The 72,089-nt window shown below is 42.6% G+C and overlaps 2 protein-coding genes across 3 annotated transcripts; one reads left to right on the plus strand and one right to left on the minus strand.

The window, feature by feature from the left end:
* The first annotated feature begins 23,637 nt into the window (after positions 1–23,637).
* Positions 23,638–26,308, plus strand: LOC147429801 (muniscin carboxy-terminal mu-like domain protein). 2 transcript variants are annotated; one of them, XM_086496033.1, is made up of 2 exons: positions 23,638–25,333; positions 25,476–25,677. In XM_086496033.1, exons 1-2 carry the CDS (start codon positions 23,784–23,786, stop codon positions 25,537–25,539), a joined length of 1,614 nt encoding a protein of 537 aa, XP_086352159.1. In that variant the 5' UTR covers positions 23,638–23,783; the 3' UTR covers positions 25,540–25,677. The 2 variants fall into 2 exon arrangements, with proteins under 2 accessions (XP_086352159.1, XP_086352157.1); XM_086496031.1 differs by having other exon boundaries at positions 23,640–26,308.
* Positions 26,309–31,590: 5,282 nt separating this feature from the next.
* On the minus strand, positions 31,591–35,532 carry LOC147429802 (scarecrow-like protein 14). Its single transcript, XM_086496034.1, has 2 exons — positions 34,926–35,532; positions 31,591–34,087 (listed from the first exon to the last, which is right to left on the minus strand). Exon 2 carries the CDS (start codon positions 34,043–34,045, stop codon positions 32,024–32,026), a length of 2,022 nt encoding a protein of 673 aa, XP_086352160.1. The 5' UTR covers positions 34,046–34,087; positions 34,926–35,532; the 3' UTR covers positions 31,591–32,023.
* Positions 35,533–72,089: the final 36,557 nt, after the last annotated feature.

Consider the following 72,089-nt stretch of genomic DNA (forward strand, 5'->3'; position numbering starts at 1 on the left):
ATGTGCAATCAAGGTGTTGAGAAGAAGATGATGGAAGATCTAGAGGCTAAAATCAACCAATTTTGCATGCTTCACAATCCAGTGATGCAAAAGTGGATTTCATAATATGAGGATGCAAATCAAGAGTGACAAAGGGCACGAATTGAGTGGAGACGGGGAAGACAACCACTGATGCACTATCCGACGGGTCTGGAGATCCTACCAACATTTATGAGCTTAAGATGGTTGCACAACCAATTGAAAAGCGCACAACAGTGCGATGAAGAAGTGATTGAGGAGGAGTGGGAGTACTCTTGGGGTTGCACGACCAAGGTAAGTTTGCAATGTACGACTAGTGACTTTCTAGATGTTTGCTGGTTGTAGTATAAGTCATACACAGTAGCATGGTGTAAAGGTCGACATTTTAGGGTGGAACGGATCGACTAAAAGCGTTTTACTCAAGATTGTAGAATCAAAGAAAAATTTGAACAGTCTAGTCGACGACGGTCCTCTGATGCAGATCCTGTGGTGGTGGAACTCACTTACTTCGGCACGCTACAAGAGATTTTGAGGATCGATTATAGAGGATTTTTTATCGACTTGTTTGACGTACAATGGTTCAAAATAATCATGGAGGGTCACAACGATACTGTGTGTAGAGGAGAGTCTGGTTTTCTTGAGGTGGATTCAACTAAGAAATGGATTGACCTAAGAGACACTTAAGGTACTACCCGAGCATTGTGAACAAGTAAGTATGTAAATAGTTAACATCCAATTTTAGAAGTTATGTGCTTGGAAGCTCTCATGTAAGTTATGTGGCTATGGTAGGTGATATTTCATCCTACAAAATCTGCATCAAACTGGTGGTATGTCATAGATGTAGCCCCTCGTAGTGCACGGACGTATGAAGGCTACCATGTGCCAATCATAGTGGCATCAATGGAAGAGATCGGAGAAGATGCTCAGTCAGAAGCCGTTGAGGTGGTGCCAGCTGAGCATCAAGCTGCTACTCTCTATGGGGTGCATGCATAGGATCTACAAAATGAAACGGAGGACATCTGTTTAAACGGAGAGCTCTATATAGATATAGGAAGTTATGATGAGCTTTGCAAGGATGAAAGAGAGACCTCTTATTTATATATAAACCCTTAAAAGAGGTTGTAGACGAACGACGCACAGAGACCATTCTACAAGTGGTTATAGTGTCCCTCTATGCACCATTCGGCTACAACCCCCTTTAAGGGGTTTCTATATATTCAAAGAACATATACACACACATACACACACACACACACACACACACACTCATGCTCAAGCTCATGTGCAAGTGAGCGCTAGTCCAAGTGAGCACTACCACTCACTTGAGTATGAGAGAGAGAGAGAGAGAGAGAGAGAGAGCAAGAATATATATATTTGTGTGTGTGTTTTGTGTGTACATATATGTATAATTAAATGTATATATATGTTCTTTATATATATATATATATATATCCCTTAAAGGGGGTTTTAGCCGAACAACACGCAGAGGCCATTCTACAAGAAGTTACAGTGCCCATCTGTGCGTCATTCGGCTACAACCCCCTTGAAGGGGTTTATATATATATAAAGAATAATATGTGTGTGTGTGTGTGTGTGTGTGTGTGTGTGTGTTCCATTAACAATATAGCATAAACACCAAAGAATCCTTGCAAATTACAGAAGACACTAGAAACTATGTTGATGAAAAGGTGGTATGATTTCCATTCATAGTACAATAGATTTTATACACAAGTACAAGGGAATTAAGAGCATGAAGATATATAAGTCCGTCATCTTCAAGCCAAGGAACTTTGAAAACCATAGTTGAGAAGGTAACCCTCACTTGCACCCATGGAAACAACACAACTTTCAATTAGCATTGGCACCATATACTGGTGATGTATGGGTGTTCCACATGTTATAGATGTCACCCAACTAAAATGCTTTCAAAGATAAAATAATAAGAAATGTGAAGCTACTCATAGATTAAGAGACGGTTTCATTTACAAGGGGGGGAAAAACATTTGGAGCCCCTTTAGCTTTTCAAGCTCTCATGAGATAAGGCTGGAGACGAGTTTTATGAGGCAATTTAGCCTTGAAGTGGGCCACATATACCTGTTTCTTGACTTTACAAGGTTTGGCATTAATTGCCGCTATTTTTCAGGGTCAGTGATAGTGCTCATACGTGCAGTTAATCTATACTTTGGAGTCACATGTAACATAAAATGGTGTTAGTAAGTAAGTCCTACACCTCCCTAGACGGAGTCGAAACCACATGTAAGGTAGTAAGTATGAGTGCTACTCCCCTAAAACATACAACATATAGATGGGATATTCCATAGCTCCACATTTGTTCAAAAAGCTAGGAAAATGAGTTGCCATGGCCCATAACTTTGATGCAATAAGCAGCCATTTACAGCCTCATGAGTAGCCCATTTACAACCGTATCTACCACAACATTTCATAACCATTATCTTAACCATAATCGACCACAATCAGGCATAACCCTATTCACAACCGTTAATAACCATATTTGGCCATGTTGAGCAATTTTACAAAGGATCAATATACATAACACTAAATTGGCTTAGATCGTATCTAAGCAAGAATGGAAAGCTCGGTAGCAATTCCAAAAACACACATCAAATAACCACTGTGGCCAATCAATATCCACAACACTAAAACTGTATAGACCAAATCCAAGCGGTGATGGTAAGCTTAATAACAACTCAAAGGCACAACATCAATATCATACTAGCCATGCCAGCCATAACATAGTATACTAGGCCGTATCTTTAAACCCCACAAAAAGGTCAACCCTATCATATAGGGCCATTCACCGAGAGATTCTGACATTACATTTTAGCTAAAACAGTGATTCAAGGCAACATTTAACCAGAGTTTGCAAGAGGATACCACCTTTTAAAGTTATTCTTAAAACATGCCTATGAAAAAGCCCGTAGATATGCATTGCCAGGTATCCCTACCCTCAAAAGGAATTTCAAAACCAAAGCCGCAGAAAAAAGGATGCACATATATATGCTAATGATAAGTTAATCATAAAGTGAAAGCCTTTCTTAAACCTATAAGGTGAAAAAGACCAGTGTCATAAATGTCATAGTAGAAGTTTCCATTCATGTATATTTTGGCATATGCATGAAGAATGTAACCATAACAACAAGTGAATTATATCACATCCAAACATTTCGGGCATATTAATTCCATAGGTCACTTGAGATTGAGTCGGAGAAGCCATCTCCACAATAGCCTGCTTATCCTTGCCTTTTGCCATAGAGCCGACAACTTTAACACTACACCTCTTGCGGGTAACACCCTCACAATCTCAATGTACAGACAACAACTCTCAAGTACACACATACATCACAGAAGCATACAATACCAATGCTAAGTGAGCCTGGAGCTCATCTTTTATAGCATTTTGGAGCTAGTGGCCACATTCCCCCAGTGTAGTATGGCGGGCCCATCATCAAGAGGTAGAGGTATAGAACAACGTCGCCTAGTACATACACACACACACACACACACACACACAGAGCACTTAGAGGGTGCTGTAGCGTAGACCCTTCAAGAGGGAGCCACCGTGAAGTTCAGTAGAAGATGACAGAGCTAGGAAACCCGCCAAATGATCATTACCCTTTTTGACTACAAGGGTTAGGTACCATCTTTTAGTGAATTCAAGCCATTATCACCGAAGGTTTTCAAACCTAACCAATTATACCAAGGATATAGCAAGGCAATGCGTCCACCCCACTTAGCCCAATTAACAACCAAGGGTTAGATACCATTAAGGTACCACCTACTAAAAAAAAAAATTACCTAGTGAATTCAAGCCGGTTATACACCAAGGGCACCCCCGGCCAGTAGTCCCATCAAATTCTACCAAGGAGATAGCAACATGCGAGAACTAGCCATGTGTGTGTGTGTGTGTGTGTGTGTGTGTGTACAATCTAAATATGCATATAGATATATATTGATACATAGATATGTAAATGTATGTACATATACTTCTATATATATCTATATGTATATTTGAATTGTACATATATATGTGTGTGTGTGTGTGTGTATATATATATATATATATATATATGAGAGAGAGAGAAGTATATATATGAGATAGAGAGGGGGATAGAGAGTGAGAGAGAGAGAAAGAAGGGAGAAAGCTTCTCTTGAAGCTCTCTCCACGAGGGGGACTTTCTGATGGAGCTTTTGAGGAAGCATTCTAGGAAGCTTTTTTTACTTTTTGCTCATGCAGATAATTTTTTTTAAAAAAAAAGTCCCTAAAAAGCTTCCTCAAAAAGCTCTCTCCATTGCCATCCCCTAGATGAGGATCATGCACATTTAACCACTTGAACTCGGTTTTTTAGTGCATTGATGTGTATGCATATGCCTAAAGTTTGTGTCCTCTTTGCAAACATCAAGCTTTCTCCTATGGATATCTTTGTATTGGAAATTAGTGGCCAATCGGCCCTTATTATGATGTGTATCCATAAGATGTGTATAATGTAGAACTTATGGAATGTTTTATTTGCAAAAAGGGTGATCAATGTATGTAGGTATAGAGATTTTGATTATTATTATAGTTATTAGGTGCTACTGATTACAACTCTACAACAAAGCATCCTTTGTACGGCAATGGTATGCCACTAATTGTTTTGTATGTTTCCTAAGAATTTTGACATTTTTGCATGGAGACATGAACAGGTCAATCATGAATAAAATGTTTTTGTGTTTGAAGGTTCATTGGCATTGTAGTTGGGGTTATTTATTTTCAAAAAAGGCATCAAAATCTCAAATCTAAGTGTTCTCGTCCATTTTAACGTATTGCATATCTGTGGAATTTCTACTTTCATAAATTATAGACATTTTACATGTTTTTGTGTTTGAAGGTTCATTGGTATTGTAGTTGGGGTTATTTATTTTCAAAAAAGGCATCAAAATCTCAAATCTAAGTGTTCTCTTGCATTTTAACGTATTGCATATCTGTGGAATTTCTACTTTCATAAATTATAGACATTTTATATGTTTTTCATCTCATTATGTGAGAATGTTGAAAGTCTGTGTCTTACATATCAATAAATGAGTAGATTTGTGCGGCTCTTTATGCATGTCTATGAGTGATTGAGAGCTAATGTTTTGCTACAAATTTAAGACTTTTAGTGGTATTAATAGTGCACTTTTTTGGTTTGCACCAACACATGGGTCGCATACTAGAGCTGTTATGTTGATTTAATTCTCTATGCACTTTCATTGTCATGCAAAGCTGATGTTGGTGTTTCTTGGACGGGGTGGAATGTTCTATTTATAGATGCCATGTCTTAGAAGGCATTGGACATTGTCTATGTTTAGTTGAATGCTTAATCATCCACCACGTCACATCTATGGTAATTAGATCTAATTATATCCTTTGTAAAATTTTCAACTTGATGTTTGAACTAACAAATTTCTCATGTAGATCCACGTGGTTGGAGAGGCACACTCATTGTGCATGATGTAGTACACATTATTGAAAGCTTTGAAGTTGTTAGGTAAGGAATATCAATGAAGCACATTTTGTTTTTTGTTTTGTTATTGAACTTATCATTCTTAACTTGTTGGCTTGCATGAATCACTATTATTGTGATAACATTTTAATGGAAGTGCATGAGTTTTTTGGAGGACCCCAAGGATACTTCCACATCCATGTGGCATTGAACCGTAATGCAGGTTCAACTCGCATACAGGTTTTTGAGCTTGGGAATCACTTGCCTACCAATGCAGTATACTCTTATAAGGATAGGCATGAGAATTGGAGGATTGTATTGTACACCTTGCACAATGGACGTCATCATTTTGGTAGGAGTGTTTGTTGCATGGGCCCATGGATTTTGCGGGTGCCGAATGCAACATCTTGTAGATTGTCATTTTGAAGTCATAAATTTTTGTTAGTTAAGATTTAGTAGCTTCCACAAAACTTTTTTTTTAAGAGACCAATTGCAAGTTATGCTTAAAGAGACTACTATAGTAATGGGAGTTAATTGTTGTTTTTCTTTTAATCTCCCTCTTCATGTCTCTCTCTCTCTTGCCATAAAATTGAAAGCCTTGTTCTACTCGTCTCTCTCTCTCTCTCTCTCTCTCTCTCTCTCTCTCTCTCCCCTTCCTTCCTTCCTTCCTGCCTCCACTACGTGTAATCTTTTTAGTTTATACTATAGTTGTTACGTTGATTCACTTGTCTATGCATTTGATGTGATTTAGAGCAATACAATAAAGGATGCAAAACCTTATTGCAAATAATGAAGCATTTAAGATATGGTTATCACTACCTTGAATTGGATCATGAAAAATACTTGCACATGTTGTCACCTTAAAGAGGAGGGGGAGGGGTACCCAAAATTGAACCATACTCCTTGGCCACAAAAACGCGCAGGTCACATGCTAGTTGTACATAGTTGTTTGCTGGGTCATTTGACCCTGTACATTTCCTTTTGGAAATCAATATGATTACACATTATACGAAAAAATGGCAATGTCTTGTTTTAAATAAAATTAAGCCTTAAGTCTTGCAGGTCTCTAGAAGGCTAAAGAGGAGGGCTAAGCATTACTCAAAACATTGGCGTACTTTGTAGGTCAGCTTCATTACAGAAATGTCATCTTGTCTTGCTAATGGTGCCATATCCTAGTTTGCAAGATGGGTTTAGGCATAGCTACACATTTGGTCTTAGCATGTAGTTTCTTATACAATTCAGATTACAATTCTGCCCATAGGAGTATGAGAGTCTAAACACCAAGGCTCCCGCTTTCCTCCATCTCACAACAGTCTTACAATGCACACTAAGGAAATTTAAAGCGCGAACAAATCAACACCCTTAACTCCCATTCGCACACATATGAGCAAGTATATTACCAAAGTAACAGGGAATGCCCCTTTTTGCCGTCGGAATGTCTGAACACGTTCCAATAGAGGGAAAACTGCAAAAATCACTAGAAACAGATTGCCATTGTGGGACTATTATTGGAACATGGCATTCTAGAACATCTGAAACGGCGCCCGCTACAATGGCTAGTCATCCCATCGGTCAACACAGTAAAAAACAATCTTTTTTTAGTATTATTTTTTGTCCTAAAATGAGTGCTAGCAGTCATGTTTCCCTCGAGCCCTCCACTCCCACCTCCAAGATGATTCCATGGGGGACCTCTTTTAGGCCCCTATCACACATGACCAACCGACATTGCAAAAAAAAAGCTTGCTTGGCTGCTTGCTTTGTCACACTATGACCGAACATAGAGATTTCACCTCAATCTTTAGCAAAACAATGTGCGCCGTTTGGACAGGTTGCAATGCAGCAAGCGAGAGGTGCAGAGAAAATCCAACATAATGCATTCCTGCCTTTGCTTTTCTTTCTATCCGCAATCTACCAAGGATGGGCAAGGGGTCTAGGTCGCCTCACTCTGCCCAAAGCCAGACACATCAGTAAGCCAATCAGCTTTTGTCGTGTCACACACACTCACGTTCGGGCAGATGTGTGTGACACATGCCTTAATCTCCCACTTGAGTCTTGAGTCTTGAGGCTTTGTAGCCTTGAACCTTGAAGCTCTCTCTCTCTATATATATATATATATATATACACACACACACACACACACACACACACACACACACACACACACACACACACACACACACACACACATATATGACACTTTAGAGGATATGCTTAGAGAGCTGTATGTAGGAAATTTGGGGCTTGACAGACATTCATAGGACAGAGAGAAGATAGAGTATGGGAGACATCTCGTGGAGATAGCAGCTACACATGGTCTGGCCATACTTAATGGCCTACAACATTTTCCTAGAGCGACCGGTTTCACATGCTTTCCACACAAGCATGGGTCCAGCACAATGGACTATTTCATGGCCCAATTGAGTTTCATCTCCTGCATTAAGGATTTCACAGTAGGACTGTCACAAACAAGAGCACACACAAATAATCAACAAGCTAAAAATAAATAAAAAATCAACCAAAAGAGTTGAGAGATAAGATCAACATAGTATTCGGGACCAGAAGACGGTCTGGTCCCTCCCTGTTAAAGAGAATCTTTATTAGGGAGAACCTTTTTCCAAGCACAAGAATCGGAGTGACCCCTTCGTTCTAGTTCTTCCAACTCGAAGGTCAATTTCCTTCCCATGCCAGAATTTTCCAAGAGACTAGCTCTCAATTCTGTTTTTGTATGTGCCCAGAGCGTGAAGCTCTACAAACTATTCCCGATTCCGCTCCCAGAATCTTTGAGCATAGGCCGAGGCCTTGTTGCTCCTCTCCACGATGCAGTACATACAAAAGCACAATGTAATGCACAGATGAAATGAATGATGGTGTATGGTTCAAGGTGAGTGATTAGTGGTACTCAAGGTTCCTTTTTACTTAGTGAAAAGGAGAGCCTTTCATGTTTTAGTGAGAGAATGTGCAATGACCAAACCAAGAGAGAGTGGAATGCAAAATGTGAGTGAGAGTGCAAGAGAGTGCTAGAAAGAGAGAGAAGAGAGACGACACCAGATGGGTCCCAAACCCCCCTCCAAGGGCCCCCCTCTCTATTGCTACAAAGGTATTTGCTTTAGATTGCACAAAGGTTTGGTACAATGCTTCTAGAAAATGTGGTACTTGACGATGATGATGTCGACGATGAAGGTGATGAAGATTGATGACTAAAAATGAAAAATGCTAGGGTTGAAGCTGGCTGAAATTTGAGCATTGTCCTAGGGCTGAAATATGCACTACTAGTGACGATGACGGCGAGGGTGACGGCAAGGCTGTGTTGAAAACTGATGGGCTGAAAATTGAAATCAAGGGCTAACTTCTAAAAACGCTGACTGAACTTATAGCACTAGGAGAAATCCAGCGAGGGAAATTGTTGCGGACGGTGTGGTACCGCAAGGATGGGGTTGAATTGCTGGCGAAATGGCCAAGGCTGAAAACAACGTTCTTGAAACTCCAAAATGCTGATCTTGTTGAAAAATGTTGATGCTTGTTGCTTGAGAAAACAATGGGAGGGCCTACTGCACTTGACTTGCACTGTGCTCTCCTTCTTGCCTTCTACCTTTCTCATGCGCCAAGACCTTTGTTTTGTACTTGCCAATTATTGGGTCGAGTAGCCTCCAACCATCCCCCACGACTTATTTAATCAAAAAGTTACTTAAAAAATGACTTCATTTAAGAGGTGGTTCATATGCCTTGTAACTTTGAGTTCATGTGGAGGTAAAACATGCTCATGCTAGGTGTGCAATCAGAGGGTATGCAACTACTCTAAGTGCATGGACATGCACGACCCGTGTACATGCTCACAAGGTTTCCAAAACACTTCCTAGGCTTCCTAAACCCTAGAAGTAGGAACAAATTGTCCACATGCACATAGGGTTAGATGTGCACGTGACATCCCCCCTTTTCAAGGTGAGGTATTGGTATAGAGCTACATGGCTTCTTTGTACTCTACCAACAACTTAGGGTAATCTGTGAAGAATGCTTCATCAATCCACACTACCTTGTGGGTTCCTCGATCTTTGAACTTCAAAAGCTATTGCCGTGATTGCCTCTTTGATGCATGCGAAATAGATGCGACAAAATTTGCTTCGGTTCCATGACTTTTTCTTCATCAATAATCTCGGGTTCTTCTTCTTCTGAAATGTCTTTTGGTGGGTCTCCCTTAAACAACTTCAACCAAGAAACATGGAAAATGTTGTGCATTAACCATGAGTTAGGAAACTACAATTTTATAGAAACCTCATTTATCTTTTTAATGACTGGAAAAGGACCATACATACGAAAAGACAACTTTGAACACTTCTTTCCTACTTGCTTGAGACATTGCTTCATGATCCTAAGATAGACCCAATCCCCTTCCTTGATAGTAACGTCCTGACAATGCTTGTTAGTCCGATGAGAATAAGACTCCTAAGCCTTGCTTAGTCGCAGCTTCACACTCTCGGTAATCTCATCCAAAGATTGGCTCTCAGCATTGGCATCAGGCAACTGACTGACCGATCGAGTCAACAAAGATTGAAGCGGATGGCCAAATGCTGCCTCATACAAAGTTCTACCAATGGCACTGGAATATGAGTCATTCAAAATTGCTTGCACTATACTACTCCCAATGAGACTACTGATCATGCACATAAGACTTCAAAACAGCAAAAGAAAACTGATTGTAGATCTTAGTTTGACCATCAGACTGTGGGTGAAATGCGGAATGAAAAGTTCAACTTGGTACCAAACTTTTCAAAAATTTCTCTCCAAAATTTCCACGTGAACTTGACATCCCTATCTGACACAACCAACTTTGGCAAACCATAAAGGGGATACCAATGCTTAATGAACAAGCCTACTACATCTTGTGCTATCACTATGTCTCATCGAACAAGAAATCAATGCAATGAAAATGCAGCAAGGTGAGCTTAAATCCTATGTTGATTGCTTGTGGCCTATAAGTGTGGAATTATCTAGTGCATCATGCTTGTTAGGTGAAATAAACACAATGTAGCATGCTTAAGACATAAAAAATGCCCGCACGTGCAGTTTGTGGGTGGTGTAAACACATGTGGGCATCAGAAATGAAGCAAGGAGAATGCACTGTGGTTTTGAGAAATATTATCAGGTTCTTACAATCTTCCTAAGGACTAGAAAATCATGGCCTAGACAACAATGTATCTTAACAGATGACGGACTGATGGCTCCATAGTTGATGGTGATTCCTTTTGCACTACCTTTCTTGTTATCTTGGGCTTTGGGGGTGAAGAGGGTCGCAAGTTTGCAACGCGTGACATGGGCACGGGTCCTTTTGAGAGCAACGCAGAGTGGGTGCCCCACCTGAGAGGCTCCAGTGTTAGAAAATAACCGGGGTCTAGTGTATTTTCATCGGATGAAATTATAAAATCCCGGTTAGAAGAAAATTGTAAAATTTACACAAGTTTTAGTGTAATTATAAAAAGAAGCCTCAAATTTTGACTTGAAAACCGAGAGAATTTCAAGTTTGCTCTTATTTTCACCAAAGATTCCATCCAAAAATGCAAAGAGGAAATGCAAGAGACCATCAACAAAATCAACCGCAGCCTCCTAGGCACGATAAAGATACTTAAGGATCGGATGATGGCCCTGGATGAGGAGATTGCACAATAAAATAAAGAGCTTGAAGAGGTGCGCTCACAAAGTGCACTCAAAGAAGAGAAACTCCAACCATCGGTATTGGAAGAGCTCAACACCATAAAAGAGCAAGTGCGGGCCATCAAAGAAGGGGAGGATCAAGATAAAGAAATGATGACTTCTTGGGTGGACATAATTACAAAAACTCAAAAGAAAGCGGATGAGGTCGAGAAATGGATTGAGATCACCAAAAAAGGCAAAGGCAAAGAATCAACCCCCACACCCACCATCATTAACTTGACACTAGCAGAGGAGCAAAGGAGGCAGGTGCGTTCCTTACATGTGAGGATTACTGGCCTCAAAAACCAAGATAATGTTGAGAAACACGTCAACGAACTCATGTTTATGATGGGGGTTACTGCGCCAGTGCATACAAAGGCTTGGTGAGTAGATAACAAGGAAAGTGAAAGCAAGGGGGAAACTTCCAAGGAAAGAGTGCTTATCCTCCGCTTCTCTGGAAGAAAAGATCCGCTCTTAAGAAGACGTATTTTTCTTGGGGACGACCTCACACTCTCACAGATTGCTCATATGAAGGAGGTAATACCAAAGATTAGAGCGGCAAGGGAAAAAGGGAAGACTGCTTCTTATAGAGATGGGAGAGTCCTGATAATGGAGCGGCACTCCACATGACGGTGCGTGACCTATGGGACTAAATTAAAGGTGCCCGCCTGGAACTACAATGGATCTCTACACCTTGATGTAGGTGCCTTTGAGTATAGTTTCACTAAGAGGGGCATCATTTTCTATTCTGAGACACATCAAGCTCTTGGACAGTCGATGCCATAGGTGAGCGGATATAGATGGGAGACAACTTGCAGACAGGAGACCCGATCAAAGCATCGAGGATGGGGCTTAGGGGGAGTGCCAGTTTTTTTCAGGGAGGAGTCAGCCATTCATACATATAGCATGCAAGGACAAGCAGGCTAGTTACATGTGGGTGAGACTGAAGGCAAAGACATGCATATATCTCTACATTGCTATTTGTTATTTCCCTCCTAGTATGTCAATATATGCACCACCTAGAGGATAGTCCCCCTTTTCTATTTTGGATGATGACATATGAGAGTTTTCCACAGATGGTGACATTATCATACTTGGGGATCTCTGTGCGCGTATGTCGCACGTGCCAATGCAAGGAACTTGCCGATACACTGTGTGCGAGCCACAAATGGCTCCAAGCACACAATAAGCCTAAACTAGTAAGCTCAAAGATGGTGTTGGTGTGTCACTCACCGCTCTATGCTTCTTGTCGTGGAGGATTCCTCGCCGCCGTCGTGCCTCCGCAATGCTCGATTGCACTCTCTCTCTCTCTCTCTCTCTCTCATGCATACACACACACACACACACACAAGGATCTCTGTGCGCATATGTCGCACGTGCCAATGCAAGGAACTTGCCAATACACTGTGTGCGAGCCACAAATGGCTCCAAGCACACAATAAGCCTAAACTAGTAAGCTTAAAGATGGTGTTGGTGTGTCACTCACCGCTCTACGCTTCTTGTCGTGGAGGATTCCTCGCCGCAAAGAAGAAGGAGACACCGCTACGCTGTGCTTAACCGCCTCGCCGTCGTCGTGCCTCCGCAATGCTCAATCGCACACTCTCTCTCTCTCTCTCTCATGCATACACACACACACACACACACACACACACACACACACACACACACACACAAGGAGATGAAGAAGAAGAAGATGGAGACGGAACAAGAGCACTCTTCAATTACACAAAATGAGAGAATGAGTGATTTTTACTTGGGGATCTCTGTGCGCGTATGTCGCATGTGCCAATGCAAGGAACTTGCCGATACACTGTGTGTGAGCCACAAATGGCTCCAAGCACACAATAAGCCTAAACTAGTAAGCTCAAAGATGGTGTTGGTGTGTCACTCACCGCTCTACGCTTCTTGTCGTGGAAAATTCCTCGCCGCAAAGAAGAAGGAGACGCCGCTATGCCGTGCTTAACCGCCTCGCCGCCGTCGTGCCTCCGCAATGCTCGATCGCACACACTCTCTCTCTCTCTCACGCACACACACACACACACACACACACACACACACACACACACACACACACACACACACAAGGTGATGAAGAAAAAGAAGATGGAGATGGAACAAGAGCACTCTTCAATTGCACAAAATGAGAGAATGAGTGATTTTTAGGTTTAGTTGACTTTTATATGAGCTCGGCCCATTCACACTTGGGCACCCATGCTTAGCCAACTAATCCTTTGAATGTTCCAGTTAGAGTGCGCCTCTCATCCGCGATCACTCTTACCCTTTTCCTATTGGACCGACAAGCCCGGTACCTGACTCTACCGAGTAAATAATACAACGTCCGTCGAAGGTGATAGGGTGTCCGTGAGCTGTGAGGGTTAACAATCTCAATGCTAGGACTACCCATTATCAAACATTATTCTATGATACTTCAGAGTAGATGCTTAGGTAGCTTGATGCTATAGGAATGGGCTTATCCAGACTATCACAAAGATGAGGAGCACACTGAGTATGGCAGATACTTGATAGTTATGGGGATTGCACATGGATTGGCCATTTTGAATGGCCTTCGGAGATTTCCTACATCGGGAGGTTTCACATGTTTTCCAAACCGACAACCATATCTCATTCCATCCTTTTAGGATTTCATGGTGGGCACTAGGCCAATTGGAGTAGCAGATGATCATGCTATATTGTCTTTTACTCTCACATTTCAGCTCATCACAACTCCACTAGGAGAGGTCTCCACACATACTCGATATACCTTCATGAGGGAACGGATTCCGTGTACATGGATGATATATACAGGCATCTATGCACTCATGAGCGAGGATGGCCACTAGATGAGCTTACTAAGATACTGACACAAATGCTCCATGATGCAGCATCATAGGCATATCCCCACAATCAACCTACATGGAGACGATCGAGGAGCATTCCCAAGAACAGTTGGTATGATTAGTTGCTTTTGGCACAGTGCTGAGAGCCAGACTTATACGTTGACTACAAGACATTGGTGTGCCCACAAAGATGATTTGGGGGGTCTTGGCTTTATACAGGACAGTGGTAGGGTGGGTACACACTACTGAGGGTATGTCTGACATGGTCCATAGGAGAAGCAGGGATGCCCCCTATCTCCAACTCTTTTGGGGATGTATGTGGATGAGTGTTGAGACTATGTAGAATGAGAGGGAGACAGGGGTGCTCACCTAGCAGGGGTTATATGTTGATGATATAGTGTTGATTTTTGACTTTCCAGAGGGGATGCAGCGCCATTTGGATGCTTTGCACAAATTTTCTCATGATAGTGGATTGTCTGTCAACCTTGGGAAAACCAAGGTTATGGTGCTCAACACCACATCACAGTGGGTCAGGAGTCAGCACCCACATTTACGTATGGTTAGGAGACAATGGAGTATACATATGCTTGGGGTAGTCTTTAGTGGACCATTGTTTTCATTGAGGAGAGCACCAGAGACTAGACGGACTAGAGCTTATGTTTCCTTGGGAGGATTAGAGAGGATGTGTTTGCAGATTCAGTTCACGAATCGTGAACAAAACTCTAGCTTTTTGATACTCTAGTGGCTTCATCTATGCTTTATGGAGTTCATATATGGGGACCATTAGTAGACCACCATGACATATCTGACAACACAGATGCATGGAGATGTATGGAGAGGCCTCTGGTCTCTATGATTTCTCGGATTTGGGCTAAGTCCTCAATGCCACATGAGATTATCCGAGCTGAGCTAGCCGCCCACCCCTCGTGGTCAAGGCATTGACTAGATCAGTATCCTTTATACACAGTGTATGGGACCTCCCCAAATATTGATACGCTCAGCTAGCCTTGGCATCATCCCAACAGCTAGAAATGCAGGGTGACACAACATGTTGGTATGGACAGATGACATCATGGTTTCAACATGGATAGATTGCCTCCATTCCAGTACTCCTTGGATGCACCCTCCCTCTCTCTCACACGGACACAGATCACCAAACTCTTACGGCAAGATCTAATTTAGCTAGATACCAGGAGCACATGGATACAGCCAGAACAGGAGTTGGGCACGAAGATGGATTCTATAGAGAGAATCTTCTCCAACTCATGAAGGACAGTTTTGTGACTAGGCCTGCATACATGGATACACACTTACCTCATGGGATACGATGTGCTATTGGGCAGATACGCACGTCCTCACATCACTTTAGATTGAGACTGACCTATTTTGAGGGGTACCAATAGAGGCTAGGATATGTCATTTATGTTGCCTAAAGCTAGAGATAGAGCTGCACTACACATGTCACTTCCTGATATACCATGAGATACGAGGCCGCTTCCACTGTCTATTCAGAGAGGGTTTTGGACCATTTTCTAGAGTCATGAGATCGAAGATTAGAGATGTATTGGATTGTTTCTACTATAGTTGTGCAGAGATAGAGAGACCTTGCTGTGGACATCGGGAGAGCCAAACTCAAAGACAAATCACAGATTTCTTTACACCAACCAGGGGACAGCCAGAGAAGCGGTCATCACAGCAGATCTCAGATCCCACCCACACCAAAGGTATGCGGATCGGTCAAGCCATTGAGCTAGGTAGATTCAGGGGCCCACGACCACAAAGGGGGCCTCACAACATCGATGGAGGTGGCAGCAAAGGATCCAGACTATCCTAGCTCGACATGTGAGACAACCAATCAGAGTATTGGCCATGGAGGATATTGATGAGATTCACCAGTGACCAATGAAGTATCTCATCTGATAATTTGTATCTCATTTGATTCATCTTTGTTTCAACTTTGTATCAACTAACCCATTATATCAGCCCGAACCCCATCACCCCTCCCCACCTATTTTGTTTCAGTTTTAATCTTTCAGTTCTTTGTACTTTTTTTGTGTATTCAGACATTGTATCAGATTCACCAATTGTAACTTTGGGTCTCATAGGTCAATCTGGCCTCTTGAAGACATTAAAATAACATTTCATTTCATTTCTCTCTCTCTCTCTCTCTCTCAGGTTAACTATAGATAGCCTTCATTCAAACAAACTCTCTCTCTCTCTCTCTCTCTCTCTCTCTCTCTCTCTCTCTCTCTCTCTCTCAGGTTAACTATAGACAACCTTCATTCAGAACAATAAGGTGGAAACAAGTCCCATGGCCACAACTTCCTGGCTTAAATTAGGCAACAAGCACAACCATTAGAGCACGGACAACAAACAAACACAAAATAGAAAAACAAATTAACCCTGCAAACATGAGCTTGAGCATTAGGCTAAATTTTAAAGAAAACACATGAGCAAGTTCTGTTATGGAAATGGCCTATGAACTTTGAGAGTAGCGGAATCAGGAAATTAGATAAAGCACTTTTGTGAGATTACTTTGTGAGCATAGCGGGTGAAGTTAATTGATGGTAGCAACATAAACATGGTACTTAGTTAGCTTGGCATGACCAATACTTTTTCAAGAGAGAGAGTTTAGAAAACATGACAATAGTTGAGGACCGGATTCATACGACGCCGGTTCCCCCTCCAATAGGCATTTGTATTATAGTTTCTCCCATCAAGGGAAACTTGGTACAATACAATCTTTGTGTTCCTTGTGACCTAGGTGATGCAATGAAGATGGAAAGCTTCATGCATCACAAACATAACAGAAACTTTGTAGAAAGCATTAACTATCCCAAGACTCAGTCCCAAGGCCTCAAACACCTTCGAAGGTGGAGAGAGCTAGCGGGGAATGAGGATAGGGAGGAGGAAGAAGAAACATTCCATAGGAGAAAGAAATAGTTCCTCACTTATCATCACTCTTCTTGCTAGCATACATAATAGAACAGTAATGAAGATGGAGGAGATGGCAAGCTTAAGCATTGAAGCATGGCTCTTGGTTGGATTTGCATTCCATAGCCAAGAGTGTTGGTGTAGGCTCTCACTTCTCACAAGCTTGGAGAAGGAGGTGGATCTTCGCAACTTTCACCAAGTGAGAATGAATCCACAAAATGAGTGTGTGTGTGTGTGTGTGTGTGTGTGTGTGTGTGTGTGTGTGTGTGTGGTGTATACCCCCCTAGCACCCCCCTTGCTTGCTTGGGGTGAGTTCTAGCCTTTTCACATGCTTCAAGCTCATTGGACCCCTCCCTAGCCAATCACATGCAACATGCATTCAAGTACATGGGTAGTCTTTGGACAAGTGTCCTTCTTACCCCTTAAAGAGAGAGAGAGAGAGAGAGAGAGAGAGAGAGAGAGCTTGAAAATATCTAGATATTGTTGGATGGAACTAGAAGTTCATTGGAACCCTCTTTAGCCCAACCAATAGCATTTAAGCACACCATGTGGCTAAGCACAGGGAGAGTCTGACATGTGTCCCATGTGTCCCTTGAGAAAAGGGGTGCCCTTTGGGTGAGTGGGAGGTTAAGTCAAAGATTCTCCTAACTTTGGGACTTTCCCCCTCCTTTGTAGGGTCTCTTTTTGATCAAGCACCTTACCCCCCATGCATGGGAAGCTTCTCAATCACCTTCCTCTCATTAAGTTTGTAGGGTCTCTTTTTGACTCAAGCACCTTACCTCCCATGCATGGGAAGCTTCTCAAGCACCTTCCTCATTAAGTATGACAAGCACCTCAAGTACCTTAGTCATCAAGCAGGACAAACACCTCAAGCACCTTAGTCATCAAGCACGATAAGCACCTCAAGCTTAAGTCGGGTTCCCACCTCAAGCTCAACCCTTGCTTGCCTAAGGTCAAAGGACTTTTAACACTAACTATAGGCAGTCTTTAATGAAGCTAACCCTAAGGTCTTTTAAGCTCCTTTAGATGCACTTTGCTCTTTGATAGACTACCTCCTTTTGGACCCGTATTGAGATGTAACATCTCTCCTCTTGGTCCCCTGTTGAGATAAGTTTAGAAGCACTTATTGCACATTGCTCTTTGGTAGACCGTCTTTTGATGGCACTCCTTTGTAAGGCTTACGTAGGCTCTCATGGAAAACATGGTGCATGAGCCAATGGTTGGGGCAACTTTAATTGATAAGCCATCTCATTGATTGGCTTAAGAATTTAAAAAGGGACATAGTATCTTATTGCTCGTTTAGCATAATGCTCTTGGTGGCCCATAGGATTCTTGCCCGTAGTATGCCTTAGACGAGCCTTGAGAAACTTTAGTAAGACCTAATCATTTTACTCAAAGGCTAAGGCTCTTCTGTGCTTATTAGCAGCATCCCTTTTTGCCTTTGCTTTGAGATGGATATAATCTCTTTAATCTTTGGAAAAGATTCTTGTGAGTCTCGGCTATATTCATTAGTAGCAAAGATCTTCCCATGTACTTTAAGTAGTAAGGGACTTTTGGATCTTCCCTCTCTAACTTTGAAAAGTGCTTTCCCCATAGAAGTACGTATAATGTCATTGTACGCATACTCTATAAGAGATAGGTTTTTCTCTCATTGAGAACATCGATCTACTTCCATGGTATAGGCTTTTAGTAGATCAAGAATCGTTACATTAGTTATTTTACTTTGGTCATCCGTTTGTGGATGATAGGCCGAAAGTATTAAAAAAGGCTTCCTAGATTCTCAAAGAGACCCTTCTAGAAATTACTGGTCATTCTAGGATCTTTGTTCGACACTATGGATGTTGGAAAGCCATGATGCTTGAAAATTTGAGATGTGAAGAGGGTTGCCATTTGATGTGCCTTAATAGTTTTTTGATGGGCATAGAGTGTGTTTTCTTATTAAACCTGTCGACTAAAACAATCCAAGTTGCTTCTCTCAATATTTCAACTTTTGGTATACTACGCATTTTGAAACATACTCTTGTATGTTTACTTTTCATGGTAGACCAATAGAAATACATTTCTACTCCTTGAAGAGTAGATTATGGATTCCCTCTTTGTCCCACATAAGGAGAAGTATGGGATTCATACATGACTTTCTAATTGTATGGGTGAGTAATGCATAGCCTATTGTTGTTTGGAAGATAACCATCCTTCAAGGTGAATGGTTCTTTTTTCTTCCCTAATGCAAAGGCTCTAATTACATACTTAAAGTCTCGGTCAGTAGTATACTCATCTATCATAAAAGATAGATCATTGTGAGTTGCTATAGACACCACATTTACCCTTGGTCGTTGTGAAAGTGCATCGACCACTTGATTGTGCTTACTAACAAGGTGAGCAATATGAAATTTAAATTGCAAAAGAAAATTTGCCCACCTCATTTGTTTGTCGGAGAGCTTGGTTTGCGTCATGAAGTTCTTGAGGCTTTGTGAACCATTCATAGGATAAATGGAGTCCCCAAGAGATAGTGTTTCCACGTGTTTAGGGCATATAGAATAGCTAGTAGCTCTTTTTTAAATTTGCCCAATACTCACTTATCGAAGTTAAGTCTTTGACTCTCATATGCTATGGCATGCCCTTCTTGAAGCAAAATAGCTTCAAGGCAATCAACACAAGCATCACATTGGACCTAAAATGGCTTTGAGAGATCTAGTAGTGTGAGCACCCATTGAGAGATAAGCTTCTCAAAAGCTTCTTGCACTTTTGCAGTCCATGAATACTTAACGTTCTTTTTTTGTTAAGTCATGTAATGGGCCTGCTATTAGCGAGATTTTTTTTTCCGATGAAGCATCTATAATATGCACACATACCTATGGAGCTTTGTACCTCCTGTAGATTCCTTGGATTAGGCCATCCTTTTGTTATCTCTAACTTTGTTGGATCCATACGGGTGCCATCTTTAGAGATAATGTGACCTAAATATTGAATCTCTTGTACGAAAAATTCACTTTTCTTTTGATTAATGAAAAGCTTATTCTCTCTCACAACTTGAAAGATTAACTGGAGGTGTCGCTTGTACTCTTCAAGAGAATTTGAATGGCATGAAGATTTTTGTCCATCATGAGTTTGAATGCGTCTGGAGCATTTGTCAAGCCAAAACTTGTAAAGTATCAAATAGATCTTCTACCCGCCACACGGGAAATCTATTTTTGATAGTACTCTTATTTAGTGCTCTATAGTCGACACACATGTGATATGTGTCGTCTTTCTTTTGCACTAAAAGCAATGGTGAACAAAATGGAGAGGAGCTAGACCTCACCATCCCTTTTTCCACCAATTCATGCACTTGCCTCATGATCTCCTCTTGTTGAGCTTGTGAAACTCGATAAGGAGGCTTGTTAGGCAGTGAGCTTCCTGGTAGGAGCTCAATTGCATGGTCATCATCCCTCATTTTAGAGGTAGCTCACTAGGGATGTCATTGGACCCCTCTCCCCCTAGCCAATCACATGCAGCGTGCATTCAAGTACATGGGTAGTCTTTGGACAAGTGTCCTCTTTACCCCTTAGAGAGTGAGAGCTTGAAAATATCTAGATATTTTTTGGATGGAACTAGAAGTTCATTAGACCCCTCTTCAGCCCAACCAATAGCATTCAAGCACACAATGTGGCTAAGCATAGGGAGAGTCTGACATGTGTCCCATGTGCCCCTTGAGAAAGGGTGTCCTTTGGGCGAGTGGGAGGTTAAGTCAAAGATTCCCCTCACTTTGGGACTTTTCCCTTCGTTTGTAGGGTCTCTTTTTGACTCAAGCACCTTACCCCCTATGCATGGGAAGCTTCACAAGCACCTTCCTCATAAAGTTTGTAGGGTCTCTTTTTGACTCAAGCACCTTCCTCATTAAGTTTGTAGGGTCTCTTTTTGACTCAAGCACCTTACCTCCCATGCATGGGAAGCTTCTCAAGCACCTTCCTCATTAAGTATGACAAGCAACTCAAGTACCTTAGTCATCAAGCACGACAAGCACCTCAAGCACCTTAGTCATCAAGCACGACAAGCACCTCAAGCACCTTAGTCATCAAGCACGACAAGCACCTCAAGCTTAGGTCGGGCTCCCACCTCAAGCTCAACCCTAGCTTGCCTAAGGTCAAAGGACTTTTAACGGTAACTATTAGAGGTCTTTAATGAAGCTAAACCTAAGGTATTTTGAGCTCCATTAGATGCACGTTGCTCTTTGATAGACTACCTCCTTTTGGACCCGTATTGAGATGTAACCATCTCTCCTCTTGGTCCCCTGTTGAGATAAGTTTAGAAGCACTTATTGCACATTGCTCTTTGGTAGACCGTCTCCTTTTGGACCCCTATTGAGATGCAACCATCTCTCCTTTTGGTCCCCTGCTAAGATAGGTCTAGAAGCACATGTCTCTATTCTAACTCTTGTTCCCGTTTATTCTCCCACATTAAATGATCTGTTTAATATGAGAAAATCATTTGGGTTAGTTAGGTGTTAGATTTTATGACAAGTTTTGTGCAACAATAGCATGGCACAACAATAAACAAACACACAAAGCGATTCAAATTCAACCTTGACTTTTGAGCATAAAAAACCGGAAAAAAAAACCCACTTTTTGAGAACCAAAGAAGACTAAGTAACGTCTGAGAACCCCACTTAACATGAGCCTAAGTAGAAAGAAGAGGAACAAATGGAAACTAGCAATGGTGCCAAAAACATATACAAGGATATTAAAAAAAGAGACCAAGTTGCAAGAAGGAGAAGAACACTCAAGCAGTCACATCACAAATAAACAGGTAGAGTGTTGTTGATCTGTGGAGCACCGCATCACTGCTCCCTGGAGCCTCTATGCCGACTATTGCAAGCTTGCTCCAGGAGAACAATAAAAAGCCACCATGGCAGTGAGCAAAGAACTAAACAACATGTAATTTGCTTCACACTTACTAAGAGGAGTGAAAAGGGCCACGAATGGTCAAAATCTGTGGACAACAAACTTAAGCATGAGCATAAGAGTTTCAAAATGGAAATGAACATCATCAAAATGCAAGAGCTTTATAAATGGGCAGTGTTCCTCCATGAGCTAATGCCCTTATGCATGGACCCCACCTAACCCACTTGCTACTTACCTCCCCTCCACTTTCCAACTACCTCCCCTCCACTTTCCACAACGGCTAAAGCCCCAACACAAAACCTGTAGTTCAACTAATATTAATCCCACACCTTGGTCATCAATTGCAAAATAATCAAACAGGGTTTGCCGTAGTGATCTCATGAGTGTCGATTTGCAAGGGCACTCAGACTCTCGAGCCCCGAAGTCCCAACCAACAAGCGAGAACTAGAGACTTGCCTCAAAACTCAATCAAATGGTTGAACGACAACTTGTTGGCAGATTTTGAGGATGTCTTAAAGGAGCGATGGAAAGAGAATTTGAGAGTGAGTTTGCAGAGAAGGTGTACAAACCGAGAAAGCCTGGGAGAGTGTTAGTTTGGCATGGCACACGTGGGGAACCGCCATGGTGGCCATGTTGTTAGATGTCTAACACGGTGGTCATGGCTACAACACACACACACACACACACACATCATGTGGTCCATGCTTGTGCCTGGAGAGAGAGAGAGAGAGAGAGAGAGAGAGAGCTCCAGCTCTAGACGATGGCTTGTGGGATTCCTTATCACTGTTGTGCTTTATATCCTTAACAATTAATGCACAATAAACAAAGCGTAGTTAAAAGTTGAAATATGCCAAGCTTTCAATAAGAGAAACCTCACCACACCACTAACCTCAAAAACGCAGACATATATCCAAGTCGCCTCTGTTGCGTGTTCTCCAAGTGAGATGATCACGAGCTTTTGAGAGTAGGCTCACACCCAGTGAGAGGGATTGACAAGTTGAGACATAAATAACAAGTGGGGAGCAGCAATGATAATGTGATATGAGGCAAGCCAAGTCAACATGTCGACGCCAGGCTTGGGGGGACCACAACCAGAGGTATGCCCATGCATCCGAGGCCTTGAGAGCTAAAGTTCTTGCACTAGCCATGAGTGGAGCACAAGCCACCCTCACAAGCTCCTTTCACATCATCCCAGATAGCGCACTTACGTCGGCAGTGGATGGGCGACATATTGCATGCAAACAGGCCTTGCGGTCCCTCATTCGAAGAAAATAGAACCCTCTGTGGCAACATTGGAGGATGGTAATCAACACCTTTAATTGTCTTGCAAGCAAGAAAGCAACACACATAGATGCCTGCTCTATCTAAGAGGGAAAATAAGGCAGCCCTAAAAAAACACAGGTCACTCACATGAGTGAAACCATCAATAAGCTCTTCATGGATAGCACCTCCGATAGTCCAAGTAGGCAGTGCAACATCATGGCATAGGGGGGAAGAGCCCACACACAGAGAAGTTCCATGGTTAGAGAGGTCGTCCCAAACCTAGCGCTATGGATGAGTGCACAGTCAAAAACCTCTCATAACCCTAACATAGTCTTTAGTGCAATCCCACCACCCGTGACCCGATGAAAACATGACACGATGAGACCCATTCAATCCAATCAAACTTAAAAATATATCTCACCACTCATGAAAACGTTCAAGGCAAGTCGCCACACTGGCATCCCAGCATCTCTATAGCCTTCTCCCTTTGGGCAGGCCAAAAAGCTTCTCGTGGGCACTTCCTGGCTCCATCCTCCACCCGTTCATCATTTTCAACAACGCCATAGTTCCAATGATCAGTCCATGGTTCGAATCTTTAGCCCGTGCATGCCTAGCTTGGATGAGATCTATGCTTTGAGACAACTTAGATCTGCCCATACAGCGAACAGGAAGGGAGGGCGAGCATGGCGTGTTTGGCTGTATCGCTCCAGCCCGTAAACGGGCCAGACTTGCTACTGCAGACCAGAGAATGGTTCCCTCCTGCAAGAGGCTTGTTAGCATCTTCCAAGTTTAGAGAAACCCGCGAGACGTACGCAGCAGGAAAGCGCGCAGGAACATCCCCATCGGCAACAACAGCGACAGCAGAAAACTCAGCTATGGTGGAGGGCCTTGGCGATGAAGCCCTCGCAGCCTCTGGTGGGCATGTAATCGTTGGTAAGGAAACCAAATTTAGAGTTTTCTATCGCCTTGTTAACAATATCTATGTGCTTGCCATTACTAGTGCGGAAAATGATCGTGATGATCTGCCTGCCAATGCATTTGAGTGTGCGGGTATTGTGAATCAAGCAGTTAGCGTGCTTGTCGCAGCCTGCAAGGGCATTGATGTTACCTCTGAGAAGGTTATACGCAAATATACGGAGATCTACATGGCTCTTGATGTAGTATTGAGAGGTGTAAGCGCAGCCCGCTTGTCCACCATTCTAGCTAGCATTCATGGTGAGGGTATCCCGCAAATGGTTCTTTCTGCTACAGATGCAGAAAATCGCGCAAGGGGAGCTGAGAGTTGGTATATTGCTAAATCACAAGCGATTGAGCATCTGGCCAACATCGATGCGCTCTCTTCTTCAACATTTGAGCTACCGGAGGAAACCATTGTGGCAGGGGATGAGGTTGCAGCAACTCTTGTGACTACCATACAAAACTCTGCCTCACAGCCCACACAACAAGCTGAGGAAGAGAAGCCTAAAGAAATAGAAGATCCGTTTGCTCCCAGTGACAAGATCAACAAGCCAGAAGAGCTCGCTGGAGCTTTCAAGAAGAGCAAGGATCCCGCCGATGTAACTTCTGCTCTTGCAGATCTTGAAGTCCCAAAAACAGTTGCTGGTTCCAGTGCCGGCTCAATAGCTGTTGTTATAAAGGGATTTGAAGGGGACTATGGTGGGGTCGATTCTGATGCTGCTGGCTTTGGAAGCGAATTCGAAGGATTAGAAAATAGTGCATTTGGGGGAGGTTTGGATGCGTCCGAATTTGTGCCTGCTGGGAAGGACCCAATAGACAGAGGGTTGGGTGGGCTGGAAGAGCTGGGAAGCGGAGGTAAGCCCACAGGTCCAAAGGTAGCAGTTGCTGACACTGCAAAAGAAAATGCTGCAATAAAGGAACTGACAGTTGAAATAGGAAAGCCAGTGCTCTATCTTTCGGAAGAAGTTTTTGCCGAATTTAAAGGCTCGAGGCTGCGCAGAATAGGGATGCAGGGGTCTCTTTTCTTGAAATATAATGGTGCACAAGAGACCTCTTTTTCTTTTCGCATGGATGGCTCTGTGGGAGTGAGAAGAGCAATAATGAAGAACACTTCTGTTGGCAGTTTAGGTCAGAATTTGTTCCACGTGCGCAGCAAACCCTCAGAAGAGCCAGTGGCTATCATGAAGTACCGTCTACACCCACAATACACACCAGTGCCTTTGCGAGTTCGGCTTGTCACTCGACAAAGCGGGTCCCTACTTTCTCTCATGATACAGTATGTAGCCAATCCTTTCCTACCTGCCCCTCTCCAAGATGTTAAATTTATCGTATCCCTACCTTATGCACCATCCTTATTGAAAATGTCACCGAAGGGGTTACTCAATCGGCATTTGAAGGCAATCAGTTGGCATGTGCAGGAGGTTCCGTTGCAAGGTCCGCCAGGTTGTCTTCGCGCGCAGATGCCTTTGGATTCTGATTTGAGTGATGCAGATGTGGAGGGAAAGCTTCTACCAAAGATCAAGGTGATAGCATCCATAGAGTTTTCTGGGACAGGACAGTCATTGTCAGGCATTACCCTTCTTCCTGGTACAGAGGGTAATACTGACTACACCGTGGGTCTTCACACCTTCAAGGCGTCCAACTATTTGTGCGACTAGGAATCTGGAAGCCATGAGCCAAAAGGTTTGAGTATTTGAGAGAATCTGCCATCTGTCTGTCTGCAGGATCTTAGTTGCTGCCACCTCAGGATGAGCAAGGGCAATCGTTGTTTTCCTTCTCCCCTTTGAGCTTGTGGGAGGGATGTGTACGATAATATGCATGGATGTCAGGTGGCTCGAACAACCAGAAGTTGGATGTAGATTCTATGTAGCAGAAACCAGCTTCTGAAGGGATGCAAGGAAATTTCTGGGAGGGCAAGTCAAACACATCATTATACACACACATTTTTCGGTGATAAATTTTGTCATGGCCAACCATTTCATCTGTATGCTTTATAAACAGAGTGGTTGAATTTGTGTAATAAAGGAGGATCCCAACTACTTATTTTACACACTGATGTATCGGGCAAAATAGTGCAGTTTTTTTGACTTGGGTGATTGATGGGCTAAAAGGAGCTTCTAGTCGGATTCTGCCTTCTGCTTCAGCTTGATTCCCCTATGCATACTTGGTAATATCCTTTTCACAATTGACATTTAAGGTTATAATTGTGGATTGAAGGTATTGGTTCAAGCAAGGATACTTTACGTTGTTTTGTGTTGTCTCTTTAGGTCTTGTCTGTCTGAAGGTAGATAGTGAGGGTCTTTGTTTTATTTTAATGGAGTTGGCAAACAAGGCATTGGTTATCTCAGTATCAATTTTCTCCTCTATCTGATGGGGCTCTGCTTGGAGTGTATCAGGTATTTGTTTTAGGTTTTGCTTTTGTCAGGTAATATGCATGTAAAGGTTTGAGGAGGTGGCTTGGCCCAAAGTTACTGGCAGCAGTGTATGAAGAGTACTCGTGTGGACAGTGCAAAGCACAAAGGGCTTTAAAAATGTGAAGAAAATTGAAGTTTTATCAGTTTTTGGCTGTGATGAGGTGAGGCCTTAAGCTGTGCAAAAGTGTTAGTAGATAGCTTTCAAATTATGACCAAATCTCTTCTCCTCTTTTCTGCTAGCCCCCTGAGAATGTAAACAGATGATATGCACGGACATGAACAATTTTACAATCTTTTTGGTTATGTAGAGCATGACAGCAATTTGTAGTAATATACTATTGTTAAGTGCCGGATACCCACAGGTTGATAAAGTTACGAGGCAAATATGCTTTCTGTCCGTCACTATTTTGTGCATTTGTGCTATGCGAGTTAATGTGGGACATGAAGATTACTCGAACAGCACAAGCAGATGTGTTGCCTCATCCTCTGTTTCACGGGAAGAAGAGGAAGCTTATGACTGTCCATCTTATGGGCAATTAGCCCTCTACAAAGCTCCCCATGTTGGGTTGTCAAGCATCGTAGGACAAGGGTTGAATGCCTTCGGGCTTCATGCTCATTACCTTAAGCTCTTATTTTGCTCTATTCTAAAGAAAATTTAGATCTTAGGGGATTCACTCGAAGAACATTTTATATGTCATGTGTTGCTTGGGGCTCTCCAACCACGCAATATCAAATGTAGAATGGTGAAACCATAGACCAAAATGTGTGAGGTTTGTGTCTACTCCATAGCAAACGACCACTACTTGGCCCATTGTTTTCTTGAAGCAGACTTTTGAGTGCTCCTAATCTGAAGCAAACTCCAAACGTCCGCTATGTACATGCTAAACTTAAATGCAAAACAAAAAGGTATTCCATGGAGGTACCTTCACCACAATTTTAAAAGGGATGTTGGTATAATTACAAGGAAATGTACCCCTTTTCTAATCCTATTGAAAGCTAAAACATCATTGTGTCAATGCTATACAAGCTTTGGTTAGATCCTTATAATTGTGTTGTAATGGTCCTTAATTTTTCCTATATTGATATTAAAGGCTTTTTAGGATTGAAGAGTTGTTTTTTCAAATTCTTTCTTATGAACCTTACTACCTTTAAAAAAAAAAAGTCAAGTTTGAAGAATTAAACATGATGCCTTAATGTTGAGATGCAAATACACTAGAAAACAAAGTGTCTTTTGTAAAAGTGAAACTTTCATAAATCCCTTGAACTCTTGGTGCACCCAAAATCGAACTTAGCCAAAAGTTTAGCAATGGTGATCAACATGCCTTCAAGAGACGGATTATTGCTAGGACAATTTTTAAATTGAAAACGACAAGTTTTGAGATTACTGATGGGGCATCAAATTCTATGTCTAGAGATCTAATATGGTCACTTGGTCATAGAGAGTTTTACCATGAAGTAGAACTATGTTGATAATGTCTAGCCCAAGATGAGCATGCCCTCTCCATGTTGAGGCGACTCCTTATATTACTAGAGAGTTGGTTACATTGATGATTCACATGACGACTTGTCCAGCCACACACCACAATATTTTTACACTAACACATTGTGTTGATTTATACTGTGAAGATTGCCACACGCATACTACGCTCCACTAGTCTTAAGAAGTAAGGCAACGGTCACGTGATGCATAGTTATCATTTACTTAATCTGCCGCATGCATGGTCACACAAACACCTAGTTATTTGTCTTATATACAACTATGCAAGTCATTTTGTAAAACTATGTTATTGTTGGCATTGTTGCATCAATAACATATTGTTGATAATAAGTGCACGAGTGACCACATCGTAAGAGCTCTATCTACTTTTCGGCGGAAAGGAGCCAAGTGCAAGATGAGGGAGAGGGTAAGAGGTTCCTTATGATGGTAGGAAATCCTCCACTCTCAACATGTAAAAATTAGACTATTATATTTTTGTAGCTTAGCAAAGAAAATTTGAACTTTTAAAAAACTTGTATCTCCTTTTCATATGCTACCAATCTCGGGTGGTCTAAGATTATTTTTTTTACCATTTTAGATTGATTGGCTATACATACCATGTATACAAGCAAGGAAAAAAAAAAAGATATTTTACATAGGTTTAGGGAGAGTGTTTAAGGTAATCTCTTCTCTTTTTCTCAAGCTAGCATAGCAGTGTCTTTGGTTGTCTAATCTAATTTTGAGTGTTATTCTTTGCAAGGAATAGAAAGTGATGTAAAGAAAATATGTTAAATGTTTGGGAGATTGCTTCTTTGATTAATTTTCATGCATGATGTGCATGGTGGGAGCTTACTTCAGTCCACCTATAGTTATGATGTGTTTGGCTTATGTATGTGCATTTTTCTAGCTATCTAGCAATGGTTATCTCGAATTTTTTAATAAGACCTTTGAGGATATTGCTTATGTAAGGCATTGCGATGACATCACTTTTTTGTGTTAGGATTTTGGGATGTACAGTTTAATTGGGATGTGGCCACTTATGACAGCTATAGAAATTTTGAAATATCTCTTGTTTGGAGCTTTGGTATCTTAAAGAGATGAACAAGTTTTGGAGTGTGTGCCCCCGATGGTGCCCTACCAGAGCTCACTTGCCATTTATGGTAAGTGGGATGATGGATGTATTGAAAGGACTAGGTGCTTGTTAAATTGTATTGGCTTTTATGACTTGATGCACAATGTTTTGCAACCATTCTATGCACTTCTCTCAAACACGTCCTATGGAAATATTTTTGTTAGTTTATGACTATTTCAGTTTTGATCATGTGCCAAAATCGTACAAAACTATTTTCGTAACATTGTCTATGGTTATGCATATTTTGATCTTAATTAAATGATAAGTTACTTTCAAAATGCTATCGGGTTTTTATCATAGAAATACCATGTGATTGCCAACTCATTTAGTATTCATGTTTCCGAGGTTTCCTTGCCATTAAAATGCACTCATGAAAATTGAAAACTTGGATGGCACTAACTTTTCTTGTGGAATCAAAGCCGTGAACTTTGTGAAAATGGTTAATTGGTACGTATTGAATGAGCTTTCACCCTCAATGATTATACTCTCTATTACATAGCCAATAGCTACTAGAGGCTTGATCGGGCATTGAGTCACCCGTCGGAGTGCAACAATGTGCATACCTCGGTTCAGGGTGAGGATGCCCATGATGGAGTGTCGGGCTTAAAAAATATTTTCTTGCCACCTAGTAAAATAATTGCCATGGTAAGACTAGTCTCACGCATGCCTTACTAAAGTTTTAAATGTCAAGTTGCTATACATCTTGACCATGCACAGAAGGGGTTCCCAAAATTTACCAACATGTTGTCATTGACAACATCGTAGACATGAAACTTTGGCTTGCAATGCATTTACAAGCCGTTCATTCGATAAGCTAACACAATTTCAACCGCTCAAAACATTGCAAATTTTGTACTTTTTTTGGAAAAATGCCCAAATGAATTACATGGTGAAGGGAAACTAGATGCAATTGCTACAAAGGTAGGAAAAATGCCATTCCATCTAAAAGGGGTAAACAACCCTAAGATTAGGGTGAAAAGTGTACAACCTAGTGGGCTTATTAGTCTTTGCCTTTTCCTGTAATTTAGTGTTTCATTCTATCATCAATGTTGCATGCTTCATCCATAATGTGCAATTTCTAGTGCCGCTATGTAACATAATGTTGTGCTTATCAAGCTATTTGACCCCCTACTCTAAATCATCCAACTTTGCTCAAAATTCTTATTTGGCAGGTTTTGAGATTGTTAAGCTAGATAATTCCCTACTTAAAGCTTTCATGCATAAGGTTGTACATATGGCATAGTAGCATGTCTCTTTGTATAAAATCACCATATTTTGAGGTTCTTACTAGAGGATGGTGAGTATCCTAGCTTGATCAACATCTATTCTTTGGGAGGAGAAGAATATTAGCACAATCTCTATTCGACTCATAATCTTTGTGCTTGTAAAAGCAATGTGTGTGTGGGACCATCATCCCTATGTTTCCTTCTCAAGCACAACATTGTTCACCTAGAATGAAGAAAGCCTTGAATGTGCCTTGCATGTTCTTGAGTGACCCTCTTGAGCAATTACTCTCCTAGTCAATGTTTCAACCATGCACATGCATATTGTATAACAAGCACAATCACTTCAAAATTTAACAAAAACTGTGATGCTGATCATTTGCCGTTAAGATCTGTCTTAAATGACATTGTGTTCTCTCTCTTCCACTCAATTCACTGATGGAGGTTCTTGGCATTATCCAGCTAGAATGTTGTTAGCTGGTCCCCTTTGTGTTGATAACACCAAGCCTAGCTAGGGCAACCTCCTACAAGTACCGGTCGCCTTGGTGTTGATAACACCAAGCCTAGCTAGGGCAACCTCCTACAACTACCGCCCATGCAGACTTACAATACCAAACTATGTCAGAAATGATGGAGCATGAAGTAGTAGCAAAAGATTTGTTAAATCTGTTTGTGACGATGGCAAGCACCCAAACAAGTTGACAAAAGTAAAGCCCATCTCAACAGTGACAATCCCATGACAAACATCAAGGAAATAGAACACTACGATTCCCTAAATTCATTACATGACTGATATTTTAATGCAACTTTGGGGAGTAGTCTTGAATCAGGACCCTTCTGGAGTGACTATAGACCAAAAACTGACCCTCTGATGCTTTCCCCTGGCCTGGAATTACCAAAGGCTGGGCTGATAGCATTATCCCTTTGGTTGCTCCCAAAGAAACTTAGAATGTCCACATGCGACAGTATCAGCCCGATCCAAACAAAGTATAGAACACAGGAAAAGTGCACATCGATTAACCTTCTCAAGATGAGAGAAGAAGAAGAAGATAACCTTAACGTCGTAGGAAACTATCCCAAGAGACCTTAAACCCGACGAGGAGAGACAGAGAGAGAGAGAGAGAGAAGAGAACAACAACAACAGACAGGAGTCCGACATTATCCACATTGAGAGAGAACTCTTGCCTTGATCCCTGATATTGCTTCAACAGGCATGGAAAAATCTTGGTGTGGACAAGCGGCCACCAAATAAATTATAAAGCCAGAGGTCCTAGTCACACGAGCACAGGTCTAAACTTACCAACATTTGGAAAAACAAGGTGCAGAATCACATGGGCATTCTGAAACAAGAGAAACTTCACATGCCCCATTGAATGCTTTTATACACACACAAGGATGTATGTCTTATCTCTCTTCTTTTGTAAGGCATGTTTTAGCATGCCAAAAACGAAAGAAAGGTGCCATAAAATACATATAGGCCACCTGCACAAACACTACCAGGAATATCCCATTCACCACTGCAGAAATTGGTCAGGTTCCTGAATGGGCTAGAACCCCATCAAAAGAACAAAGAAACGACATACAACACTTCAATGGCTCGCAAATCTCTCCCATTCGTCCTTTCTATATGACCATGTAAAACAACCTATCAAACAAACATCCCTTATATTGTACAATGATAATTTACCAGTTCGACGACTCTCCCCCCGTGCGAGCCATTTCAAAAACTCTCTTCGGGAGAAGCCTTCCATGTAGACATCGCATGCAGCATACGCCCTTTCCAGCCCATTAACAAATATTGGCTATCTTCAGCGACAGTGTATTCCTTGTGACAAGATTTAAGCATAACATGCACATTATTCTTGATTTCTTCATCAAGGGGCAACTGTTGAAACCCCACTTCCTCAGTTACAGCTTGCCAATGCTTGTATTTATCAATCCTTTCAATCACTTCTGTACCTTCACATGCTACTATATGCAATATGGCCTTACCCAATATCTCACTTTCAAATACCAGACGATCGGTTGTGTCCTTGTTGATAAACGTTTCAAGCATGTCGAAGACACTTTCGAAATGGAACAGAGCTTCCCTAAACCTCCGCGTGAAGAAGGGAGTGCTGTAGGATCCAGTCACTATCCCCTGAACATATACATCCGGATTGATGTCCCGCCCTTGCTTCAGAAGCTTGGACCTCAAAACAGAAGAATCCAAGGTTTCATCCATCACATATCGCAGTAGAGATGTTGATAATATCACAAGCACCTCATCTGCACTTCTAAAAGGGCTCACAAAATCCTGCATACGCAAATCCTCCCGTATACCAGCCCATGCAGTATACTGGAAGGGCACTCCACACGCGGCAGCACAATCTGTTAGCTGCCGTCCCATTCTCTGGACTGCCTCTGAAACAACTTCAGTCTTCGCGGGCAACATAGAATAGTGAGGAAACCCAAGCCCTATCACATGCACCTCAGGTGGACCTCCAGGCCTGTCTGCAAGAGCCTTAAAAAGAGAAGGGTACTGAAATCCATCCACCTGAAGTTCCAAAATATGTAGTTTGGAAGCTCTCTTTGCAACATTGAGGATGCTTTCATTGATGAAGTAATGAGAAGCTTTGACAAAGGGACAAGATGACATGTACAAGTAAGTAGCCCTCAGAATCTCAGCTGAAGTCGGGCGTCGGCGAAGTAGCCCAAGATACAATGGCCAACCTGTGCCAGAGAACCGAGCATCCATTGCCTCGGCAAAATAATAAGCAAGGCGTTCCGCACCATTCCCATAAGGCGAACAGTGTTTCTTTACCTTGTTCAAGATCTCCATCGCCCGTTTTATGTTATTTACACCCACTGCCTGTGCGCATTGAACCAGCAAATCATTAATATCCACCAGTTCTTGCTCTCCCTCTCTACCTGATCTAGCCTTTCCTCCACTTTTTTTTCGAGGCATTGATTTCTCCCTTCTTGGTTTCAACCCCTTTCCTGTCTTATCAGCAGCAGGTCTCTGTGACTTGTGGCCATGGGAGGAGCGGAGTCCAATGTCATCTTGGCTGCCTCCTTTGACTATTTGAGTCATGCAAAGACCCTCTGCTGAACTAGCCTCAAGCGAGTATGGAGTTGAAAAATTCACCGTAGGCTTAGGGACCGGTCCACGAAGGCCGGTCAAAAGCAATTCATTTCTTGATGCCTCAGGGACAGCACTGAAAGAGCATGGTGAATCTATGTCCAGGTAGCTCAAATGAAAGTTGCTAAGTGTTTCAGGGTATGAATCTTCAGAAGTAGAGGTGAGGTCACTATCCGGGGATGTCGGATTTCCACCATCAATTTTCAGGGGTAAAGTAGGCGAATCCTCTTTCAAGATGGCCGCAACCTCAGTTGCCTTTGCCTGATAAGCCATGTACTCTGCATGGCTGAGAAATGGGGTGTTATTAAATGATTCATCATCATCTGCAAGAATACCAGATATATACGATAAAGCAGGATCAACCAGCGGTTCGTATCTGCAGGTGTTGATATTCAACGGAGGCTGAAAAAGGTATGTCGTGTTTATTGGCGGAGAATTTGCAAATTCGCCAGACTGTGACAATGCCCTGAATTGCGAACCCACATTGCGGTTGCGAGCCTCTATCTCTGTCTGTGCTTGCAGAAATATTTCTTGCAACACTGCAGAGAAGGAATTTTGAAACCCCCCATTATCTCCACCACCATGTGGATACTGTAAGCCTCCATTATCCATATCTCTCATACTCTAACAAACAAGACCTTTCACCGAAAACCTACATAAGTACTGCAGAAGCAACAAAAATGAGCAAATTTCAAACTTCAATTCAAGGCTTGCACTTTGTGGCATTTAAAAAACCAGAGAACCAATTTGCAATGCCAACATAGATCATTGCTGCATCAGCATCTATACTGTTGAAAATGTCCAAAATCGTACAATTAATCCTTCAAAAGATTTGTGCAGTAGAGCCTCTACAATTTGACCTAATCTCCACAGTAAAAGTTCCTTTCTACTTCTAAAGCCTCTATCAGCGCAAGTCTGAACTCCTTTTTGGTAATAACTGCAGTAATCAGGCAATTAAATAAGCATTATGTGCTGCACCGTAAGAAGGCAAACAATTGCCAGGATGCGAGGTCCACTAGCACCAAATCTTTCATGACACAAAAAGAACAGCGTGCCAGTTAATGCAGAAAGAGGACCATTGAAGGCACAGTAAATATTGAAGCTAAGAAAACAATCCTGCGATATTTGTCCAGTGCTTTATGAAAGGAGAAAACATCATACTTTCCTTTTCAACCCTAGTCTTTGAACCAAGCAGACTACAAGCCAAGTTATTCACAGTATCTATCTAAGTAGAGAGGATGTGACAAGCTTCTTAGCACATTGGGTTTGCAAGTCAAAAGAAGAACCTGTGTATGCAAGAAAGGATGTCTTTCCATAAATTTTATATGAACATTAACCAAAGTAACACAAAACTACTGTTCTTATCAACCATTTGTGAACAATTCATCCAAAATAGTGATGTATGCCAAACAAATCATGGGAGACAAACAAAACAGAAAAAAGAAACATTGTCCCTGTCCCTCGATTTAACCTGAACAGATTGAAGAAGCAGAAAACCAACCTCCTGCTACAATGACGCAGGGATCTGGAGAAGTTAGCTCCTTCCAACTTCAACTGCACTTGGGGGGGGCCTTGACGAGCAGGCAGGGAAGCTCTGGTAAAATGAAAGCGCTGCCTCGAAGACTTGTGAGGGAGAAACCACAGAGAGAGAGAGAGAGAGAGAGAGAGAGAGAGAGAGAGAGAGAGAGAGAGAGCAAATATAGGAGCTGGAAAACAGAAAGAGAATTGATCAAAAGGCTTGCGATCGTAAAGCACAACAGCAAAAGGAACGGAAAGAAAAAAAAAAAAAAACCTAAAACAGACGGAGAGTGTGTGTGTGAGGGAGAGAAACTCTAGAAGCTATGGTGACGAGAAAAACCAACGGACAACAAAATACGAGCAAGGACAGTCATGGCAAAGATGAAAGGCGTGTTATCAGACAACCCACGAGCACGCAGAGAGAGAGAGAGAGAGAGAGAGAGAGAGAGAGAGAGAGCTTGCAAGGTTCAGCTGCTGCAGATGAGTCCCGCAAATGATTATTAATCTGCTGCTTTAGTACAAGCAGCAACACGACACTCTACTGTTCAGCTTAAAGATCTCCCACCCTCATTTTAGTGCCTAAAATGCCCATGAGGGGCTATGAGTCCCCATGACTCTCTCTCTCTCCCCCCAAAATTGACAATTGAATCCACTTTCTCCCTTTACAATATAATTTATTTAGTAATTTCATTGACTCTGTTATACTCCTTTTCTGATTTTGAGATATGCACTGCCATCGCTAGCTTAGGGGGATTGTTTCTATGGGTCTCATCGCATCCTACAAGATCTCTCGTGAGGCATCGCCAACGACAAAGCAGAACGTAATCTTAAGAACAAAAGTAACCTTGGGAACAAATGGATTCTTGACATCGTGTCATCGCTCCCGCCCTCAGTTTCAAATGCATACACCTTAGCCACAAACTCGTGCATTTCCAGCGTTAACTTGGCAAAAGTTGTTGCACACACATATGGAGAAGAAGCAAGAGAAACTCAAGGGCACACAAGAAGTATCATTGAATGTGTTGATACAAAGATAAAGCTTGCCCTGAAACAATAGGAATATCTACAAGCAAGGGAACAACATCTTTTAGTGAAAGAAATAGGTCCTCCGATGTCCTAAGTGTTGTCACACATAAAACTACCATATCATTGTAACAAATCATCCCTGGCAGTGATATGTTAAACATGAGCTTGCACTCCTTTATACGAAAGTGACAAGCCCTAATGTGCTCAATCCACATAGGGAGTAAGCCCAAAGCACAACGAAAAGCTTCGAACTTGTCATGAGGCAAAGCCTTTGTGAAAAGATGTGCAGATTCCTCTGTAGGCACATAAACCAAACTGATATTTCTAGTAGAGTGTCTCTCCTTGACATTGTAATTGCCAATGCTCTCGAACCATTATTGAAGATAACATTGGTATGGTGCATTCTGCAACCCAAAACAACCTAAGGCATCTACATTAAACGTAGTTGTGATTGTATGTTTAGCTTAAAAACTAGTAGTGGCCACACTCTTGCTCAATCAACCATGATATCCATGAGTTGTCAAACATGAAACAAAGGCCATTGTGAACACACAAGCAGTATCGCAACGACCTCACTCTGAGTCCGAAAAATCATGTAAACTTGGTAGCAATGATCCCCCATGGGGTAAAACAACCCAAGATGTATAGTTCCACTCAAGTATTGAAAGATGCATTTTCATGGCATGCCAATGCTTAGATTGTAGGCTATGTATAAGTTTATTCGTGTGACACTACAAACTAAATATATGGCCTTGTAATGCATACATAAATAAGGCAACCAACAACCTAGTGATAGATAGGGCCACTAAAATAATCTCCAATATCATGAAGACTATGCTTCAAATCTATCTCCATAAATATAGTAATAGGCTTGCAGACTTCAAGCAAAAATCTATGCAACAATGTCTTAATATACTATGTTTGACACAAAGCAACACCTCCATTACAGTGCTTGAACTAAATATCCGAGTAATGATGCAAAGACCCAAGTCTCACATCTCAAAAGAAGCTTCCTCATGAAAATTATATTTCAAAAACGTAGTCTTCATGTCCAATTGAAGTGCATTCCACCATTAGGTCTCCCCAATCTCAAAAAAATAAAAAGGCTTTCAAAACATCTTAAGTGCAGGTGAGTTTAGGTGGAAAGTCGAAAGACCTTTTGTGTCCATATAAAGAGGTGGTAGACTTCACATTGGTATACTTATGTTTCTCTTCTCTTTTATTTTTCCTTTAGTGTCATAAAACCTAATATCTAACCAACCCAAATGATTTTCTCATGTTAAACTGATCATTTAATGTGGGAGAATAAACGAGAAAAAGGGTTAAGATATGGACATTTGCTTATAGATCTATCTCAACACAGGGCCAATGGTAAAGGGGCCCAAATGAGATACGGCCTATCAAAGAGCAAGGCTAACCAATGGTGCATAAGACCGTAGGGTTAGCTTCATTGAAGACCTCCAATAATTAGTGTAAAAGACCTTTGACCTTACGTAAGCTAGGATTGAGCTTGAGGTGGGAACCGGGCCCAAGCTTGAGGTGCTTGTCATGCTTGATGACTAAGGTGCTTGAGGTGCCTAATGACTGAGATGCTTGAGGTGCTTGAGGTGCTTGATGATTGAGATGCTTGAGGTGCTTGTCATGCTTGTGATGCTAGGGTTGTACTTGAGGTGAGAACCCAGCCTAAGCTTGAGGGGCTTAAGGGCCAAGCTTGTGGTGAGAACTAGGCCCAAGGCTGAGTGGCTTGAGGTGTGCAAAAGTCAATGCCAATTCCTACAAGGAGGGGGCGAGCCCTACATGAGGGGGGATATGAGAGAACACACACACACACACACACACACACACAAGGCATGCCTAGTACAAAGAAAGCAAAAGGGACACTTGTCAAGTTCCTCCTTATGTTGCCCTCATGGTGTTCCTGAAGCCTATTGGTTGGTCACCCAAGGGATTTAATGAAAATTTAGAAGATTTAATTAATTGTTTTAGCATTTATCAAGTCCTCTCTCTCAAAGGGGAAAGGGGGACACTTGTCCCAAGACTACCCTTGTTGCCAGGTATGACTCCTGCTTATGATTGGCTAGGCCTGGAGGGCTCCAATGAGCTTCAAGCATGAGCTACCAGGGGGGGGGTCGACCAAAGCTAGTAGGGGGCTTGATTAGGGGATAAAACTCTCCCACATACACTCTCATTGTGTGAAGTGCAAAGTGAAAGAGCTCCCTCTCCTTCTCCAAGCAAGTAGAGAGGTTGAGAGCCTACGCCAACACTCTTGGCTATGGAGTGCAAATCCAACCAAGAGCCATGCTTCAATGCTTAAGCTTGCTATCCTCTCCATCTTCATTACTATGCTAGCAAGAAGAGTGATGATAAGTGAGGAATTAATTCTTTCTCCTATGAAATGTTTCTTCTTCCTCTTCCCTACCTTCTTTCTGTGCTAGCTCTCTCCACCTTCGAAGGTGTTTGAGGTATTGGGATTGAGGCTTGGGATAGTTAATGCTTTCTTCAAAGTTTATGTTATGCTCGTGATGCATGAAGCTTTCCATCTTCATTGCATCACCTAGGTCACAAGGAACCCAAAGATTGTATTGTAACAAGTCTCTCTTGCTGGGAGAAATCATAATACAAATGCCTATTGGAGGGGGGACCAGCTCCACATTAATCTGGTTATCAACTGTTGTCATGTTCTCTAAATTCTCTCTCTTGCAAAAGTATTGTTCATGCCAAGTTAACTAAATGCTATGTTTATGTTGCTAACTTCAATTATGTTCACCCGCTATGCTCACAAAGTAATTTCTCAAAAGTACTCTCTCTAATTTTTTGCTACTCTCGAGTTAATAGGCCAATTCAATTACATTTAGCGCTTTCTTCTCTTCAAAGTTTCCTCTCTCTCTCTCTCTCTCTCTCTCTCTCTCTCTCTCTCTCTCTCTCTCTCTCTCTCTCTCTCTCTCTCTCTATGTTGTATACATCCTTCTCTCGTCCAGCTGATTCTGTTGCAAATCTACGTGCTTCGTCATTGCTCCTTGTTGTGTGGTACAGACTAGCGCATCGTTTTTGTTTTCGTTGAGGGAACCTTTGAATTAGGAATACCTTTAAATTTTTTTGAAGCCAGTAGGAATACCTTTTATTCCATTTTATTATAGATGTACAAACTATTGTGAATCCTAGTCTTACGACAAGTGGGAGCAAAAGTCTATATTTCTACACAATCCCAAAAATCAGTGCCCATCTCTCTCTCTCTCTCTCTCTCTCTCTCTCTCTCTCTCTCTCTCTCTCTCTCTCTCTCTCTTTGTGTGTGTGTGTCTGTGTGTCAGCGAGTGAATGAAGCTTTTTTGCAAAGCGAATGTATTTGAGGTTCAGTGGGTTTCACTTCATAGATTACACCACCCATATTGCCCCCAACTACAAAACCATGTTCTTCGACAAAAAAAGAGGAAACCATCTCACCTTTATATGCTTGAGCATATCGCCACTCAGCTTGTCTCCCACTCCCTTCGATGTTAGACGAAGCGTTGGGGCAATGCAAAAGAGTCCCATTGACTATGCACATTATGCTCATTGAGAGTTTGAATGTTTGAATACCACACACTACTAGAGTGCTCATCTTTTGCTCACACATTTGAACTTGCTTCCCTCACATTTTTAGCCATGATTTAGACCTACACACTTTCCTCTCCTAGCCCAGTGTGGACTCTCCGTTGTGATTCTCTATCCTTGAGCATCAAGAATCACATATCAACCCCAACCATAGTACATCACGTGCATCTTTGGTTAGGGAGTAAACATACCATCACTTCTTAGAGCATTGTATTTTATTCACATTACTTAGTAACCTATGGACACTATGCCAAGCAATCTTGAGAATGAGAATGACTTATAATGGTCTTTGCAAGAATATTAATTTCTCTTTAAACAAGGCCTATGAACTTTGAGAATAGCGAAATTAAGAACATTAGAGTGAGCATTTTTGTGAGACTACTTTGAGAACATAGAGGGTGAACTTAATTAGCAGTAGCAACATAACCATAATACTTAATTAACTTGGCATGAACAATACTTTTGCAAGAGAGAGAGTTTAGAGAACTAGGCAACAATTGAGGACCGAATTTATGTGGAGCCGGTCCCCCTTCCAATAGGCTTTTGCATTATAGATTCTCCCATCGAGAGAGACTTGGTACAATACAATATTTGTGTTCCGTGTGACCTAGGTGATGCAATGAAGATGGAAAGCTTCATGCATCACGAGCATAACATAGACTTTGTAAAAAACATTAACCATCCCCAGCCTCAGACCCTAGGCCTCAAACACCTTCAAAGGTGGAGAGAGCTAGCGGGGAAAGAGGATAGGGAAGAGGAAGAAGAAACATTCATAGGATAAATAAATAGTTCCTCACTTATCATCACTCTTCTTTCTTAGCATACGTAATAGCATAGTAATGAAGATGGAGAAGATGGCAAGCTTAAGCATTGGAGCATGGCTCTTGGTTGGATTTTGCATTCCATAGCCAAGAGTGTTGGTGGGCTCTCAACTTCTCTACAAGCTTGGAGAAGGAGATGGAGCTCTTGCACTTTAAGAGAGAGAGAGAGAGAGAGAGAGAGAGAGAGAGTGGGAGAGTATACCCCCCCCCCAAGCTAACCCCCTCCTTGCTTTGGTCGACCCCCTCTTCTAGCACTAGCTAGCACTTGATTGGACCTCCTCAATCACATGCTTAGTGCATTTCAAGCAACAAGGGTAGCCTTGGGACAAGTGTCCCCCTTTCACCTTTGAGAGAGAGGACTTGATAAATGCATAAATAATTGATTAATTTGCACTAAAAGGATTGGAGAACAAAAGGGAGATGAACTAGGCCTCACCATCACTTTGTCTACCGATTCCTGCACTTGCCTCATGATCTCCTCTCGTTGAGCTTGAGAGATTCGATAAGGAGGCTTGTTAGGCGGTGAGCTTCTTGGAAGAAGCTCAATGAGATGGTCATCATCCCCTCATTTTGGAGGTACGTCCATAGGGATACCATCGATGGACACATCTTGGAATCCTTTTAGAAAATTAGACAAGTCTAACTCTTCTTGATTCCTACCATTTGATGAAACATTAGGATCTTTTAGAGACTCTTTGACAAAAATCATGTACGCAGAAACTAAGATCTTAATTTATTTATCAAAAGCAGGAGGATTTACAAGTGGAATAGTGCGACCATGCTCACTAGCATCTATATACATGTTCTTTCCCCTGTAGGTGAAGTAGGTTCTCCTTTCTGGGAACTTCTTATTGGCAGCCATGCAATCAAACCATGGTGCCCTTAGGATAGCATCCTCATGTTGGAGAGAAGAGATGAAAAAGTCTTCTTTGTTGACATAGCTTTGGACATGAAGCCTCAACTTCCCAATCGAGGGAGTAACGAAGGCTTGCTGTCCCTTGAAAGCTGTGTCAGCCGTTACCATATCTCCGATCTCGAAAGCTTGAATGCCCAACTTGGTGGCCAAATCCGTTGATATGAAGTTGTGAGTAGGGCCAGGGTCAAACAAGATGAAGGCTTCATGCTCTCTTACCTTTCCCCAAGCATAGGAAAGTGATGATCCTTTGGAATGAACATCCTCTTTTGGAGCTTCGATGGTGGAAGCCCTAGGAGTCTCATTGTGAGAATTCTTCTTTGGGCAAGAACGATAGCCATGTCCTTGCTCCCCACAATTGAAACACTTATGGTCCTTGCAAAAAGCTTCAAGATCTTTAGGAGAGAGTTTTTTTTTGCTCTTGTAAACTCCCTTCTTCTTGGACCGATTGTTGTTGTTGTTGTTGTTGGAAGTGCCTTGGGACGAATTTTGAGCATTGCTTTTTCCCTTTGCATCATTTTTGTCTTTATTTTCCATGGGCTTGACATTCTATCTAGCCCATTGATGGAAATTGATGCGTGAAGCAACCATGGTGTGATGGATTACTCCGGTGAAGGAACCAAGCCATTGAGAGTTGATGTATTCGGCCATCTCTTCAGGTAATCCCACACAAAATTGTTACTTTTGCTCGGCAAAGTCTATATTTTGAAACACAGTAGCCTTGAGATGTAAATCCCAAAACTTGTCTATATACTTGTGGATAGACTCATGAGAGAGAAGCTTCAAGTTGCGCCATTCGGTAAGCACTTTGTCCTTTGCATCGCTTGCAAGGAATTGCTTCATGATGGAGACTCGTAGAGTTTTCCATGTCTTTGGGGTTTCGCCGTTTCCATGAAGACTAGCCCACCATTAACGAGCTGATTTTTGGAAGTGCATAGCTACATGGCGTAGCTTGGAGGACTCCGTGAAGCCCTCGTCTCCAAAGGCCGCATCAAATTGCTGGATGAAGGACAACACTTTGTCGGTAGCACCAAAGGTGCCATCATAGGTGAGAAAAGAGATACTCTTTCCTCCCTCCTTGAACTTCTTTAGCTTTTGTGACCTTCGCCATGCAGGGTATGATTTGCGATGTCCTCCCCTCTTGTATTCTCTAGGAGAATAGGCATAGCTTTCATGGAAAGAGGAGGAAGGTGAAGAAGAAGGTTACCTCATTCTTGCCATTTTCTTCCTTTGTTTCCTCTATTCCCTTTTGGAACCACGAGGAGAAGGAGTGTGTGTAGACCGCCATCTTTGTTGAGTCACATCTTCGGAGGAACTTAAAGTTTCATTGCTTTCTTGCTCTTTGGATTTGTCCTCTCATATGGGAGAGAGTCTCCTTTTGGGGGTCTCTTCAAGAGGCCTCATAAGCTCTCTCTCATCTTGGGGAGGAAGTGAAATTCCGTAAGCGCAAAGTTGTTGAGTAACTTCGGCTTGCAAAGCAAGGTTGCCCATAGCTTGTTGCAACCTAGTAACGAGATAATTGACAAACATGGAGGCATCATCATTGGCACCTTCATGTGCAAAATCAAAGCTATCAATGTTCATTCTACTCTCTTGGTTTTTGTCAGCCATTTTTACAAAATTTGTGTACGTACTTAGTGTATGCTTTGGCAATTCAAAACCTTAGTTGCCACTCCTCTTAGCCTTTGAAAATCGGCTCTCAAGTATGCTTTGGCAATTCAAAACCTTAGTTGCCACTCCTCTTAGCCTTTGAAAATCGGCTCTCAAGTATCTACACCCACGACTCAAAGTGGTTAATTATAGAGAGTAGTGGAGTAGGTCTAGCATAGCAGAGTTGCTGAGGGCTAGCTCCTTTCGGACTTCTTATGGATCAATAATGGTAAAGTCATAGGCAAGTCTAAAAAGACTCCTTTATTAAGTCCAAAGCTCCCGAGGTGTGCACCATATCCCACATAGTGGACTCAACAAAATTGATAATAGATCCCAGTTCCACTTACCCTAATATAATTAACAACATCAACCGTTTATAGGCTACTTAAGGACCTCTCTTCTTAAGCAAGAAAAGAGAAACCAAATGCTTTGATACCAATGTAGTGGAATAGGCCAATTAACTTGAGAGGAACAGAAATTAGAGAGAGTACTTTTGTGAAATTACTTTGTGAGCATAGCGGGTGAACATAATTGATGGTAGCAACATAAACATAGCATTTAGTTAACTTGGCATGAACAATACTTTTGCAAGAGAGTGAATTTAGAGAACATGACAACAATTGAGGACCGGATTTATATGGAGCCGGTCACCCCTCCAATAGGCATTTGTATTATGATTTCTCCCATCAAAAGAGACTTGTTACAATACAATCTTTGTGTTCCTCATGACCTAGGTGATGCAATGAAGATGCAAAGATTCATGCATCACGAGCATAACATAAACTTTAAATAAAGCATTAACTATCCCAAGCCTCAGTCCCAAGACCTCAAACACCTTCGAAGGTGGAGAGAGCTAGCAGGGAATGAGGGTAGGGAAGAGGAAGAAGAAACATTTTATAGGAGAAAGAATTAGTTCCTCACTTATCATCACTCTTCTTGCTAGCATACATAATAGCATAGTAATGAAGATGGAGAAGATGGAAATCTTAAGCATTGAAGCATTGCTCTTGGTTGGATTTGCATTCCATAGCCAAGAGTGTTGGTGTAGGCTCTCAACCTCTCTACTTGCTTGAAGAAGGAGAGGGAGTTCTTGCAATTTGCACTTCACACCTTGAGAGTGTGTGTGAGTGTGTGCGGGAGAGTATATCCCCTAAGCAAGCCCCCTACTTGCTTTGGTCGACCCCCCCTTGTAGCTCATGCTTAAAGCTCATTGGACCCCTCCAGGCCTAGTCAATCACAAGCAAGAGTCATCATACCAAGCAACAAGGGTAGCCTTGGGACAAGTGTCCCCCCTTTCCCCTTTGAGAGAGAGGGCTTGATAAATGCTAAAACAATTAATTAAAACTTCTAAAATTATCATTGGACCCCTTGGATGGCCAACCAATAGGCTTCAACCACACCATGAGGGCAACCTAGCTAGGGGCTTGACATGTGTGCTACTTGCCCCTTGGGCAAGTGGTGCCCTATGGCAGAGAGAGTGGTCAAGAAACCACCCCCCCTTCTTGCATGGCTTGCCCCCTACTTGTAAGGATTCACTTTGACTTTTGTGCCACCACAAGCCCCTCAATCCTTGGCCTAGTTCTCACCACAAGCTTGGCCCTTAAGCCCCTCAAGCTTGGGCTGGGTTCTCACCTCAAGTATAGCCCTAGCACTCAAGCATGACAAGCACCTCAAGCATCTCAATCATCAAGCACCTCAAGCATCTCAAGCATCTCAATCATCAGGCATGTCAAGCCCCTTAAGCTTGGGCCGCTTGGGTTGGCCGTGTTCCCACCTCAAGCACAACCCTAGCTTACCTAAGGTCAAAGGACTTTTAACACTAACTATTGGAGGTCTTCAATGAATCTAACCCTAAGGTCTTTATGCTCCATTGGTTAGCCTTGCTCTTTGATAGGCCATCTCTCATTTGGGCCCCTTCACCATTGGCCCCATGTTGAGATAGATATATAAGCACATGTCTATATCTTAACCCTTGGTCCCGATTATTCTCCCACATTAAATGGTCAGTTTAATATAAGAAAATCATTTGGGTTGGTTAGATATTAGATTTTATGATAGTGCTTGTCAGCAACAACTTTTTTCCTTCGTTGAGAGATGGGTATAGCATCTTTAATCTTTTGGAAATATTCTTGTAGGTCACGGCGAAACTCATTTGCAGCGAAGATCTTCCCATGTACTTTAAGTAGCAAGGGACTTTTAGGTCTTTCCCCCTCTATGATTTCAAACGGTGCTTTGCCCGTAGAAGTATGGTCAGTATTATTGTATGCATACTCTACAAGGGGTAAGTACTTTTCCCATTGTGAGCGTTGATCTACTTGTGTAACATAAGTCTTTAGTAGATCAAGTATCGTAAGATTGACTATCTCACTTTGGCTATCCGTTTGTGGGTGATACATTGAAGAGAAATTCAATCTTGTACCTAGATTTTCAAAGAGACCTTTCTAGAAATTACTGGTTATTCTAGGATCTCTAAGTGACACGATGGATGTTGGTAGTCCATGATGTTTGAAAATCTGAGATATGAAGAGAGTTGCCATTTGGAGTGCCCTTAATAGTCTTTTTGACATAAATAAATTGTGCTTGCTTGCTAAACCTGTCAAATATTGTCTATATTCCTGTATTACCATGGATAGACTTGAGTAATCCAAAGATAAAATCCATGGATATACTCTCCCATGGTGAATTAGGGATTGGCAATGGCTGGAGTAATTCAGGTTGCTTCTCTCTATCATACTTGCTCTTTTGGTATACCACACATTTTGAAACATACTCTTGTATGTCCACTTTCATGGTAGGCCAAGAGAAGTACATCGCTACTCCTTGAAGAGTAGGTTGAATGCCTCTATGCCCCGCATAGGGAGGAGCATGGGATTCATACATGACTTTCTCATGAAGGGAGTGAGTAACACATAGGCTATTTCCATGGAGAAGATAACCATCCTACAAGGTGAATGGTTCTTCTTTCATTCCCAAAGCAAGGGCTGACATTATTTCTTTAAAGTCAAGGTCAATAGCATGCTCATTTATCATAGAAGATAGATCATTGTGAGTTGCTATAGACACCGCATTAACTTTTAGTCATCGTGAAAGTGCATCGGCCACTTGATTGTGGTTACCAGCAATGCGAGCAATATGAAAATAAAATTTTGAAAGAAAATTTGCCCACCTTATTTGTTTGTTGGAAAGCTTTGTTTGCGTCATGAAATACTTGAGACTTTGGTGGTCTCTTTGCAAAATAAATGGAGTCCCCAATAGATAGTGCTTCCATGTGTCTAGGACATGTAGAACAACTAAAAGCTATTTTTTGTATATGCCCAAGACTCGTTCATCCGTATTGAGCCTTCGGCTCTCATATGCTATGGCATGCCCTTCTTGAAGCAAGACTGCTCCAAGGCAATCACCACAAGCATCCCATTGGACCCTAAATGGGTTTGAGAGATTTGGAAGCATAAGGACTGGTTGGGAGATAAGCTTCTCTTTGAGCTTGTCAAAAGCATTTTGTTCCTTAGCACTCCATGAGTACTTAACGTTCTTCTTTGTTAAGTCATAGAATGGTCGTGCTACTTGAGAAAAGTTGATATGAAGCGTCTATAGTATGCACACATACCAATAAAGCTTCTTAGCTCATGTAGATTCCTTGCGTTAGGCCATGATTTTATTACCTACAACTTTGATGGATCCATACGGATACCATCTTGAGAGATAATATGACCTAAGTGTTGAATCTCTTGAAGTAAAAAATCGTTGTTCTTTTGATTGATAAAAAGCTTGTTCTCCCTCAATGATTGAAAAACCGCTTGGAGATGCTACTTGTGTTCCACCAAGGACTTGCAATAGATGATGATATCAATCACCAGTGAATTTACGGTAGCATCTAAAGATTTTCTCCATTAAACGATTGAACGTGGTTGGTGCATTAGTCAAGCCAAAAGGCATGCCTAGATATTCATAAAGACCAAACGTTGTACGAAATGCGGGCTTTATGATATCTGCATTCATTATCCTTATTGATGATATCCACTTTTAAGTTCAATCCTACTGAAGTAGGTAGAGCCTTGTAGCTATCAAACAAATCTTCTACCTGAGGTACGGGAAATTTGTTTTTGATAGTGATATGGTTTGATGATCGATAGTCCACACACATGCGGTATGTACCATCTTTCTTTTGCACTAAAACGTCTATAGAACAAAAGGGAGAGGATCTAGGCCTCACCATCCCTTTGTCTACCAATTCTTGTACTTGCCTCATGATCTCCTCTTGTTGAGCTTGGGAAGGAGTCTCATTGTGGGCATTTCTCTTGGGGAAAGAACAATAGCCATGTCCTTGCTCCCCACACTTAAAACATTTATGGTCCTTGCAAAAAGCTTCAAGCTCTTCAGGACAGAGTTTATTTTTACCTTTGTAAACTCTCTTCTCCTTGGACCGATTATTGTTGTTGTTGTTGTTGGAATTGCCTTAGGAAGAATTTTGGGCATTGGTTTTCCCCTTTGCATCACTTTTGTCTTTGCTTTCCATGGGCTTGACATTCCTTCTAGCCCCTTGTTGGAAATTGATGCGCAAAGTAACCATAGTGTGGTGGATTACTTCGGTGATAGAACTAGGCCGTTGGGAGTTGACGTACTCGTCCATCTCTTCAGGTAATCCCGCACAAAATTGTTGCTTTTGCTCGGTGAAGTCTATCTTTTGAAAGACAGTAGCCTTGAGATGTAAATCCCAAAACTTGTCCACGTATTTGTGGATAGACTCATGGGAGAGAAGCTTCAAACTCTGCCATTCGATAAGCACTTTGTCCATTGCATCGCTTACAAGGAATTGCTTCATGATGGAAACTCGTAGAGTTTTCCATGTCTTTGGGGCTTTGTCGTTGCCACGAAGGCTAGCCCACCATTGACGAGCAGACTTCTGGAAGTGCATAGCTACATGGCGTAGCTTGGAGGACTCCATGAAGCCCTCATCTCCAAAGGTCGCATCAAACTGTTGGATGAAGGCCAGTACTTTGTCAGTAGCACCAAAGGTACCATCGTAGGTGAGAAAAGAGATACTCTTTCCTGCCTCTTTGAACTTCTTGAGCTTTTGAGACCTTTGCCATACAGGGTAAGATTTGCGATGTCCTCCCCTCTTGTATTCTCTAGGAGAATAGATATTGCTTTTGTCGGAAGAGGAGGAAGTTGAAGAAGAGGGTGACCTCTTTATTACCCTTTTCTTCCTTTGTTTCCTCTCTTCCCTTTTGGAGTGACGAGGAGAAGGATTGTGAGTTGACCGTTTCCTCTTGGGAGGAGTTGGCAATCGTTTAGACCACCGTCTTCGTGGAGCCACATCTTCAGAGAAACTTAGGGATTCGCTTCTTTCTCGTTCTTTGGATTCCTCCTCTCTTATGGGAGAGATTCTTCTTTTGGGGGTCTCATCAAGAGGCCTCCTAAGTTCTCTCTCCTCTTGGAGAGGAAGGGAAATCCCATAAGCACAAAGTTGTTAAGTAGCTTCGACTTGCAAAGAAGGGTTTCCCATAGCTTGTTGCAACCTAGTAACAAGGTAATTAACAAACATGGGGGCATCATCATTAGCACCTTCATGTGCAAAATCAAAGTTATCAATGTTCATTCTACTCTCTTGGTTATTGTTAGCCATTCTAATTATACTTATGTATAGAATTACTTTGTGCTTTGGTACCCTCAAAAACCTTAGTTGCTACTCTTCTTTACCTTTGAAAATCACTTCTCAAGCAGCGACACCCGTGGTTTAGACACTACTGATTCCAAAGAATAGTGGAGAGGGTCTAGCATTGCTCGGTTGATTATGGTTCCTGTTGAGCTTTCTCGTAGCTCAATAAAGGTTAAGCCAAAGGCAAGCCCCGAGAGGCTCCATTATTAAAACTATAGTTCCCAACAGTGTACATCGAACTAAATCCTTCTCAACCAAGATAATAGATCCCTTTCCCACTTACCCTATTGCAATAAACATGCCCAACCTTTAATGGACAACTTAAGGACCTCTCTTCTTAAGCAAGAAAAGAGAAACCAATAGCGTTGATACCAATGTAATGACAATGGTCTATGAACTTTGAGAATAGTGGAATAAAGAGAATTAGAGTGAGCATTTTTGTGAGACTAATTTGAGAACATAGAGGGTGAACTTAATTAGCGATAGCAACATAGCCATAATACTTAATTAACTTTGCATGAACAATACTTTTGCAAGAGAGAGAGTTTAGAGAACTTGACAATAGTTGAGGACCGGATTTATGTAGAGCCGGTCCCCCCTCCAATAGGCTTTTGTATTATAGAGTCTCTTATCAAGAGAGACTTGGTACAATACAATCTTTGTGTTCCTTGTGACCTAGGTGATGCAATAAAGATGGAAAGCTTCATGCATAACGAGCATAACATAGACTTTGTAAAAAACATTAACCATCCCCAGCCTCAGTCCCAAGGCCTCAAACACCTTCAAAGGTGGAGAGAACTAGCAGGGAATGAGGATAGGGAAGAGGAAGAAGAAACATTCATAGGAGAAAGAAATAGTTTCTCACTTATCATCACTCTTCTTGCTTAGCATACATAATAGCATAGTAATGAAGATGGAGAAGATGGCAAGCTTAAGCATTGGAGCATGGCTCTTGGTTGGATTTGCATTCCATATCCAAGAGTGTTGGTGTAGGCTCTCAACTTCTCTACACGCTTGGAGAAGGAGATGGAGCTCTTGCACTTTGCAACTCACACAATGATTGTGTGTGTGTGTGTGTGTGTGTGTGTGTGTGTGTGTGTGTGTGTGTGTGAGAGAGAGAGAGAGAGAGAGAGAGAGAGAGAGAGAGAGAGAGAGTATCGCCCCCCCCCCCCCCCCCCCCCCCCCCCCCCCCCCCCCCAAGCTAGTCCCCTCCTTGCTTTGGTTGACCCCCTCTTCTAGCATGAGCTTGCACTTGATTGGCTGGCCAATCACATGCTTAGTGCATTTCAAGCAACAAGGTTATCCTTGGGACAAGTGTCCCCCTTTCCCCTTTGAGAGAGAGGACTTGATAAATGCATAAACAATCAATCAAATAAACTAAATTATCTTTGGACCCCTTGGGAGGCTAACCAATAGGCTTTAGGCACACCATGAGGGCAACATGAAAAGGAGCTTGACAAGTGTCCTATATCCTTTCTCTACCAAGCTTGCCTTGTGTGAGGGTGTGACTCTAGCTCCTACAAAGAGGGTTCACCCCCTCATGAGTAGGGATATGCTTTGACTTTTTGAACACCTTAGTCATGGAGCACCTTAGCACTTTAGTCATTAAGCACCTCAAGCACCTTAGTCAGCAAGCACGACAAGCGCCTCAAGCTTGGGCCAGCGGGTTCCCACCTCAAGCACAACCCTAGCTTGCCTAAGGTCAAAGTACTTTTAACACTAACCATTGGAGGTCTTTAATGAAGCTAACCCTAAGGTCTTTAAGCTCCATTAGCTAGCCTTGCTCTTTGACATAACATCTCTCATTTGTACCCCTTTACCATTGGCCTAGTGTTGAGATAGACCCGTAAGCACATGTCTATATTCTAACCCTTGTTCCTGTCTATTCTCCCACATTAAATGATCATTTTGGTATGAGAAAATCATTTGGGTTGGTTAGATATTAGATTTTATGACATTTGGAGTGAAGTAGTCAGGAGAAAGTAGGTGTAAGACATACATATACCGTGTAGGTGTAGAATCTACCTTCAATAAAGAGCTATCAAGGAAACCATCATCAATGCCTCCTACTAGTTTGCCTAATTCAATCCTAGAAAGCTAGTATGCCATATGATTTTTTTTTGAGGACAAAGATAATTTCAAAATCAAATTCTTGAAAGAGAAGCAACCATCACCAAACTCTTCCTACTTCAAGGCATGGTGTTCAATGGTATCAATAAAGTGGATAGGTAGCAAGTAATGACAAAACTTTTGAAGTGCATACACAATAGCCAACCGCTTCTCGTTTTGTTGAACTATAATTACGTTCAGCTTGTGTTAGAATTTAATTGGCATAATCTTGTTACATGAGGATGGAGCATCTTTCAACCATTGAATGTATAAATGTACCCCATGGGGGGATGAAAGCAGTTTTGATCTAGTCAAGTGGGTGGGTAGATATTTGATTGTAGCCACTAAAACTATCCATAGAGTGCTATACAATATGACCAACCATGTCCTCCAAGACTCATAGTGAAAAGGATAGGGAAGCCATCTTGAATGGTTGCCTTGTTGAGTGCCCTGAAATCTACACACATATGAATCTTGTTGGAGTTTTTCTTGGGAATAATTTTTTTGGGTGAGCATCCTTCAATCCAAATGCCATTTTTGAATGTATAAATGTACCCCATGGGGGCAGTTTTGATATAATCAGGTAGGTGGGTAGCTATCTGATTGTAGCCACTAAAACCATCCATAAAGCGCTATACAATATGACCAGCCACGTCCTCCAAGACTCTCATAGTGAAAAGGGTAGGAAGACATCTTGAATGGTTTCCTTGTTGAGTGCCTTGAAGTACACACACATCTGAATCTTGTTGGAGTTTTTCTTGGGAGCAATTTTTTTGGTGACAACCATTCTGAGTGTTTGACCAAAATCATGATCCTTGCCTCTTGCATTTTATCAATTTCTTACTTGGCTGTAGCCGCATACTTAGGGTTAATCTTGTAAGCTCTTCCTCCGAATGGCCTTGCCCCTTCTTTTAATGATATTGTGCAAATAATTAGGGCTAATCTTGTAAGCTCTTCCTCTGATTAGCATTACCCCTTCTTTTAATGGTATCATGGGAATAGTCGATTTTGGTGGGATGCCAACCAATTCATGCTAGGACCATGAAAGACATCTTTAAACTGCAAGAGGAAAGTAGTTACCTATCCTCAGAGAAGGGGATGATCCCAAAACCATGTCTTCAAAAATACATTCCTATGTTCTTTTTGTCTTCCTATATATTGACTTTGTTTATCAGGTTTTGATAGCCTTTCTAGAGACCACTCTTCTGAGTCATACTTCTACTAGCTTGAGCTAGAGCACATTGACTGGGACGTTCTTCATCTATTGAGGTTTTGCTTTGGCCCCCTTTGACTCACTATCATAGTTTAGTCCACTATCTGATTGGCATCATAGGGGAAACCTTTTACTATATCGATGGTTAGCAATCAATTCACCAAGATCCAATGATTAAAACTTTCCCTCACCTTCTTGCATGCCATCCTTAGCATTGGTTGCCCCTTTGGTGCTAGCTTGTTTAGTGTACTCCTCTCTTTGACCTATTGGATGCTCCTCTTCTTGCAACTTGACCACATAGCATATAAAAGACTCAAACGTAGCTCAAGACTTATGCCTCGTTTGAGGGTGTTTTTTATGGTCCATCTTTTTTATAGGTCTTCAGTGGACTGATGCAAGAGCTTCCCAACTAGATGGTGAGAGAAGTGCGAGTGTTGGCTAGATGTGCTCCTATTTGTAGTGGGATTTGTTTTTGACTATGCTCATGGGTAGAAATCCATAGTATCATTCACCCAATCATGGAGAGATTTTGTGTGTCATAGCCATGGGTGACTTATTTGCAATGCAAATCCATCATCCACATGAGGAAGGCAGACTTGAACTACAAGAGGTACATGCTCCACTACTCCTACTAGTTTTACTTTGAGTTGATTTGCAAGGGGCATTTCTTCTTGGAAATAGGCCAAGAGCCTTCATTATGAATTTTCACTACAAGAGGTTGTGTGCTCTTGTGACGCTTATAGCGACGGAAATACATTGGGTTTTTAAAACCCCCGGCGTCGCTAAAAGCGTCGATACAAAAACGTCGCTATAGTAGTCGCTATAAGCGTCGCTGTATAGCGACGCTAATAGCGACGCTGCAAGGCCATAGATAGCGACGCCCGAGATTAAAATTTTTTGGTGGCAGGGCATTGGGCATTGAATGCCCTGCCACCCATCAACCATATTGAATGTTTCATTGGTCTATTTACCTTTGAAAAAAAGTGCAAAGGTAAATATAGAGCCAAAATAGTCACCCACAAGACAATATAATCATTAACTCCATCATCCGTAGTACGTATTGTTTGCAAAATAAAGATACAAAAATGACAAGCGTGAATTGATAGAAGTAAATAAATGACAATTGTACACAGCAGAAAAATCACTTGATTGTTAATCATTGCAAATGTAATACTTACAAACCATTGTCATTATTTAAAAAATATACATGGTTTTCAAAAATACATAGTTACATGGTCTCATGATACATAAGCTAGGACAAAAAGAAACTAATGCTATCTAGCTATGGCTAAACTGACATCGTCTAATCAGACGTCTCATCGCGTCCAAGCGGCGTATCTGTCGGATTCTGCAAAAAAAAACAATAAGATAGCTTTTTGTAAGTATAAACATATAGCGAGCGACGTTTATAAAACAATACAATAAATAAAAAAGAATAAACCCTAATACTAACCATGCTGCCGCGAGAAGTCAGGATGTCTATAAGGGCGTTTAAACCCTTCTTGCCTGCGTACTCACGCTCGTACGGAGTGGGATCACGTTGTCAGGAGTTTTTTGGAGCAAGGGATTGTGCATATGTACATATACATGCATGGTGCATCAAATAAAGAATTGCCCATTTTTCAGAGCCAGGTGGCTACGTGGGGCCCACATGTGTACAGGTAGGACAGGGTGTACATAGTGCATCGATTTTCACTATTACCAGTACCACTGTGTTTTTTCTACAATAAGGAGGAGTTGGTAGCTCGTAAAACTTCTTGAGGAAGCTATCCGCGGGCCGACGACATGAGGTAAGCAGGTGCGTCAGATGGCATCGAGTGGCATCAAGAGGCCGAACGGGGTCAATATTTGTACGTGGATGAATACGGACACAAAGTGGTGTTTTCTTGTGAGAGTTATGCAGAAAGGTCATCATTAGGACCAATTTTTGGGGCCACTTCACGTGGTTGCGAGACGCATTATGGAAAAGAAATGAGTGCCAGGTGTGCGGATGATGCAAAAAAGGTGACAACTATGCACTGCGAGGTCAGTTTTTGGCATGTTCGGGGCCCGTTTGAGGTCATCTAAAAGGCCAAGGGTGCCCAACTAATAAATCTAAGTGTGGGAACTAAAAAAACTGAGAGAAGACCAGAAAAAACGTGGATAAGAGAGGAGGAACAGCCGCAGGTGTGTTTTTGGGGTTTTTGGAGCCTGTTTTGGCCGTAAACTGCTCATCCGAGATCGGATTTGAGCACTTTGACATTGTAGACTGGAGTTTTGGGCCGTTCCGGACGCAATGGCGCTGTCCATTTTGCCACATTCCTCACTCTTTTCCTGCTGTTTTTCTGTGTAAGTTTCTCCTATGAGCGAAGTTTCTGCTCTAGTTTGTGATTGTATCTGGCTTATTTTACCCATATTGTGTGAGCTATTTGCCCCATTGGTGTTGGCCCAAGCTCAATTGTATCTAAACATCAAAAACTCTCCTCTTTTGAGCGGAGTTTTTTGGGTGTGTGTGTGTGTGTCTGTGTGGAGTGGGCAAGTGGATAGTCTCTCTCCTCTCACTCCAGAAGTGTGTTCCCTGTCTCGGCCAGGTGTGTTGTCTAAGCCGAGTGGTGCCCCATAGTGTGTGTGTATCTTCCCAAGAGTGTGTGTCGGGTCGTTATAGAGGCTTTGTGTGTGTTTTCATCCCACTCACATTCTTTTGGTGCCCCCACGGAGGATCTTCTTCGAGTACCTTCTGCTTCGAGCTTCGAGCTTCGAGCTTCGGGATTACAGGTTGTAGGTTGCAGATTACAGGTTACAGGTTACAGGGACAGGTACAGGTACACGTGATTCACACAGGTACAGGTAGCTGAAGTACAGTGATATACTAGCATTGGTGTCACTTGTAGTTGTTGTGGGTATGCATCATTTGGCGCCTGTTTGAGCGCATTGTCTGTTGGATTGTACGTTACTTGTGGAAACTGCCATTGTATGCATTTGTGGAGCCATACTTGGTTGTATTTGGCAGTCCCAGCCATTTCTGAGCCTTGGTCTGGAAGATAGTCATTTCTGAGACTTGACTATACGCGATTTGCATTAGCCTTCGTGTGAGGGTCGATAGCGTGAGGTTTTTATTGAGCTGGGGGATTCTCAAATGTAGAGATCCTTTCGGTGATACAGGTAGCTGGAGCACCCTTTTTGTGACCTCGCCATAGGCTATGTACTAGTGAGTCCTACTTGATGCTCGAATTCTATTGTTGACAGTTTATGCATACATATACAGTCTATATTTTGGGTTCCTACTGCTCTATTTTTGAGGAAACTCTGCCAAAATTTTTCCAAGTTATGATGGCTGGTTTTTTGGTCTTTTGAGCCATTTATGCTGTTATGCTACTGAAATTTTGGCAAAATCAGAGGTTAAGTCAGGTGTGCCTTCTTGGGAGCTTCATGGTTGGCTTTAATGGATGATCAAAATGGCCCTCAATTCACTCCATTTCATTTAACTCAAAGAATCCAGATAAATGTTCATGTGTCCAGGAAGATTTTTTTCCAGCAGCGCATAGTCTTTATGTTTGGGCCAAGAAGATTACGAGAGATCTTGGAATGTCCTTTGCCTGTTGTAATTCCGATGATCAACTATGAAAACTCATTTGATGTGCATGTGTTTGTCCTTATCTAAAGTTGAGCTCCATTGAAGTTTCTGGGGATTGGGTAGTCAAAAGTTTTGGGTGCTTGCACGTGTGTTCAAAGGGGTTCTCAAAGCATTGAAACTTGGGTAGCCATGGCTTTCTCTTATCCGGAGTTTCATGGAAGAAGTGATGAAGATGTGGAAGAATTTTTGGAAAAGATGGAGGTTGCCTGCATTAGCAACCAGATTCATGACCCTACGCAAATGTTACGCCTTCTCCAAATTTGTTTGAAGAGTGATGCACGAGTTTGGTCCAAGGCATTTGAAGAGGAGTTGTGTGCAGCGGATCCACCTGTAAGATTGAGTTGGGACAATCTAAGGCATGGATTGGAAGTGGAGTTTGTGAAGATAGAAGATCCTGACAAAGTGTGGCAAGAAGTACAAGGTTTGGTGCAGAAGGAAGGTGAGCCAGTAGATGCGTACATACGTAAGTTTTCATTGGCATGGGAGCGAATGTACAAGGCCTTAGCACCACAAGTACCCCCGCCTGACATGATGAAGAAGGACAGGTTCTTGGCTGGTCTTTGGGAGAATATACGTTGGAGAGTGGAGCTAAAGAAGCCTAGGACATATGAAGATGCACTAGAGGTAGCAAGAAACAAAGAGTGGAAGTTGAGGAAAATGAGCCAGTTAGGGGTGGAGTCTTTGCCAATGAGGTATGAATTTCAGCCTATAGAATCTTTACAAGGTCGCATGTCAGGGGTTCATCACGAACCAGTGGTTCCTGTTACTACTCAGGTTATGCCAGCAATGGTCACTACAGTAGTGCAAGATGATGGGCTAAGGCAAGACATGAGGCAAATGGTAGATTTGATGAAGAATCTCAGCCTAAACATGCTAGGTCAAGTGGGAAATAATCGAGGTCGAGGGAGGTATGCAAATCAGCCAGGAGGTGAAGAAAGACCTAGGAATGGTGTTGGACAAAGCAATGGTAGGTTTTGGAGGCAGACGCCCACCTGTTACAATTGTGGAGAGTTGGGTCACATCAGCCCGCAATGTGATAAGCCACCAAGGATGGGGGGAGACATGTATCCATTGCCAAGACAGGTGTTAACTAGGTCAAATGATTATGGCATCGAAATTAAGGGAGACGAAGGAACCAGTGGACTGACCCAGGAGGAAAAAGGAAAGACAAAAGTGCTAAGTGTAGTCACCTTGGAGAAGGCATCAAAGCTAGAGGATACATTAGTGATGCCTATTGGGAAGAGGACCACAGAGGAAAAGGAAGGAAGAAGTGCCCCTGGTCCTAGTAAGAAGAAATGAAAGAGCCATGAAGGCAAGGATGTCAAGGCCAAGAGGAAAAGGAGAGCTCGTCGAAAGTTTCATGTTTCAGATTTTCCACTAGGGGATGGGCAATTAAGCTATGACTTGAAGGAGGATCTGACGAGCAAGAAGGCAGATGTTACTTTTGGGCAGCTTATAGAGATCGTGCCTAAGCTAAAGCGACAGTGGAAGAGGATGGTTAACCCAATGGAGAAAGAGCTAGAGAGAGGTTCAGTAAAGGTGTTGGCAATGGATGAGCTACCAGACATTTGTCCAATAGTAGATGTGTGGCATAAAAGGAAAAATTTGGGACAAGGTTATGTGGATGGCGGAGCCCAAATATACGTCATAACACACTCATGCGTTGAGAAGATGGGTCTCACAGTGGCTGGGGTGGAAGGGTTTCGGATCAGATTGGCAAACCATCAAAAAGTAAAATGATTGGGTGTTGTAAAGAGCTTAGAAGTGGAGGCATATGATGCAAAGGCAGTGGTTGATTTTCATGTGATGCCAGCAGGGTTGGGAGCATATCCTATTATACTGGGCAGACCATGGTTACATGCAGTGGGAGCTGTTCAAGATTGGCGACATGGTACGATTAGCCTCTATGGAAAGATAGGTACCAAGAAGCTTTATAATATGGACACAAGGAAACGATTTGAGGAGCTTTATGAAGATGAGGATGAGTCTAGTGATGAAGACTCTTCCACGGTGACAGATGAGGACAGTGATAGCACTACCAGCAGTGATGAGGATGTTGATGTTGCATTTCTTTTGATGGACAAAGAAATCCAGGAGTTTGGTTTAGTTGCATTTGCGAATGAGGTTGAAGATGAAAGTGAAGGGCCTTATGAAGTGATTGAAGGGCTGATGCAAACCAAGGTTGAGTTGTCAAAGAAGCACGAATTGATGACACAAATGATCAGTGGAGACCTCTCAACTATGGAGAAGGATATATATTTGCACATGCTGGCTAGTTTTCCTGATTTGTTCATTACTTCATATGAAGAGATCAGAGGGTTCAAGGGCGAAGAGATGCATATAGAGCTGAAAGAAGGTGCTAAGCCAGTGCGGCAAAGGCTAAGAAGGATGGGTCAAGAGCAAATGGAAGCCTTGCGAGAAGAGGTGGACAAGTTATTGAAGGCAGGGTTCATAGTCCCTGTGGAGACCACAGAATGGGTGAGTCCAGTTGTAGTCAGTCCAAAGAAGGATGGGAAGTGGAGAATTTGTGTAGATTTTAAACCCTTAAACGCAGCCACTAAGAAGAACCCATATCCTCTTCCATTCATTGATCAGATCTTGGATTCAGTGGCAGGTTATGAGAGGTATGTTAGGAAATAAGACGTAGCTAAATAGATAATTGAGTAGATTACTTAATGGAGAGAGACAGATTTATATACACGATATTATAGAGTAGAGAGAGAGAGAGAGAGAGAGAGAGAGTACACACGATATACGTGGTTCACCCAATGTGGGCTACGTCCACGGGAAAGCAGCCAATCAATGGCTTTAGTACTTCAAAACAAGAAGTAGTTTACAAAGGGATTATACCCTTAATGGAGCTCCCGCCTTGCTTCACTCTCACCACCTCACACTCACCTTGTTGCACAACTTCACACTATGAAATGTGTGTAGAAATGGCCTCCTTTTATAGGCCAAAAGGGCTGCCCTCTCTTATGAGAGACAACCATGTGTAGCCGCCCTTGTGCGAATAAGTCCAAATCGGACCCTCCAATCCGCCCATGTGTGGCCGCCCTTGAGAAGACAAGTCCGCTTTTGAATTCGGCCACCGGCCACCGGCCATTGACTTCCGACCACCGGCCATGGGCCATTGACTACCGGCCACCGGCCAACCAACCGGTTGTTTTCCGACCACTTTCTGGCCGCCGTCCGGCCATAATATTCCGGCGAAAAAGAATATTCCGGCCTCTGATTCTTGTCCGTGAAAATTTTGGTTTCCGGTGAGTGATTTTCCTTCACGCACGATGGCTTCTCCTCATAATGGGGGCCTTACAAATGTGCGCTTTTACCACAGAAAATTACAAGGGTAAATCAGGGCTCCATACTTAACAATCTCCCACTTGGAGACTGATCTCCAAACCAAACCTGTGACTGCTTTCCATTCTGGCTTCTTATCCTTGAATGCCGATTGAAGATAGCAAAACCTCAACTTCTCCTTGTTGACCACCTTTGTAAACATGTCTGCAAGATTTTCACTTGTATGCACCTTTCCTAGCTTTAGTTGTCCCTCTTCCAAAAGAGTGCGTATGAAGTGATATCTCACCTCAATGTGCTTTTTCCTTGAATGAAAGGCTGAGTTCTTCGCAAGATGGATAGCGCTTTGGCTATCACTATACAAGACACAATTGTCTTGTTTGAATCCAAGCTCTTCTAAGAATCTGTGAAGCCACAAAATTTCTTTGCTTGCCTCCGTCATTGCTACATACTCTGCTTCCGTGGTAGAAAGTGAAACCACTTTCTGCAGCTTTGAAGCCCAACTTACTGCTGTGCCTCCAACCGTGAACACGTAGCCAGTAGTGCTCCTTCGAGTATCTTTGTCACCTGCCATATCTGCATTAGCATACCCTTCTAGAAAAATATCAGTTCCTCCAAAATACAAAGCATTTGTTGTTGTCCCTTTTAGATACCTAAGTATCCACTTCACAGCTTGCCAATGCTCTTTACCTGGGTTGTCCATGAACCTACTCACAACTCCCACTGCATGTGCAATGTCTGGCCTTTTCCAGACCATAGCATACATTAGAGAACCTACCGCTGCAGCATATGGAACTTTAGACATATAGGCTATCTCCTCTTGTGTCTTTGGACACATATCCTTCGTTAGTTTAAAATGACCAGCCAAAGGTGTAGAAACTGGTTTTGCATTTTGCATTGCAAACCTTTCTAGTACCTTCTTGATGTAATCTTCTTGAGATAGCTTTATTGTCTTCTTCGTCCTGTCCCTTGATATTTTCATACCAAGTATCCTCTTTGCAGCACCTAAATCTTTCATTGAAAAAGATTTGGACAGCTCCTGTTTTAGGTCTTTGATGTCCTGCATGTTAGCACTTGCAATCAACATGTCATCAACATACAACATTAGGATGATGAATTTCCCATCTCCCAAATTCTCCGTGTAGACGCAGTGATCCGAGTTGCATCTTGTGAATCCATGATCCAACATCCATCGATCAAACTTCAAGTACCATTGTCTTGATGCTTGCTTTAAACCATACAAGCTCTTCTTTAATCTGCAAACCATTTTCTCCTTACCTTTTACTTCATACCCCTTTGGTTGAAGCATGTAGATTTCCTCCTCTAAGTCATCGTGAGGGAATGCCGTATTTACATCCATTTGCTTGAGATTTAGATCATGAGCAGCCACAAGGCTTAAGACAAGCCTAATTGAGTTCATTTTTACAACAGGAGAAAATATTTCATTGAAGTCAATACCTTTCTTTTGAGAAAAGCCTTTTACCACAAGCTTAGACTTGTACCTTTTCTTCCCACCTTCTTCTTTCTTTAGCTTGTACACCCATTTGTTTTGAAGTGCCCACTTACCTTTAGGCAACTCAACCAACTCCCATGTTTGGTTGCGATGTAGTGAGTCCATCTCCACTTGCATGCTCTTCGTCCATTCTTCTTTGGATTCATGTTGCATAGCTTCTTCATATGATTCCGGCTCTCCAGAATCTGAGTCCAAGAGATGGTTGAAGGAAGGAACAAACCTTTCTGGAGGTCTACTTGCTCTTGTAGATCTTCGGGGAATAGGTTGAGGCTCCTCATTTGGTTGACGTTGTTGCACATTGTCACCGTTTGCAGTCCTTGAGTCTTCACCGTCCTCAAGCTCCATGTACTCATCACCTGTTTCTTTTGTTTGTTTTCTTTCCAAGTAATCTTTGTACATATTTTGTTTGTTAAAAATTACATCCCTACTCCTTAAGATTTTACCATCTTCAGGATTCCATAGGCGATACCCAAAGTCTCCTTCTCCATAGCCAATGAAGAAACACTTTTTGGACTTTGCATCTAACTTTGATCTTAGGCTTCTATCTATGTGCATGAAAGCCTCACACCCAAACACTTTGAGAAATGCATAATTCACCGGTTTACCTGTCCATGCCTCTTCTAGAACTCCCCCATCCAATGCCGTTGAGGGTGACCGATTGATTAAGTACACAGACGTACTTACAGCTTCCGCCCAAAGCTCAAGCGGTAGGCCTACATGTAGCCGCATGCTTCGTGCTCGTTCCATGATTGTCCTGTTCATCCTTTCCGAAATCCCATTTTGTTGAGGTGTCCTTGGGGTTTTCCTTTGCCTCCGAATGCCATTGTTAGCACAAAATCTTTCAAAATCTTGGCTGCAATATTCGCCTCCATTGTCGGATCTGAAGAAATTTAACCTTGGTACCTGTTTCATTCTCCACAAAGGCTTTTCACCTTTGAAATATGGAAAATACATCAGATTTATTCTTCATGACATAAACCCATGTTTTTCTAGTCGCATCGTCTATGAATGTTACATAGTACAATGAGCCACCAAGTGATGGTGTACTTGCAGGACCCCAAACATCAGAATGAACCAACTCAAGTTTTTTATTTTTTCTTTCATTTCTTGATTTTTGAAATTTTACCCTCTTTTGTTTACCATAAACACAATCTTCACAGAACTCTAAGTCCACTTCTTTCAAACCTGGTAGAAGCTTCTTTGTTTGAAGGATTTGCATTCCTTTGGCACTCATATGCCCAAGTCGGTAGTGCCACACCGCACTGTCAACTTCTGTAGTTGCTGCACAAGCTAATGGTTGCGTGCTAACAGTACACAAGTAAAGTGTACCGACTTTTTCACCCTTGGCAACCACCAAAGATCCCTTTGAGATCTTCCACCGTTTGTTTCCGAATGCAATGTTGTGACCTTCATCGTCCAATTGTCCTGTAGAGATCAATTTTTTGTGAAGAGAAGGAACATGCCTAACATCTTTAAGCTTCCATTCATTTCCGTTAGCAGTTTTGACAGAAACTGTACCTTTGCCGACAATCTCACAAGCTTCATCATCTCCCAAGTATACATACCCAAAATTACCTTTGGTGTAGTCTTGGAAATGTTGCTTGTGTGGTGTCGCATGGAATGAAGCCCCGGAATCTACTATCCAGGAATTAGACACATTGTCTAATGAGAGAATTAGAGCATCTTGCTCTACTTTACCTGCCACATTGGCCTCCGATGTTGGCTTGTTGTCTTGAGACTCTGTCTCCTTCTTCTTCTTGGACCAGCAATCCTTCTTGACGTGGCCCTTCTTGCCGCAGTTCCAACATTCAAGAACTGACTTTGTGCGTGACTTGCTCCGCCTTGAGCGATCACGACCCTTTTGGTTTTTGAACCTCTCCTTAAGCCTTCCTCTTGTTTCCACTGATAGTGCAGCACTTGATGATTCTCCTGTGCTTCTCCTTCGCATTTTCTTGCTTAGGAGAACACCCACAACATCATCAAACTTAAGAGTATTTGTGCCAGAGATAGAATTACTTACAGCCATCACAAGGCTGTCCCAACTATTCGGTAGAGATGATAGTATAAGGAGAGCTCGCACTTCGTCATCGAAATTGATTTTCACTGATCGAAGTTGACTTATGTTTGTGTTAAAGTCATTTAGGTGTTCTGCAACTGAACCATTCTTTGCCATCTTTAGATTGAACAAGCGCTTCATAAGAAATACCTTATTGGATGCCGATGGTTTCTCGTAGAAGTCGTCAAGTGACTTCATCAAGTCCTCCGTGGTCTTCATCTCCGAAACATTGAAGGCCACCGTTGACGCCAAGCTTAACTGGATTGTTCCGAGTGCCTTTCGATCAAGGACAATCTATGCTTCATCTGCCATTGTTGCGGGCTTCTTCGCAAGACCGCCTAGTGGCAAATAGAGGTCCTTCTGGTAGAGATAGTCTTCAATCTACATCTTCCAATGTTGGTAGTTTTTGCCGTTGAACTTCTCAATCTTGAGCTTCCCTTCCTCCGCCATAACTCCCACTCAATTCAAGGAATCCTTTCCTTGAGATAATTTAGGTACGAGCAAACCTTGCTCTCATACCAGTTGTTAGGAAATAAGACGTAGCTAAATAGATAATTGAGTAGATTACTTAATGGAGAGAGACAGATTTATATACACGATATTATAGAGTAGAGAGAGAGAGAGAGTACACACGATATACGTGGTTCACCCAATGTGGGCTACGTCCACGGGAAAGCAGCCAATCAATGGCTTTAGTACTTCAAAACAAGAAGTAGTTTACAAAGGGATTATACCCTTAATGGAGCTCCCGCCTTGCTTCACTCTCACCACCTCACACTCACCTTGTTGCATCAACTTCACACTATGAAATGTGTGTAGAAATGGCCTCCTTTTATAGGCCAAAAGGGTTGCCCTCTCTTATGAGAGACAACCATGTGTAGCCGCCCTTGTGCGAATAAGTCCAAATCGGACCCTCCAATCCGCCCATGTGTGGCCGCCCTTGAGAAGACAAGTCCGCTTTTGAATTCGGCCACCGGCCACCGGCCACCGGCCATTGACTTCCGACCATCGGCCACTGGCCATTGACTTCCGACCACCGGCCATTGACTACCGGCCACCGGCCAACCGACCGGTTGTTTTCCGACCACTTTCCGGCCGCCGTCCGGCCATAATATTCCGACGAAAAAGAATATTCTGGCGAAAAAAAAGTCTCGGGGGCCTCCGCCCTCGAGGCCTTTAAAGTTGCCTCTGATTCTTGTCCGTGAAAATTTTGGTTTCCGGTGAGTGATTTTCCTTCACGCATGATGGCTTCTCCTCATAATGGGGGCCTTACAAATGTGCGCTTTTACCACAGAAAATTACAAGGGTAAATCAGGCTCCATACTTAACAAGGTACAGTGTGTGTGATGGTTTTTCAGGCTATTTTCAATTGAAGATTGCTCTTAAAGACCGCACAAAGACAACTTTTATTACGCCATGGGGCTGCTATTGTTACACAGTATTGCCATTTGGGTTGTCAAATGGACCTTCCTTCTATCAAGAGAGAGCAAATTGGGTGTTGGAACCATTCATTGGTAGTTGTGTTAAAGCTTTTATGGATGACTTCTGTGTTTATAGCAGTAGGGCTGAACACCATGAGAAGCTGCAGATGGTATTGGCTCGATATGATGAATGTGGAGGACAACTAAATCCAAAGAAATGTCATCTAGCACAGACAAGGGTGAAGTTATTGGGCCACATGGTGTCAGAAAATGGCATTGAGGCTGATCCAGACGAGGTTAAGTCTATTATTCTTCTTCCATCACCTACGAGTACGAAGCAATTGGCAACCTTTATGCACAAAGTGAAGTACATGGCAAGGTTTATTCCATTGTCTTCTCAGATTCTTTATCCATTACAACAAGTGGAAAAGCATGATCCATTGCAATGGGATGAAAAGTGTGAAGAAGTGTTTCAAGAGGTGAAAGAGGTGTTAGGGGGTTTGTCAGCTATGCAGGCTCCTGATTGGGAGAAAGTTTTTTATGTAAATCCCTCAGTAGGGGATGATGCCATTGGAGCCATGCTATTGCAAAAGGGGAAGGGCAGCCATTATATGAGGCCAGTGTATTGTGCAAGCCGAGTGAAGTTGGTAGCGGAGAGAAAGTTCTCGGAAGTAGAGCTAGTGATGGCCTGTGTAATATTTGCTTGTCGACGATTTCGTCATTACTTGCTACCACGGCCTTTTGTTTTCTTGAAGAGTTATGCCTTTTTGCCACAGTTAATTAATGGTACTAACATGTCAAATGTGGTGAAGAAATGGGTAATTGAGCTGCAAGAGTTTGAGTTCCCTTTTCTAGTGGAAGATAGTACAAGGGCTACCCTAGCTGATTTGTTGACCTACAAGGAGAATCCCCTTATTGTTAAGGAAGAGGTGGTGAGAAAGGTAGTTGAAGAAGTGCCACAGATCAGCAATGCACATGTGTTGTTCTTTGATGGTTCGTACAGAAAGAGCCATGATGCAGCTTCAGGGGGTATAGCAGTTTATGATCCAGAGGGGAAGCTAGTATGCAAGAGAGGGTTCAAATTGGATGCTCATAGTAACAATGAGGCTGAATATGCTACTCTGGAAGCCGGATTACACATTTGTTTGAAGCATGGGGTTCGAAGGTTGAGCATGAAAGGTGATGCCTTGTTAGTGGTGAAGCAAGTGCTGGGTGTGTGGAAGAGCAAGAACACCTCATTGAAGGAAATGTGCTTCAGAATTAAAGGCCTATTAAAAAAGTTCGAAGCATGGATCATCAGACACATTGAACGTGCTCTAAATGGAGAGGCACATGAAGCAGCTCAAGGCATGATTGGGGAGCTATTTGTGTTGAGGACCACTTTACCTCTTTATCATGGCCGGGAAAGTTTGGATCAAGAAGAGGATTTTTTGCTAACAGGAATCAGTCCAAAAGAGATTCAGAAGTCTAAGAAGTATGGCTTTGTGCGTAGAGCATACAGGTACAAATTGATTGGTGATGTCTTATACATGAAAGAGGCCGATCTCATGTTGAGACGTGTACCTTGGCGGGAGGAGCTTTACAGAGTGTTGGAAGAGAATCATGAAGGCGCATGTGGTGGCCATTTTGCTCTAAAGATCACCTTGCATAAGATTTTGCAAGAGGGGTATGTATGGCCTAGTTTGCACAAGGATGTTCACCATTGGTGTAGGTCTTGCAATAGGTGTCAAGCATTTGGGAAGAGAGTGTTGAAGCCAGAGCTACGAAAAACCATTATGGAGTTTGATGTGTTTGAAAAGTGGGGGATTGATGCAATAGGCCCGTTACCTATCACAAGCAGGGGCAAAAGCTATATTTTGACCGGAGTGGACTATCTTTCTAGATGGGCAGAGGCTATAGCAGTAAAACAAATCACTGCAAAGGATGTGGCAAAATTTGTGTATGATGAAATATGTTGCAAGTTTGGGGTGCCACTGGGGCTACTTTCAGATAAGGGGTCTGGCTTTAGAGCTAAACTGCTAGATTTTTTATGTGCAAAGATGAAGATTAGGCACCAGCATACCACTCCTTATTACCCACAGTGTAATGGCTTAAATGAAAGATTCAATGGTGAGTTGGTACAGATTCTTTCGAAAGTGACAGAGCACCAAGGAAAGAATTGGGATTTGGAATTGCCTAGTGCATTATGGGCTTACCGTACTTCGGTGAAGACAGGTACAGGGTTTACTCCATTTCATTTGGTGTATGGAAAAGAAGCACTATTGCCTGTGGAAGTAGAGTTGCCTGCTGTCAAGATGTTAGAGAAGTTGCTTGGGCCGCCTAGTGATGCATTCGAAGAGAGGCTTTTACAGCTACAAGAGGTTCAGCTGGATAGGATGAGTGCATTGGAACATTATGGGCAGATGCAAGATAGGGCTTTATCAAAGATAAATGAAAAGGTAAAAAGTAAGGGTATTAAGAAGCATGACTTGGTTTTGCGCTACAACAGTAAGCTGGACAACACCTTCCAAAAGAAGTTTCAAAATAAGTGGGAAGGCCCTTTCAAGGTAGTGGAGTGTTTTCCAAATGGCGCATATCAGCTGGCTAACCTAGATGGTGTTCTACATAAGTCAAGGGTAAATGGATTGCGTCTTAAATTGTATCATGCTAGATTGATGATGGTGGAGCAAGATGAACTGTCTGTGGAGCAAGCAATGTTGGTGAAGGATGAGGAGACCTGTGATGCGGCGAGTCTCATATCGCTCTTTGCTGCTGCTGATCATGAATGATCTAGCAGGCTAGGGGATGGGTAAATTATGTCAGGAGTTTTTTGGAGCAAGGGATTGTGCATCTGTACATATACATGCATGGTGCATCAAATAAAGAATTACCCATTTTTCAGAGCCAGGTGGTTATGTGGGGCCCACATGTGTACAGGTAGGACAGGGTGTACATAGTGCATCGATTTTCACTATTACCAGTATCACTGTGTTTTTTCTACAATGAGGAGTTGGTAGCGCGTAAAACTTCTTGAGGAAGCTATCCGCGGGCCGACGACATGAGGTAAGCAGGTGCGTCAGATGGCATCGAGTGGCGTCAGGAGGCCGAACGGGGTCAATATTTGCACGTGGATGAATACGGACACAAAGTGGTGTTTTCTTGTGAGAGTTATGCAAAAAGGTCATCATTAGGACCACTTTTTGGGGCCACTTCACGTGGTTGCGAGACGCATTATTGAAAAGAAATGAGTGCCAGGTGTGCGGATGATGCAAAAAAGGTGACAACTATGCACTGGGGGGTCAGTTTTTGGCTTGTTCGGCGTCCGTTTGAGGTCATCTAAAAGGCCAAGGGTGCCCAACTAATAAATCTAAGTGTGGGAACTGAAAAAACTGAGAGAAGACCAGAAAAAACGTGGAGAAAAGAGGAGGAACAGCCGCAGGTGTGTTTTTGGGGGTTTTTGGAGCCTGTTTTGGCCGTAAACTGCTCATCCGAGGTCGGATTTGAGCACTTTGACATTGTAGACTGGGGTTTTGGGCCGTTCCGGACGCGATGGCGCTGTCCATTTTGCCACATTCCTCACTCTTTTCCTGCTGTTTTTATGTGTAAGTTTCTCCTATGAGCGAAGTTTCTGCTCTAGTTTGTGATTGTATCTGGCTTATTTTACCCATATTGTGTGAGCTATTTGCCCCATTGGTGTTGGCCCAAGCTCAATTGTATCTAAACATCAGAAATTCTCCTCTTTTGAGCTGAGTTTTTTGGGTGTGTGTGTGTGTGTCTGTGTGGAGTGGGCAAGTGGATAGTCTCTCTCCTGTCACTCCAGAGGTGTGTTCCCTGTCTCGGCCAGGTGTGTTGTCTAAGCCGAGTGGTGCCCCATAGTGTGTGTGTGTGTGTATCTTCCCAAGAGTGTGTGTCGGGTCGTTATAGAGGTGATGTGTGTGTTTTCATCCTGCTCACAACGTCCTATAAACGACCACTGTCAAAACATACAAAAAATCCATTATGTTAGAATTTCAAATCCCATAAACCCTAAACTATCGAACATAGATGCGAAAACATTTACAAAATCGGACTCAAATGATGCCCACCTGCCGCTCCCCAAGTGGTGCGAGCTCCCTGTCTCTACTCACGCTCTGGCTGCCTCCTTTTGTTGCTTCCACTTGTCGGGATTCTCGCACGCTTCTTTCTTCGCATGCTTCCAATCTTCTTTGGCCAGCCAATCTGGTCTATTCCATCCATGCTTGATTGCTTTTTGCACTTCGGAACGCTTATGCTTGCAGTATTCGTGGATTCGAACCTTCATCACATCTTCATTGAAGCGGTCATCCCATGTTGGAACGGGAAACTCGTCATGAAGCATACTGATGACTCTGTCTTTTAATTCATTTGGTACTTCACTCCAGGTGTTTAGTATGTAGTGTCTAAAGACCTGAGAGCAAAGACCGCGCATGCGCGAAATCACCTTCTTGCCATCATCATCCAAGATGATGCCGCCATTGAAGTCGACGGAGTAAGGCAAGCCCTCTCGCCGCTGACGCGTTAACCTAGGTGTCTCGACAAGGGTCTCTAGCGGCGTGTCAACGGGGGTACGGACGCCAGGTGTCTCCACTGGAGTCTGATCCCCGAAGCGAGGAGTGTCCACTGGAGTGACTTCTGGAGGAGTAGCTAGTGGTGTGTAGCTGTGGGGAACGGCACTCAGACGCGCAAAACCTGGTGTCGAGGGAGATGTTGTGGCTGGTGTCGGGACGGGCAAAGAAGGGGAGGGTAAAGAGCCTCGTCGAACACGAGGCGGTGTCGAAGCATCGGTGGCGCCACCCCCACAACAACCGCCACCGCCACCGCTAGAGCGTCCGCCACCGCCACCACTAGAGCGTCGGTGCCTAGACGAGTGTGAAGATCGTCTCATCGACACCGAAGCTTCGGAGCGCGCCGAGGACTCCGAAACAGAGGGAGATGCGGATGAAGTAGGAACGTGCGATGGTGCGCTAGAGCGATGACGCTCCACGTACCACTGTCTCTGCTGGGGTGACAAGAAGAAAGAAACTCCTCATCATCCATACCTGCATTAAACACACGAACATTTAAACTTAATATTGAATGAATGGAGTAGAAAGCATGGACAAGTAGAGAGAGAGAGAGAGAGAGAGAGAGAGAGGAGGTGCTCGTCGTCTCTGCTAATGAGAACATACCTAGAGCATACGTACGTGAGTGGACACAAAGACCATTAAATACAATGACGCAATGACGCATATAAATACAATGACGCAATGACGCAAATACTTAAAGAGCCGGAGAATCGTACAAGAACTTGAATGTGCTTGTAGCTTGGGAATGCTCAAAGGCTAGCAGCGACAGAAAGCGTTTTTCTTCTATTCAACTTGAGTGATGAAAGAGGCAAGTGCATAACTCTGAATTTACAAAACGGAGCCATCTAGTTCAAATACAATATTTATGGCTTTAAGAGATCTCTCTCTCAAACTCGCATAGCTCAGCATAACTTCCTATATCTATATAGAGCTCTCCGTTTAAACAGATGTCCTCTGTTTCATTTTGTAGATCCTCTGCATGCACCCCATAGAGAGTAGCAGCTTGATGTTCGTCTGGCACCACCTCCACGGCTTCTGACTGGGCATCTTCTCCGATCTCCTCCATTGATGCCGCTGTGATTGGCACATGGTAGCCTTCATACGTCCGTGCACTACGAGGGGCTACCTCTATGACGTACCACCAGTTTGATGCAGACTTTGTGGGATGAAATATCACCTGCCAGAGCCACATAACTTACATGAGAGCTTCCAAGCACATAAATTCTAAAACACACGTTAACTATTTACATACTTACTTGTTCACAATGCTCGGGTAGTACGAAAGTGTCTCTTAAGTCAGTCCATTTCCTAGTTGAATCCACTTCAAGAAAACCAGAATCTCCTCTACGCACAGTAGCGTTGCGACCCTCCATGATTATCTTGAACCATTGCACGTCGAACAAGTCAACAAAAAATCCTCTATAATCGATCCTCAAAATCTCTTGTAGCGTGCCGAAGTAAGTGAGTTCCGCCACCACAGGATTTGCATCAGAGGATCGTCGTCGACTAGACTGTTCAAATTTTGCCATGATTCCACAATCTTAAGTAAAACGTTTTTTGTCGATCTGTTCCACCCTAAAATATCGACCTTTACACCATGCTGCTGTGTATGACTTATACTACAACCAACAAAGATTATGAGTGGCCGTTCAAAAATCTAGAAAGTTACTAGTCGTACATTGCAAACTTACCTTGGTCGCGCAGCCGCTAGAGTACTCCCACTCTTCCTCAGTCACTTCTTCACCGCACTGTTGTGCGCTTTTCATTTGGTTGTGCAACCATCTTAAGCTCATGAATGTTGGTAGGCTCTCCAGACCCATCGGATAGTGCATCGGTGGTCGTCTTCCCCATCTCCACTCGATTCTTGCCCTTTGTCGCTCTTGCTTTGCATCCTCATATTGTGAGATCCACTTCTGCATGACTGGATTGTGAGGCATGCAAAATCGGTTGATTTTAGCCTCTAGATCTTCCGTCATCTTCTTCTCAACACCGAGATTGCACATGACAATTCTAGATATGCGCTCATCATCTATGGTTCGCCATAGCATGTCCCGGGCTTTATCAAATCCGTCTAGCCACTCTCCAATGTACACTAGGGACTCTGATACCAGCCAATCTTCTGCCATGCTACCCTCTAGACGTGCCTTCTGACGCACATATCCCTTGAGCGTTTCATGAAACGTTCTAAAAAGAACATCCATCTGGAATGTACTGTGCCGGCTATTTCCACCTCATCAACTATGTGAACAAGAAGATGCACCTGAATGGTTAGCATGGTAGTAGAAAAATGTTTCTCAAACATACACACAACCTCCGCAGTGTTTAGTTTGGCGAATGGTATGGAGTCTACGTTGATCTCCTTTTGTGAGATCCATTGTACCAACTTCGCAAGTTTGTAGATTGTGTTACGGATGTCAAGAGACAGACATCCCTCAATGGAAACCGGTAAAATAAACTGCAAAACACGTGCAACAATGATATTAAAGTACGTCCACACACAAATTTGTTACACAATTCTCACTATGATATACTCCACTATGAACATACCTGACACATTTTATGCCAGTCGTGTGACTTCAAACCGGTAAGCTTTCCTTCTTTAGTAAAACACGTCTGGAGCGAGTACATTACGCCAGTGGGGGTCCGCAAAGATCGAATGGTCTTTTACTTTGTGTTCTTGGGCTCCTGTGAAAATCCATGGTGCTTTAGGGAGTTTTATTGATCCATCGGACGCTGTTTGCGGCCAATATTGCTCCATACGATCCACATTTCTGAGGTCAACTCTGGCTCCCAAAGTATCTTTCTTGCCGGTTAGATGGTCCCATAGTAGATTACCCACATTCTTGAATATGTGCATTGGATCAAGCCAGTGATTGATCATGAGTCAGGGGCAATCTGTCATCACACATCTCCTTCTGCTCTAACCATGCTTGTGCAGACATCCTCGGTGTCTCTCTTCCCAAAAAGCTGTTGCATAACACATGATTCTCTGAAGATACGCTTGATGACCTTCGTAGATTTGCTTCTTCAGTGAGGGCGCCCTACGTGCATTCAGTCTAGGTCCACATGTGACACATGCTCTGTATCCGCTTGTTTGAAGCCCTGCATGTATACACGTGATAATAAATCAACTTGAGAAAAAGCAAGATTTACAGTGTCTGAGTGAGGAGTGTAAATAGATCACTTGAGCATTCTATTAGTCCGGGATAGTCATGCATAGTCCACATTAGAATGCCTCTGATCAAAGCATTCCGTCGACCTGTGTGTCGGCTCATATCCACCACCTCTATGCCAATCCACAATTGTTGTAGCTCTTCCAATAGTGGAGGAAGATACACATCCATATTCTTCACTTTATATCGCCCCGACACAATCAAGCTTAGCCATAGGTGCCCCTTCTTCGTAGTCAACCACGGGGGAATGTTGTAGTTGACCATGACAACGGGCCGTACACTGTAAGATGTTGATCTTTGACCAAATGGATTTACGCCATTCATAGCCAGGCCTAAGCGCAAATTTCGATCTTCCCTGGCAAAATCCGTCCATGTTCCATCTATATGTTTCCAGGCTGCACAATCTGTAGGAATCCGTAGCACACCATCCGAAGATTTATTCTCCTCATGCCATGATGCTAGGGCGGCCATGGACTTACATTCGAAGAAATGCTTGATGCGAGGAAGTAGAGAAAAATGTCGCAAAACCTTTT

Source organism: Adiantum capillus-veneris, chromosome 22 (assembly GCF_014529385.1).
Source record: "Adiantum capillus-veneris isolate H3 chromosome 22, ASM1452938v2, whole genome shotgun sequence".
NCBI classification, from domain to species: domain Eukaryota; kingdom Viridiplantae; phylum Streptophyta; class Polypodiopsida; order Polypodiales; family Pteridaceae; genus Adiantum; species Adiantum capillus-veneris.

Bases quoted from the DNA above. Each gene is read 5' to 3' on its own strand.
- LOC147429802 (XM_086496034.1), bottom strand. From the start codon at position 34,045: ATGAGAGATATGGATAATGGAGGCTTACAGTATCCACATGGTGGTGGA.
- LOC147429801 (XM_086496031.1), top strand. From the start codon at position 23,784: ATGGCGTGTTTGGCTGTATCGCTCCAGCCCGTAAACGGGCCAGACTTG.